Source organism: Dipteris shenzhenensis, chromosome 26, assembly GCF_047967505.1.
Source record: "Dipteris shenzhenensis isolate YYH24624 ecotype China chromosome 26, Dip_SZ_1.0, whole genome shotgun sequence".
NCBI lineage: Eukaryota > Viridiplantae > Streptophyta > Polypodiopsida > Gleicheniales > Dipteridaceae > Dipteris > Dipteris shenzhenensis.
The window spans coordinates 47,997,596-48,069,684 of NC_141621.1; the positions used below are offsets into that span (position 1 = coordinate 47,997,596).

At 39.6% G+C, this 72,089-nt stretch overlaps 2 protein-coding genes and 1 pseudogene across 4 annotated transcripts; all 3 read left to right on the top strand.

The window, feature by feature from the left end:
• Window positions 1-24,115: 24,115 nt before the first annotated feature.
• On the top strand, window positions 24,116-27,750 carry LOC147885194 (putative E3 ubiquitin-protein ligase RF298). 2 transcript variants are annotated; one of them, XM_087397818.1, is made up of 3 exons: window positions 24,116-24,256; window positions 25,311-26,861; window positions 26,968-27,750. In XM_087397818.1, the coding sequence occupies exons 2-3, from the start codon at window positions 25,320-25,322 to the stop codon at window positions 27,496-27,498; spliced, it is 2,073 nt and encodes a 690-aa protein (XP_087253944.1). In that variant the 5' UTR covers window positions 24,116-24,256; window positions 25,311-25,319; the 3' UTR covers window positions 27,499-27,750. The 2 variants fall into 2 exon arrangements, with proteins under 2 accessions (XP_087253944.1, XP_087253945.1); XM_087397819.1 differs by lacking the exon at window positions 24,116-24,256 and having other exon boundaries at window positions 24,294-26,861.
• A 4,279-nt stretch (window positions 27,751-32,029) lies between these two features.
• LOC147885195 (putative E3 ubiquitin-protein ligase ARI2) lies at window positions 32,030-38,323 on the top strand (annotated as a pseudogene).
• Window positions 38,060-41,368, top strand: LOC147885196 (putative glucose-6-phosphate 1-epimerase). 2 transcript variants are annotated; one of them, XR_015543516.1, is made up of 9 exons: window positions 38,060-38,483; window positions 39,083-39,157; window positions 39,283-39,339; window positions 39,430-39,587; window positions 39,734-39,868; window positions 40,332-40,434; window positions 40,515-40,614; window positions 40,735-41,095; window positions 41,186-41,367. XR_015543516.1 is itself a non-coding variant. In XM_087397085.1 (8 exons), the coding sequence occupies exons 1-8, from the start codon at window positions 38,358-38,360 to the stop codon at window positions 40,956-40,958; spliced, it is 978 nt and encodes a 325-aa protein (XP_087253211.1). In that variant the 5' UTR covers window positions 38,060-38,357; the 3' UTR covers window positions 40,959-41,368. The 2 variants fall into 2 exon arrangements, 1 of the variants encoding a protein (XP_087253211.1); XM_087397085.1 differs by having other exon boundaries at window positions 40,735-41,368.
• The last annotated feature ends 30,721 nt before the right edge of the window (window positions 41,369-72,089 follow it).

A 72,089-nucleotide genomic window follows, 5' to 3' on the forward strand; every position in this document is an offset into this window, starting at 1 on the left:
TCTTAATAATGCTCTCGACATGATGCATTCCTGTAATACGCGTACGATACATTTATTAGTTTCATATTCTTTCTAAGAGATGAGAGCCCTAGCAATTTCTATTTGGAATACTTTTATGGGTTTCAGATGAATCCCAAAACATTGGCGATCTTGTCGTTTATCCTACCAACTTCGAGGTCGTAGTGGTTAATGATGATGATATTGCTGGGAGAAAATGATGGTCAACCATTGAAGCTCTGTTGCGGAAGCATTCCGTCTGTGGGTTTGTGAAGGTCGATTCGTAATTCATACAGTAATCGATGAATTGGGTCATGAAGTTACTAATGATTGTGTTTTTAGTATCCATGGATCAGATTTGCTGCTGTTTGGCATTTGAATCATTTGAAATGTGTATTTGATATTGCCGGTGGAATGGACTTTGCAGACCAGTTAGGACCTATTGCTTCGTGTATGAAATCACCTGCAAGAGCTGAATGTAGAACCACGAGCCATTGAGCGAGAAATAAATGCAAAGAAACCCTAAGGGGTGAATGGAAGCGTCCCAATGGCGCCTTAGAATGACGTTGATAGGGCTACGACGGGAGAGTTGTTGCGACATGATCTAGGCTTTTTGTCCCCAATCAGAACTGCGACTTGGCAGAGTGGCGAACAGACGGTCAACTACGGTACGATCCACTTCAAGTTATAGGGTTTCTATTGGAACTGGATGATGAGGAAATCATAAGAGGGATTGGAGCTCATAGAATTCAACGAGGAACAACAATTTAGTACCAGCAACATCTAAGGGATAGCTGGAGTAATCACACCTCAGAAGTGCTAGAGTAGGATGACCAAAGGCGTAAGGTCAGACTACAACAGTTTCATACAGCTCTTGTAGAGGCAGTATGGATTGGACATGCTGTCCAAATATGGGATGACAGGCTGTAAGACTATTTCAGTTCCTTTGGAGCAGAATGTGAAGCTGAACGCAGATGCAGGTGAGCTTATGGAAGACCCTACTATGTACAAACGCATAGTAGGAAGTTTGATTTATATGACTATTACCAGGCCAGATTTGAGCTATGATGCTGCGAAAAGAGTAGAAAGAAGGTGCGGATCATTCAAAAGTATATCCAAGGAGGATGACTTTGATAGTGGGTCAGACTCGGATACAAATGAATCTGATAGTGATATGGATGACGATATGGAATCAGATAGGGAAGAATCCGGATAGTGATTTAGAGAATGAAGACAATAAATCAAAGAAAAGGAGAAAACACAAGAAGCGAAAATCGACCAAGAAAGAGTCAAAGAAATCTAAAAAGGACAAGAAGAAAATGAAGAAGACCAGTGAAATGAAAAATTAATGGAAGAGAAACTAAAAAGTTTGGGAGCGACCAAGTCAATGTCCTAGATAAGGTGTGCGATTTGCACGAGAAACCATCCGATTGAGGTGTGGTGGTATAATCCTAATGCCTGGGCCTCGAACGAATCTGGTGTAGCAATTACCCCAAATGCCAGCAAAACAGGAGCCGATCAGGTAGCGATTGATCCAGTAGTAGCGTTTCAAAACGTGGCACAGATTCAATAAGGAAATAACTAGAATTAGAGAAATTATTGGAACTAGAGAGGTAATTGGAATTCTCAAACGCTATGGGATCAATTCCGACGTGGACAAAGATTGTACATACTCTTTGAAAAGCGGGCATCATGAAGGCTCGAATTGCCCATTGTGGTGCAAACATAGAAAAGAATGTGAACTGGAAATTTTGCGATGGCCACTATGTCGCGGACCATCTTGGCAAGCGCAGCCACAAGCACAAACCAATTGAAGAATGGGGGATACATCCATATGTCAGACCAAGTCAAAGGCTCACTTGTATGAGTTGTAGCAATGCGACTGCTCAACATGCACTATGCAAGAAGAGGTGGAATACACCAAGCCTGAGAAAATCAATGTATATGCAGTAACGTGATCTAAAGGTCCCATCCGAAATGCTATAGCAGAGGCACTACTAGAAAATAAAAGCGTTTGAAGTGGAAGGACCAAGAAGAGGGTTGTATGATAGCTTTGAAGTAGATTGAAAAGATGCAAGAATTTGGCAAGCAACGGGAGGAATTGTGATCTATGACACTTGAGTTACACGAAGCCATACCAAAATTTCCCGAAAAGAGCGCCACACCACAAACGGATATGGAGGTAAGTCTCACAATTCATGTTGATGTTAGAAGTCCTAAATTGGAAAATTTTTTAGAAGGATTATTGAAGGCTCCGAAGAAGGAAAAGGTGAAAATCTTGGTAGAGCGACTGTTATAGATGGTCCCAGAGATCAGAAAAAGATTAATAGGAGACCGTATGTGGTCCCATGACCAATTTAGACCTTGGAAGACCTGATTTGGACCCATGACCAATTTAGACCTCAGGAGTTTATACCACTAAGCAACCTATACGACGACGTACCAAATGCATTCCGAGCTGAACCCGAGGATGTCGACTATATGGTATCGGCAGTGAAGGTACAATACCACGGCTAGAGTTTGGCGGGGGTATTGTTAGATGGAGGTTTCGGGATAAACATTCTACCTCAATATATGCTTGTCCCATTTCAAGTCCGCAGTTGACTGACTGATCAAACGTGCGTGTCAGATGGCTTGAATTACAAGTGTTTGGTTCCAAGATTTATTTCAACAGCATCCTTGTACTTGAGCTCAGTTATCATGTGTAAGAAGTGGCTTCGATCAGTTATCGTGGAACCAAACACTCGAATTACAAGTGTTTGGTTCCAGGATTTATTTCAAGAGCATCCTTGTCCTTGAGCTCAGTTATCATGTGTAAGAAGTGGCTTCAATCAGTTCACAACTCAGTATGCGAGGTCTCCTGTGCACAACCAGGCCGCTGGCTCATTATGCATCATCAGTAGACACAACAAGTATAACTTCAGGAGAGCAAACAGAGTCTGATTCACAAACGCTTTCAAATAACACAGGAGAGCAAACAGAGTCTGATTCACAATTGCAGAGTCTCATTTGAACCATCTCGCAATCTATGTTCAAAAGCCTAGAAACTGACAAAATCGGAGGAGGATGTTGTGGAATCAAAGCTCGAGTGCACCAAGCTGGTAAGTTTGTACGAGGTCCTAGATTCATCTCCTTTTATTGACTTTAAATTTTATTTGAACGATACTGAGTTGGAGATATGGCTCAAAAAAATGGATCTAAAAGGATAGCATCAGTGCCCTTGGTAGAAATGGAAAATCAATTTGAAGGCCAATGAGCAGTTTGCTAAGCTACAGGAATTAGGGGGATATTTAGCCCCGGGGCTCCAGTTGATAAAAATACTTGTGGCTACAGTATTCAAGCTACCTTTGCAACTAGATGCACCAATTTAGACGGCGACCTTGGTCTCATCTCGCAGGTGCATCCAACAACCCCAAAAGCAGAAGACATGTAAATTTGCAATGTCCTTGAGAGTCCCGAGTTCCCTGCCAACTCTCCCCCCACATAAATGTGTGATTATGTGCTAAATGCAAAGTACTATAAGCCAAATGCAAAGTGCTATATGCCAGATTCAAACTTCTATGTGAAAAATTAAAAGTGCTTTGTGGCAAATGAATAAGAAGACGAATTCTGCAAAAGTATTCAACAAGTGCAAAATTCTATGTACCAAATTCAAAGTACTATGTGCTATGTGCCAAATGCAAAGTGCTATGTGCTAAACTCAAATTGCTATATGTGCTACATACAAATCTGTGTGAACCCAATGAAGGGCACGTTTCTTGGTCTTATAATTTTTAGAGAGGAAGTGTGCCAACTCTCCCCACATACAAGTGTGTGGTTATGTGGTAAATGCAAAGTACTATAAGTCAAATGCAAAGTGCTATATGCTAGATTCAAAATGCTATGTGCAAAATTAAAAGTTCTTTGTGACAAATGCAAAATATAAATAAATAAGACTCCTGTAGAAGTATCGGACAAGTGCAAAGTGCTATGTGGCCGCTCCACTTTGCAAGCATGTAAATACCACATAGGTTACAATACATGCAAAGTATTGTGTCCATCGGATAGGATTTGGAGTGTCAATCAAGCATTAAACACCATTTTTGCCTTAATGTCATGCACAACCATATAAAAACATGGTCCTAGGTGTGTTATTCCAACAAGTACTTATCGGATGGGTGTGCCACTTTGTAAGCATGTAAATACCATCTATTTTGAGATGCACACAAAGTATTGTGTCCAGTGGATATGATTTGCATGGTTGATCACGCATTATACACCGTTTTCCCCTTAGTGTTATGCACCACCATAAAAAACATAGTCCTAGGTGTGTTATTCGAATAAGAACTTATTGTATGGGCGTGCAACTTTGTACGTAAGTCCATACCATCTTGGTTGAGGTGGGTGCAAGGTGTTGTGCCCATCGCATATGCTTTGAATGGTCGATCAAGAATTAAACATCGTTTTTGCCTTAGTGTCATGCACAACCATATAAAAACATGGTCCTAGTGTATTATTCCAACATGTACTTATCGGATCAGTGTTCTGCTTTGCAAGAATGTAAATACCATCTAGGTTGAGGCACGTGCAAAGTATTGTGTCCATCAGATAGGCTTTGCAGTGTCAATCAAGCATTAAATACCGTTTTTGCCTCAATGTCATGCACAACCATATAAAAACATGGTCCTAAGTGTGTTATTCCAATAACTACTTATTAGATGGACATGCCACTTTGTAAGCATGTAAATACCACCTAGGTTGAGAAATGTGCAAACTGATGGGACTTCGTATAGATCTATATAACTCCATGAAGACACATCCTTGTGTTGCAAAAACAAATCTCTAAGTGCTTGAAGCTGGTCACCATCATGTAAGTGTGCACATGTAAGTGTGCACTAATAATCACTATCCAAGGTCCCTCCCCACTTCTAAAGTTGATTTATTGTGTTGCTTTTGGGATTGAATGTTCTGTCCCAAGCCGAGTAATAGTGACTGGTTTCTTGGAAAGTCACCATTTGCCAACTACATCCTCTGTGAAATTGCTTGGATTTCTCAACATTTATCTTTTCCTTGAGCTTGGCTACAACCTAGAACACATCAATTTCATCTACTACTAGAACTTGCATCTCCATCAATCGAGCTTCAATATCCTATGAAAATTGGTTTGGTACTTCCAAGTTTGTTGGACAACAATAACTTAGTATACTACTTGGATTAGTAGGAATTTGAACCTCATTGTTACCCATTTTGATGGTCATTAAATGAGAATGCCATTCATGCATCACTTTTGCATGTTTAAGCCAAGGTTATCCCAATAGGATTGGATACATGTTGTCCTCCATAGGTATGATTAATAGACTCACTATATAATGAATTCCACCAATTATAATGACAACATATTGTAACATACCTTTGGCTCCATTGGCTATTGATTTGCCATTCATATCTTGAATGGTGATGGCTTAAGATGCTTGAACTTGGTTGATTGGCAACCTCTAAAATGATCTTAGCTCCAGATCCTCCATCAACAATGATGCTAGAAACAATGTGCTTCTTAATTTTTTTTGAGATAACTAGTGGTCAAATTTCACATCCTTGAGTGGTTTATCTTTGGCTCAAAGTTGTTGTAGAAATAATTCATGGTAGTAAGGAGAAATCTACAACAATTTGGCTATGGTTAGACTAACCTTCATGTCTTGGAAAATTTTCCATGCCTTAGCCACATTTGGTACTGGGCATTCTTCAACACATGGTCATCATGTGTTTTTCTTGAGGAAGGTTCACTAGGATTTGTCGCCTGTACTCGTGCACTTGGTTTAGGTTGCCAATCAATAGTTGGTGCTTTACCTTTTAATTCATAAGCCAATTTGTATGCCAATTGTTTTTGCAATCCCCATTCTATGTTGGCATTCTTTTTACCATAAACATCAAGTCATAAAAAACGACAACAAAATCATGCAAATGGCAAGTCAACTCCATTTTTGGAAAAAAGCACAAAAAATGTGCATTTTTTCAAAATTAGAGGGATGAGATATACACTTCATGTCAAACATTTTTAAAAAGTAGTACTTTTATGGAAACAGAATGCATTAAATATTACTTTCATTTTATTCCAAAACCCAAAAATGTATAGTATTATCAATTGAAAAAAGTATTCTCTTGTTTAATTTGAAAAACATGACAAATTACAAAGAAGATGAAACTCATTCATTCAACTAAGAGAGTTGTTAGAGCTTTTGCTTCAAAATACCAATTGTTTTTCAGGCAACTGCCCATATATATTTAACTGAAATCCATATACAAGGATTTCTACATCCTATAAATCAAGCATGTCCACGCATCGATGAATTCCATTTTTTTTATTTTATTGCGTTGCTTAAGCACCTCTAGATGATATGTTCCCTGAAGTCCATTAGTTGAAAGAACTTTTTAGGAATTGACTTCCACATAAGTAACAACATTGCCCTCATGGATAAGTATACATTTCTAGAATACATGTTGTACATAGCATGCTATCAAATTGATAATTTGTAAAATAATGTTACTTTAAGATCTAATACAATTTGATGAAACACTTTTAGTACATTGTTTAGCGAAACAACTTTTCTTTTTTATACACACTTAATCAAATGGTTGAATTTTAATATTCAAAGTAAGCATGTCTCTAGATTTAAATAGAAACCCAACGACCCAAATGATCAAATTGTAAACAGTCTTGATTAGTACAATTTATCATTTACTGTGTTTCGGTCTATTGGTTTGATTGAGAGCTCTAACCTTTTCAAAAATATAGCTTTCAGTTTAAAAAGGCTAGCATGAGTATGCTAGCAATTGTATTTTTGAAAAATTCATGAATTTTGGATTCTGGAATCCACTATGTTGACAAGCGTGAACATAATTATTTTTATCTTTAAAAAAGAAAAGTTTTATCAATAGAAGAAAATTTCCATATGAAAAAAGATCAATTTTGATTTATAAATGAACAAAAATATCGTTCAAAAAACTTTGTCATGTAAAACTTTCATCGATGAAAATTTTTGTCATCGAAAAATTCTTTCCGTCAATGGAAATTTTAATCTGTCGATGATATTTTTTCCCTTTGATGAATTTTGGGATTCCAAAATCCAGTGGGATTTTGTAACCCCAATTTTCATTGATAACAAAAAATTTCTACTGATGGAAATTTTCCCCGTCAACGAAAATTTTTTTCCGTCAGTGAAATTTGGGATTCCAAAGTCCCACTGGATTTTGGAATCCCAAAATTTATCAACAGGAAAAAATTCCATCGACGGATTGAAATTTCCGTGGACGAAAATTTTCCGTCCATTAGTTTTCTATGTGATGAAATGTTTTTCCTTCTACTAGAATGGCAGTTGCATTCATTCATGTTATAAAATTTCCTTTTTTCAAATGAAAAGTTTATTTCATTGACGAAAATTTTTATTTATTCAACTTTATCACAACAAAGTGGATTTCAGAATCTAGATTTACATCATTTTTAAAAAGGACAATTGTTTTCGTCTTCATGATTCATATTTGGATCAAAATAAAGTAAACCACTAAATTGTACTACTCACAATCGTCTAAAATTTGACCGTTCAGATATTTGATTTTCTTTCTACATCTATTGAAATATTTTCTTACAACAAGCCTCTTCTTCATCTATGGAGGACGACATATACCTACTTATCTTAACACCACATATATTCTTTAATTCAATGACAAGGATGAACTTTAATGATTGGGATGAAGTTTTTGTAGAAGAAAGAGCACATTTTTGTAATTCTAAGTAAATAATGTATTATGCTTTACATAGACATGCATGAATTATTAGTAGTTTTAAAGAATAGTAGAACGTATCATTGATCTTGTTTTTTTCAATTTGTCATTTGATGTGAAAAGTAGAAACTTTTTCGTCTTTCAATTAGCAATATGTACATTTTTCAAAAGAAGTTTGAAACTATTCTTCTTTTGTAAAAGTTATGAAAATAGTTCTCATTAATGTCTCCAAAAGATTGTTAAATTGATCAATATTTAAGATTAGTGAAAAATCATAATAGCCGCTGTGGAAAGAATTTATTTTTCTAAGGGAGTGCTCATTGAGGAGTCTCCATACGTACGAATGCACATTCTTTGGGATTTCATTGGTCATTTAAGAAGTGACTTGTGATCCATCCTCATGTACCCTTACCCACTTGTTTGCCCATGCCTTCGCTTTAGGTGATGATAAAGCTACTATAATCTGCTTCACAATATTATTTTTAACTTCACATTGATTGATTGGAATGCCTTTTTCTATGAGCAAATATTCAATCGTTCTCTTAATTGCATCAGGCTTTCCTATATACAAAAACAATAAGGATAAGTCATTTTATATAGAACATTAAAATATTTTTTGACAAAAGTACAATGCGTATCCTTTAACAATCTATCCAATGACACAACTATCACAATGTATCGAATGATACGATTGTCATTCACGATTTGCCCAATGATACAACTATCACCGTCTAAGAATAGCTTAGAAGGCGTTACAAGGCTCAAATATATACATAAATGATTTTTAAAATAATGGGGATGGTCTAAAAGGCTTTACAAGGCTTAATTATGTACATAAATGTATAAAAAGTTAAATTATTGATACACTTCTAATCTATTAGTGATAAAATTGTAATCTGATCTGTGCAGAGATTTCAATTTCAACTACTTTGCACACTAATAAAACTGTAATCTGCTCTGCGCAATGATTTCCATTTCAACTGATTTGCACACTGATACATACAGCTGCCAATATTGAACTGTGCTCGTCGCTTCAATATTAGGGTTGTTGTGAGTGTGAAACCGCATGTGAGCGAAGGGACTAAACTAGTCGAGAAAATTTGAGCATGGCTTTGGTTGGCAACTTGGAGACTTGTGTCTCCTCTAAGGCAAACTAATCTATGCTACTCTAAACTACACCAACAGTCGAAGCGAATCAAAGCAAGAAATAATTTCTTTTCTAAAATTCTTTTTGATTTCCTAAGGTTATAAGCGTACAAGAAAAGTAAATTTAAATATCAATTTCAAGTTAGAAGGTAATTGTTCTCTAATTACTAAATTTATAACCTAAATTAAATTAAATTTAAATTTTTGAAAAGGAGAGGAAAAAATCTAACTTTAAATTTTAAATGAATTTCATTTGAAAAAATAAATATCTAAGTACTTAATTTACAATGCAAATAAAATTAAATTTAAATTATAACTAACAAATTTTAAACTTAAATAAAATTAACTAAACTTAAAATGTAAATAAAAATTAAATTTTGTATTTTAAAGTACAAGAAACTTAAAATTTTAAATTGTTACTAATTTAATAATTATCTAACTACTAAATTCAAATTTTAAAATAAAGTAAAATTTTAACTTTTTAAAAAAATATTTATAAATTTAAAATTTAAAGTCTTTTCATTTCATTTCTAATAATAATCAGTTCTTTTGATTTGTACTTGGGTATGATTCTAAAAGATATAAACTAAAAAATATAAATGTGAGACGATTTAAATTTTTTTAAAAGGTTGCTTCCAAATTCAAAATTTGAATTCTGAGGTTCTCATGATTTCATTCCTCTTGTCGTACGATTCATTTCTTCGTTTCTTCTTATCTTCTCCTCATTTTCATTCATCTTCTCCTCATTTTCATTGTTACTTGGTACGACTTCATACGGCTCACTTCTCAACTTCTCCTCATTTTCATTCTTACTTTGTACAACTTCATACAGGTCACTTCTCTTCAAAAGAGGTACAATTCCATTTCTGAACTTTTTAAAATCTTTTCCCATTCCCTTTCTCTCACATTTTCTTAGATTTGGGTATGATTCTAAAAGATATAAACTAAAAAATATAAATGTGAGACGATTTAAATTTTTTTAAAAGGTTGCTTCCAAATTCAAAATTTGAATTCTGAGGTTCTCATGATTTCATTCCTCTTGTCGTACGATTCATTTCTTCATTTCTTCTTATCTTCTCCTCATTTTCATTGTTACTTGGTACGACTTCATACGGCTCACTTCTCAACTTCTCCTCATTTTCATTCTTACTTTGTACAACTTCATACAGGTCACTTCTCTTCAAAAGAGGTACAATTCCATTTCTGAACTTTTTAAAATCTTTTCCCATTCCCTTTCTCTCACATTTTCTTAGATTTTTGCTTTTGTCTTAACCACTCCTCTCCCAGCATCCTCCCTCCACTCCTCTCCCTCATTGAGAGCTCTCCCTCACCGCTGTGATGACCTCCCTCCAATCCTCTCCCTCACCGAGAGAGTGATCTCCCTTCACTCCTCTCCCTCACTGCACTACTTCACTCCTCTCTCTCACTGCAACACTCCAATCCTCTCCCTCCACTCCCTTACTCTCTCTGCTTTCACCACCTCTCGCTACTGCGATAGTGGTCACTCCCTCACTCTCTCTTGTTGTCCCCTCACTCCACTCTCTCACTCTCCCTCACTCCACTGTTGCTACCGTGGCCACTCTCCACTCTTGCTACCATAGCAATAGCTCACTCCTCTCCATCACTCTTCACTCACTTCACTCCCTTACTCCACTCTCACTACCATGGCCACTCCCTCACTCTACTCTCGCTACTACAACAGCGGCTTACTCCTCTCCATCACTCTTCACTCACTTCACTCCCTCACTCCACTCTTGCTACCATGGCCACTCCCTCACTCTCCACTCTCACTACCATGATAGCAGCTGTGGCCACTCCCCCACTCCACTCCCTCACTCTTCACTCTCGCTATCGTGGCAGTGGCAACAACCACTCCCTCGCTCTCCACTCACTCCATTCCCTCATTCCACTCTCTTGCTCTCCACTCACTCACACACATATATATCTATGCATGTATATATTACATACATATCTCTCCTATTTTCAAATAAGCTTCTTCTAACACGTGCATACTACACACACACACACACACACACATACACACATAGATAAATAGTTAAAAACATATATATGTTTGTGTGCTCCTACCCTATGTACTTGTGCAATTTGTAAAAATTTTCATTTTACTCAATTTAAGTCCAAAGTATCATACTCCTCCAATATCATTGGAATGGTCCCTAATGAATATTTTAGTAGTTCTTTACTACTCATCTTTCTATGTGCTTATCTTCCATCCCTATAATACTCTAGACACACCTTTAACTAATCTAATCTAAGATCCCTATAATACTTTAGAAATGCCTTCATCTTATCTGGTGTAAGATCTGTGAAAATTTTCTTAATCCCATCGCATATCATTTGCATGTATTAGAGTCTTAGAAATTTTCATCTTGTTTAGGCCATGGGTGCGTAACATGGCTATAAAAACTCAACGTTGCTAACTCACACGTGTTCTAATATGTGAGACAGGTTTTAAAAGCATGTATATACCTATTTTTGGGACAATACTTGTCATGGTGCTTGGATCCAATGTGACTTAGAGGCATACCAAGTCTTGGTCCATTACACGGTATAAAGCCATGGATTTTCCCTTACCATATAAAAAATGTTTCACCTCAAGGTGCAACAAAGAAATGTTATCCATCGTAAAAAAAGATGTTATGCTACTCCAAGTCCAATACCTCCAAGACATTATGGCTAGGCTTTATTGCATTTGGAGTAGTGTAGCATATTGTTTTAGGGAAGAGAACACTTTCTTTCTCACACTGTGATGATGAGAAATATTTTTGTTAGGATAAGGTCAAATCCATGGCTCTATATCTTGTAATTGACCAAGAATTGGTATAATTCTCATTCATATTATACCAAAGCATCGAATTAAATCTTTTCCCAAAAATAGGTATATACATGGCCTTTTGTTTTAAAGAATCTCGTTGCACACACTAGAACACGTGTGGGTCACAAACGTTGGTTTGCATTAACCATGTTGGACACCGATAGTCGAAACACGATGAAATTTTGTAGGATTCAAATACATGATGGAATTGATATCTTTTCTAGGTTTTATTTCATTTCAAGTAGCATAGCATATTGGTTGATGGTAGATGACCCTTCTTTTGCTGCATCATGACCTGAATAATTGTTGATAGGATAAGTTCAAATGCATTTCTCTATATCTCGTAATGGACAAAGAATTGGTATGACTCTCAATAATATTTTACCCAAGCACCGTACCAAGTCTTTGTCCCATAAATTGGTCTATACATGCCTTTTTATTTTTTCAAATCCCCATCGTGCACACTATAACACGTGAGGGTCACAAACATTGCTTTTTCATAACCATGTTCAGCATCGATGGTTAAACGAAGCCAAAAATTTGTAGGAATATATTAAATGATGGCATAAAGATTATGGCTAGGATCTATTGCATTTGGGTAGCATAGCATATTGTTATAGGCTAGATAACCCTTTCTTTGATGCAATGCAAGACGAGAAATATTTTTGTTAGGGTATGGTAAAATCCATGGCTATATATCTCGTGATGGTTGAGACTTGGTGTGATTGTCACTAATATTATACTAGAGAACCTTATCAAATCTTGTCTCATAAAGAGCTCTATACATGACTTTTGGATTTAAAGCACCTCGTTGCACACACTAGAACATGTGTGGGTCACCGACATTGGTTTTCAATAACCAAATTGGACATTGATGGTCAAAAGAAGATGAAAGTTGGTACGACTCTAACATATGATGGTATAAGTATTTTGGATATGTTTTTATTTCATTTCAAGTAGCACAGCATATTGGTTTATGGTAGATAACCTTTTTTTGCCACATTGCAGACTGAAACATTTTTTATAGGGTAAGTTGAAATCCATTTCTCTATATCTCGTAATGGACCAAGAATTGGTATGACTCTCAATAACATTATACCCAAGCCCCATACCAAATCTTGACCCATAAATAGGTCTATATATGCCTTTTTATTTTACAAATCCTCATCATGCACACTACGACACTAGTGTTGGTTTTTCATAACCATGTTTAGCATCAATGGTTAGAAGAAGACAAATCTTTGTAAGAATCTAATACATGATGGCATAAAGATTATGGCTAGGATTTATTGCATTTGGAGTAGTGTAGCATATTGCTTTAGGGTAGAGAACCCGTTTTCTATTACATTATGATGAGAAATATTTTTGCTAGTGTAAGGTCAAATCCATGGCTCTATATGCTATAATTGATCAAGACTTGGTCTGCTTCTTATTAATATTATACCAAATCATCATATCAGACCTTGTCCCATAAATAGGCCTATACATGGGTTTTTGTTTTAAAGAACCTCATCGCACACATAGAACACTTGTGGGTCACCAACGTTGGATTTTCATAATTATGTTGGACACCAATAGTCAAACAAGATCAAACTTGGTAGGAATTATAATACACGATGGAATAGATATTTTTTAAAGGTTTTATTTCATTTTAAATAGTGTAGCATATTGGTTTACGGTAGACAACCCTTCTCTTACCACACCGTGAGCTGAAACATTTTTTATAGGGTAAGTTTAAATCAATTTCTCTCTATATCATAATGGACCAAGAATTAGTATGACTCTCAATAACATTTTACCCAAGCACCATAACAAATCTTGTCCCATAAATAGGTCTATACATGCCTTTTTATTTTACAAATCCCTGTTGCACATACTACAACACATGAGGGTCACCAATGTTGGTTTTTCAAATGCATGATCGAGCATGCAAAGCATATCTAATGGGCACAATACTTTGCACATACCTCAAGCTAGATGGTATGGACATGGGTGCAAAGTTGCGTGCCCATACAATAAGTTCTTCTTTGAATAATACACCTAGGACTATGTTTTTTATGATGGTGCATAACACTAGGGGAAAAACAGTGTATAATGTGTGATCGACCATGGAAAGCATATCTAATGTACACATCAACACTGAATACCCCTAGTTCCAAATGCTAAGCCCTTTTGGCAACAATAGTATTGAATGAATCCAAATTATGCCAAGCAAGTCAAACCTAAATTAGATAAGTTGATTCAGGTAGGATTTATTTATGCCATTGATTGGAGTGATTGGTTATTCCCAATCATGGTGGCACTAAAGAAAAGTGGAAAGCTTCGAGTTTGTGTGGGTTACCAGAAGCCTTAATGCTTAAACAATATCAGATCCCTACCGAAGTTGTTCCCAATTCCTTTTATCGATGGAATCCTAGACCAAGTTGTAGGACATGAGATGTACTCATTCATGGATGGCTATAGTGGTGGTTATAACCAGATATCTATTGCGGCTAAAGACCAATCCACACAAAAGCTATGCATTTTAGATTACGGAATGCACCTTCTACTTTTCAAAGGTTCTTGGTGGACACATTATCATTGCTATCTTTTGGACGATTTCTATGTGTACGTAGAAGATAATCAGTGCCTCATATACATGAGTAAGGTTTTTGCCAAGTGTACACAAGTGGGTATATCTCTTAAGTTGGTCAAAAGTGTCTTTTATGTACGAATCGACATACTGCTTGAACATGTGATCATTTGTGGATTTTATTAGATTTTATAGAAGATTTATTAAGGATTTTGCAAATATTGCTAGCTCATTATATGAAATGACCAATAAAGATACTAAGTTCTAGTGGACCAGCTATAGCCTTCCATGATCTAAAGAAATGAGCCACTGAGACACCCATCGTACAAAAACCATGGGATGTCATATTCCATGTTCATCTAGATGCATCTAGCTATGCCATTGGAATTCTATTGGCCCAACTAGAGGGTAAAATAGACTACTTGATTTACTATGCAAGCAAACTTATGACCCAAGCTGAGTGCAATTATAGTACCATTGTATGAGAGGCAATTTGCATGCATGGTTTATATGTACAAAAATTTTGGCACAATCTGCTAGTTGGTAATCAATTCATCTTTTATGTTGACGATCACCAAGCTTTGTTACACCTAATCAACAAAATAGTGAGAAGGTCACTTATTTTGATGGATGCTTCTATTACAAGAGTCCAACTTTTGAATCATTCATAAACTAGGAAAAACCCATGTAGGAGTAGACTTCTTGTCTCGGTTGCCTACCTCAAAAGAAACTCAAGGTGTTTCAACAGAACCACCTAATGCATAGCTGTTTGGCTATTAGCTTTGTGGATGCTGAGTATGATGAATTGAGGCAATACCTCTCTCAAGGGACCTTCCTCAAGCCCATGACCAAAGACAAGCATAGACAGATAGCTCTAAAAGCCTAGCATTACACTCTAATTGGTGGTCACTTATATCACCAAGGAGCATATGGTGTACATCATAGATGGGTTTTGCCACATGAACGTATGATGGGAAACACTCGCGAAACCTGCAAATCCTTGAAAAATATAGCAACACTCTTTGAAAATACGCACAAACTCTCAAAACTCACAAACGAAAGAGACAGAACAAGCGTGTTGGGTACAATCTCCCCCCATAGGAGTGGTGCTCTCCTTCCACCTCCTATGTATTTATGTATATTCCTCCAAAAAGCTTCCGAGCAAAAGTCATACAAAAGCCTCTGTGCTTTCCTACATGCACCCTTTTTACAAAAAGCCCATCCACCTTCTAGAATAGTTGGCTTTTTCTAACTTTAGTTTATACACTTAGCCAAGCCACTAATATTCCAAAATTCAAATATGTACATAAGGTTTTGTAATATCAAAAATTAGGCATAAGCCTTATTCATCCTTGCCTCACTGGAGTTGATATGGCGAATCATGCTTGCCAGATGCCATCGCCCGATCAATTACTCTTCCCCTGGATTCACACAGTCAATAGTAATGTAATGTTTCAAGCATAAGATAACCTTGGAATTAATCACCACAATCAATCAACGTTTCAGCATTATAGCAACGCGAAATCAATAAATCACAGATGAATGGTGCACACATGCGACACATACCATCTCATGGTGCACCTGATGCTATACATGAATAAAATCGTACGGATGGTGCACACATGCTACACATACCGTCATCGTGTAAGTGGTGCACACAATGCTATACACTCGTACAGTCGTAGCCGTATATCTAGCCATGTAGGAGCACACATGCATCACTATGGAATAGTGAGCACACATGCATCAGTTGCGTGATAAAAATGCTGGATCTCACTAAACTAAATACTGAAGGATTAAATTAATGGGATAATTCCAATTCTCGTAACATCCCTCTTGCTTGAAATCGCAATTGCCCTCAATTGCGTGACAAAAAGTTAGTCAATAAATCATGGTACTAGCGAAAATATCACTCAGGCATCCACTTAGCATCCTCAACGAGGTGGTTCTTAAATATAAGAAGATAAATAGGATATGAATTTCCACGTCTAGTTTGAGTGATTTGTTGATCAATGATCTGGTCTGGCTCTAAGAGCTGGGTCTCTCCTTGAAGCAACGGTGCATTGTCTAAAATAGGTCGAACTGGTGGGTCTCCATGGAAAGGTTTCAAGAGGTGCACATGAAAAGAATTATGAAATTTTCAATTAGGCGGTAATTCGAGCCGATAGGCGTTGTCATTAATCCACTCCAAAACTTTAAAGGAACCATAGGATTTAGGGGCAAACTTAACTATAGGTCGTGTCTCAATACTCTTAAGTTTGCGCTTCTCAATACGTAACATAACTAGGTCACCTTCAGCAAATACAACTTTCGTTAATGCACTCCAAAACTTTAAAGGAACCATAGGATTTAGGGGCAAACTTAACTACAGGGTATGTCTCAATACTCTTAAGTTTGCGCTTCTCAATACATAACATAACTAGGTCACCTTCAGCAAATACAACTTTCTTTCTACCCTTGTTTGCATGTGTAGTATACACAGCTTGAGCATGCTCAATATTCTTTCTGACAGTAGCCAAAATGCCAGAGAAATCTTCAATAAATCGATCAGTAGCCTCTACTTGGTGTTAAGGCAGGTCAATGGAGTAGGAATGGTCTTTCCATAGACAATTTGGAATGGAGATTTGCCTGTAGCAGAGTGCTTAGTGTTGTTATAGGCAAATTGTAATATGTGTATAAATTTGTCCCAGTTGCCTGGCTGACCAGACACGTAAGCATATAACATGTCACAAATAGTATTTTGTGTGACCTCAGTTTGGCCATTAGACTCGGGATGAAAAGCAATGGAAAAATCTAACTTCGTACCAAGATTGTCAAAGAGTGCGGTCTAGAAATTACTACAAAATTGACTATCCTGATCTGACATGATTACTTTTGGAAGGCATGTGTATAAAGATGTGCTTGATGAACAAATGAGCAGCCTGAACTGTGGTCAAGCTCTTCTTACAAGGAATAAAGTAAGCCTGCTTGCTAAATCTATCAATGATAGTCCAAATCATATCAAAACTTGAGCTAGCTATAGGAAATCCCGTAATAAAGTCCATAGAAATCTGCTCCCATGGTTCATCAAGAATTGGTAAAGGCATAAGTAAACCTTGATATTTGCCCTTGTAGCTCTTGACTTTTTGTTGACAAACAAGACATTGTGCAACAAAAGTTGCAACATCAACTTCAAGCTTAAACCATAAAAAATCTTGAATTATAGTCTGATATGTAGCAGCGACGCCTCTATGTCCCATGTAGGGTGGCTGATGTACCTCTTCTAGTACCAAGCGTCGAAATGGTGTAGTGACACACAAGTGCTTTTTGTAGAATAAATAGTCATTATGAATGGAATATGAGGCCATAGGGGTGCTATTAGCTTGCTTAATCTTATGCCAAATTTTTGAAAAGTCTCGATCAGTAGGATAGTCTGCCTTCATAGGCTCGAAAGGGTCTTCCTCGATGACTGATATATTATTTATGCTAGGTCGACAGCTCAGTGCATCGGCAACTACATTGTCTTTGCCTGGTTGATATTGGATCATCGGTTTAAAGCTGTCAATAAAGGTAGCCCATTTAATGTGCCAATCCGAGATCATCGACTGAGTAAAGAGATGTCTAAGACTCTAGTGATCAGTTTTAATGAGTAACTCAAAACCCATAAGATAGTGTTTCCAGAGTTTAAGGGCATGCACCACATCAGCTAATTCTTTATCATATGTGGAATAGTTTAGCTCTGCTGGTTTTAATTTACGTGACTCGAATGCAATTGGATGGTTATCTTGCATGAGCACAACCCCAAAACCTTGTCCACTAACATCAGTAACCATGACAAAGAAGGGTCTCGTAAAGTTCGGCATGGTCGAAACTAGTGTGTGCATCATTGCACCCTTAAGTTGTTGAAGGGCTAAAGTGTGCTGCTCACCCCAAGAGAAAGCACGAGTCTTATGCAGTAGTTCGGTCAATGGATGTGCCTTGTGTGCAAAATTTCTAACAAATCTATGATAGAAACTACACAAACCTAGAAAAGATCATAACTCATGGATATCTTTAGGCTGTGGCCAGTTTACTATCACTTCTACCTTCTTGGGATCTACTCGAATGCTTTCAGTTGAAACAATGTGTCCAAGATATTCAATTTCAGGCTAGAAAAAAGAACTTTTCTCCAGATTGGCATACAATTGGTTCTCACGTAAGAGAGAGAAAACAAGATCCAAGTGTTTCTCATGTTCCTCTCGACTCTTGCTATAAATCATGATATCATCAAAGAAAACTACCACAAAGTCTTAATAGGGTAGCAAGATACGATTCATCATCTGACTAAATGTGGCAGGTGCATTGGTCAATCCAAAAGGTGTAACAAGAAATTCATAGTGACCAGTTTGGGTTCTAAAAGCAGTCTTGAAAATATCGGGCTTGATCACTCTCACTTGATGATATCCTACCTTAAGATCAATCTTGCTAAAGATTGTGGATCCTTTCAACTTGTTGAGTAGATAATCAACTCTCGGAATGGGGTATCAATTTTTCACAATGATTTTATTTAAGGCACGATAATCGATGCACATTCAAAAAGTTCCATTTTTCTTCTTGACAAGAAGAACGGGTGCCCCAAATGGTGAGCTACTAGGTTGAATTAGGCCTCTAGCCAAAAGATCTTCTATTTGGAATTGAATCTCTTGCTGCTCAATAGGATTGTGTCTATATGGTGATTTATACGGTGGTGCGCTACTTGGAATAAGGTCAATCTTATGATCCTCAGGTCTAGATTTAGGTAGGCGAGGGGGTAAGTCTTCCATAAAGCAGTCATCATAGGTAGCTAGAAAAGGATCCAAAGGCTCTTGCTTAGTTTTCTTAGTCCCAGGACTAGCCTCAATCTTATTGACCATAACTAGATATGTCTTCTCACGTTTGCGCAAAGCTCTTTTAGCTTTGGTATGTGACAATATAGGCTGAGGGAAGATTCTTGTCGCATTCTAGAGTCATAGTCTCAGTGCCTTGAGTCAAAGTAATGGTGTGTTCAAGGTAATCAGGTTTGCCATTATGATTGACATGCCAAGGAGTCCCTAGAATGAGATCTTGCTCATGCAAAGGAGCGACTAAGAAATCACGGCTCTCAACTAATGGCCCTAAAGTCACCTCAAGATCCTTAACCATTTGCAAACAATTATGATTCGATCCTTGAAAAGCTGATATTTTGTTTTGATGGTTGCAAGCCCTAACTTTTCAACTAAACGTTGCGAAATGAAATCATGGGTGCTTCCATCATCAAATAAGGCACTATGTTCTTTTTCGTGCAATAGTGCAGTCATATGTAACAAAGAAGTACGAAAATAAGATGCACTTTTACTTGAATAACACTTACCTGAAGGGGTGTAGTCAGCATCTTCAGTGTCGTTGTATCAGCAGCTATAGATGGTCGAAGCATACATACATTAGCACAAATAGTAGGATGTAAACCCTCAACAAAGGTACAACATTGCTCCTTTCAGGACACTTTCTCAATGGTTTGCAATTGAAGTAGAGAGGAAAGATATTTCTCGATGTGTGCGTCCACACTCTCATTATCCAACTACCTCAATCTTCGCCATTGCCTGTGAGTATCCTCTTCAAACTGTGTAGGTAGGAAGCGCTTCTTAATTTTATGTTTGAGTGCTTCCCATGTCTTTGGAACATGAGTGCTTTCAGCAACCACACTCCACTTTTGATAATGATGCACAACATATAGTCACTGTCACCAACATTGCCACCACTATTATCTTCATTGAGTCCTTACTTCTGAGCTCCCTCATTGGTCTCCACCTCCTCATATTCCTAGTTCCTCCCCCACTTCAATAGTTGCCACCATCCGGGCATCTACTAGCTTGGAGACCCCATTCAATCATCCTTTGCCACTGGGGGAGTGCCCACAAATGGGCTAAGGGATTCTTGTGATGTAGATTACTTTTCCCCCCCCCATGTACATTCGAGCACCAGGGAATTAATGAAATATTTTTTTTCAATGACTCCTCGCTCTCAGCAGACCAGTACACAAAAGTGCACTAGCATGTCGTCAAAGGTTGCCAATGCTTTGCATACTTTATATCATGTGTCTTGCTATTGGGTGCCTCATCAATTCATTTGCATTGTGCATAGTGAGTATGTGACCCACAACTAGGTGCAGTAGGCAGCTTGGACATGCCTGCAAGTGGATTATGATGCACTGTGGGTGGAATTCAAGTCTCTCATGGATAGCAATGAGAAGGTGAAGTTGGGGCATACAACATTGTGGCTTCAACAAGAAGAGGATAAGAGCCAACTTACCGAGGCCAAACAAAGGAACAACACTTTCAAGCAGAGAAATTGGGCCATTGACAATGTATCAAGGATGTTCAAGCCGCCCAAGCACCAATAGACCCTCTATCAAGATTGCACGACTTCGGGCAGAGAATGTAGAGTTGAGATAGCCCAACCAGGAATATGAAGACTACCTTTGCACTTTAAAGAGGATGAAAAATATGTTTCGAGGGCCACATGATGAACATCTTGCCAAACGACCAAGGAGGGAATCAAGTATGGTTGGCCTCAAGAACTCCTCCTACAACAACCACACCAGGTAAGACACCTCACACCACTAGGTGGAAAATGGTTGCCTCTCGATCATGGATGTTTTTATCAAAGCTATGCTATAAAATCCTAGCAAAAGTTCATCAAGCTTGTTTTTTAAGTTTCAAAATATTGATAGAATGTAGTACAATTATATATTTTTTCTTTTGAGTTTTGAAGTAAAAAATGTAAGTCCTGGTGAAACTTTAAAATCTTTTGCATAGAAGTTTCAGATCCTAGCGAGTGTTTCAAATAGTTATTTTTATTAGGGCATACAAACTTTCAAGGCCAATATAAAAGTTTAGATTCTTAACAAAGCCAACTTGAAAAAACCATCCATGCTCTCAGTGTACTCAAACTAGCAGTGCTACATGAGCCCATTACACCCAACTCTTCTTTTATATTGCATTGCAATATGTAGTTTTTGACAAAAACTTTGACAAATGGGAATGAGGATTCTCACCCTCTCGCCCCATACATTGTTAGAAGTTGATATTTATGTTTGGTTCTCTCATTGTTGCTAGATTCATTCATGGAATTAATGGCAATCATTTGAACAAATCCATCCTTGCAGAATGTATTGCTAATTTTGAAGTTATCTGTTTCCCTCGTGAGTTTGGTGGGAATTGGTGTCCTAGTACTTCTTGCCAAAACTCATCAAGTTCACCTTGCGAGGAGGAATCTCTTTGGTCTTCTTTCACTCCTCCCTATCTTTTGGTCCTTGGTGTCATTCCTAGTTTCATACTACTCAATTTGATTACATTCCTATGGGGATTGAGCATATACTTTGTCCGACATTCAACCTCGGTTGGTCATCCAATCCTATAATCTATTCTTCTCTCATATATTGATATCTTTGCCATCAATGTGTTCTTGCATCCAACCAGTCTTGACATTCATTGTGAGTTAATTCACACTACTTATTCCCAAACTAAACCTCATTGTAACATCCACACCTTACGTACAATTTCTTATCATAGAAAATGAAATACAACATCAAAGACAATTTTCAACTTAATCTGAGTCAATGTTAACAACATCATTGAATTTAATTTTAGGTATAGGTTTGTTGTCCTCCAAATGTCTCTCATATTTCAATCTAAAATATTGTTTCACATAAGATGTCAGTGTGGACCTAAAACTAACGTACTCCGGGTTCTCGCGTATAAGTTTCCTCACTTACAGCAAAACAACAAAAGTAACCAATTAAGATTTGTACACGAAAAGCAAAAAAATTACAAACTTGTGCATGTAGCTTGGGCATACACCTCTTCTGCAACCTCTTGAAAAGAACCTTTCAAGGATCTACGAGGGGTCTTCTTAATGGGAGAATTTTTTAGCAAATTTTCCTTCAGTGGCTTGCTTGGGGAAGCATAAATGGAAGGAGTTAACTTTGGGGTGGGTGGGGATGCACTCTTGTCCATATAGGAGCAAGCCGAAGCTACAGCACCACCTTCACCCAAGTTCTTAACACTAGTATGTCAGCGTCTTACGAAGTCTTCAAAGAGATAAATACACAAGGCCCACATAGTGCTTAAAAATGATCATCCTAAACAAATCCAATTGCAAAGAAAACGTTGGTCATTGCCTAAACTCCAAAGTATATTACTTCAATGTTTGGAATCCTTGTCTGTTGAGTTTTCCTGCCTCCTATTGGGAAACCCAAATCTGAAAATCTTTTTTAGATTATGAGACTACAGATGAATTTAAAAAACCAGCATGTATACCCCTACAATTGTTACTACAGTTGACTCTCGTCTTGGGAAGCAAGATAAATGTGTTTTTTCAATCAGTCTACTCAACCCCAAAGGCCACAGCATGTACCCAGTTCAAATAACGCTGCACAGATGCATTGAAATATGTTGCATGCAGTAGACAGACGAAAATGGATAAATATTCACAAGTTATCGCCTCGTAGGAAAAATAACTCGAGTTGTGTAACCAACAATTCTACAAGCGCTTGTAACATCATGGCCAAAGCTTCGAGGGATGTGAAGCAACTTCATAGGAGAGAGAAAGACTGACGATCTTTAGGACATGCTCAGAAGACAGCCAAACAATTAGCATCTGGAAACCACTACAGACACAAACAGATCGACATCTGTATGACAGCTTTTAATAGTAGTTCACTGAAAGACTAGGTGAATTGAACCCTTGCATGCAAGGAAAGGTGCAAACAGAGCGAAGATTATAGCTACGAATAAAATGCTGCAGAATCTACTTTTGCCACCATCGCTAACTTTCTTCAAGTCGTTGTCAGCATGCTCCAATATAGCAACCTTCTCTGAAGTTGGAGTCACAGGGGACCGCAATATTTGTGGACACACTTTAGCAAGTCTTGCATAAATCAATACGACTATTGTGAGCAACTAAAGCGCATGCAAAAATAAGAAAGGACACTATAGAAGAAGACAAGAGAAATAACGAAGGACGACATCGATGGAAGAGAGGGCAAAGCAAACAAGTTTTGACCCTTCATGAAAGCTCCATTGTCCGTGTCCATGAAGTCGTTCGAAGCATTCATGTCTGCAATTTATGTGTCCTACTACGTACTAGAATCCAAGTGTTACAAAAGGGTCTCTAGTTACGATTTTATAGCAGAGCGGAGATTGCATGTTGAAGAGCATGATGGATGCCTACAATGAAATGCAAACTCTAGAAATATTTGCAATAGAAGCCCTTAACTTATAGCAAGCCAAAATTCGTTGAGGAAAACATGCTCCAACTTAATGGACCTTAAGGAATGCAGATCTTCTTCTGCATAAGGATGGAATCCTACGCTCCACCTCCTCTTGCACAGCTATTAACCTTTCATTACCATTAAATTAATAGCGACGCTAGAGGCGAAATCGCAGTGCAAGAAGACAATAAACACGAATGCCAGCGCCGAATGCATGCGTCGTCCAATGCATAAAACAAGACACATCAAAAACCTCCTTCTAATTTATAAAAATGGCTAATATCTGCTTTGTTGAAACACCACCATTGCTAAGGCTACTCCCATGGGGAAGGCCAAAAAGAGGAGCATGAAATGTAGACCATACTCGACATTTATAATCCTACCCACATCAAAATCACAAGAGGTTTAGTAAATATATCACCGAAAAGTCCCTCATGACCACCACATTTTGATCCTTGAGATTTCAATATAGACTTGCAATTAACAAGTGACAATTCACAGCTTGCCGATGTCGAGTGCCATAACATGCAAACAAACGAAATAGATGGAATAAGTTTGGCATATTGGAGTGATGATTCCATTGCATTAACAATCGGGGAAAGGGCCACAAAACAATAACACCGCATCCACGTCAATCAATCAAAACACACCACAACTGCGACTTCGCCTTCCCACTCCACTCGCTACTCTACTCGCACGGGTGCGTCTCTTCGAAGCCCTTTCTCCTCCCCTGTCTTCCTGCCGATCAGGTTGTGCGTGTTTGTCCTTGATTCATGGCATTGCTCTTTTTATCTTGTCTCACTAGAGAAACACTGTGATCACGCTTTGATTAGAAATTCAAGAAAGGATGCAACGAGCACCGCGTTGGATACACGTGCCCGCGCATACTCGCGGCCATCTCTCTCTCTCTCTCTCTCTCTCTCTCTCACACACACACACACACACACACACACACACACACACACAAAGGACCTGGAAGCTGTATTTGTATTGCTTGCCTCCCTAGTCAAGTCTGCTTTTAATTGTTCACGAAATAACTTCTAAGTATTTGAATCCTTATTACCTGTGTTTTGGCCTCGATGCTAAGGAACGGTTCTAAATTGGCTGACTGCAGCGTCAGCTTATCAATTCATATTTTCTTTAGATTCATTGAGATAAGACCCACAGCCTCTCTCTATTGTCAGATTAGGTTCGAGACACTGTTAAAATCGTGTTTTCTGGATGTGGTGCACAGAAGAAGACTTCAGAATGGCTCAAGTTTATCCGTTTGTGCTAGGAATGAGCTTATATACCTTTCCTTAAGCGCCCTGAGATGTTTATGAGGGACGCCCGTATCAAGACATCAAGGCATATCTTACTCCTAGACCTTCAGCTGGGGGAAAATTGGAGTCATTAGAAGTGAATATTCAGAGATTATATTTTTACTCAAAGTTGGGGGTGCTTTTGTTCTTAACTATTGGCTAGTGGGACCTTCTAAGGGCCCTTCAGTATGAAAGGGCCCAGTGGGAGGCCATCTTCAGTAGTCTGAATAGCATACATGTAGAGCGGTCAGTAGAAACCCCCCTGGTGGCTACATAAAGAAATAGCTGGTTGATTTGGAAAGCATCATGTGCTCTTTAACGCTTCACAAGTCATTAAACTAGAATAGACAAAACAGTTATCTAAAACAGACATACTGAGTTGGGAACTCGCTTAGAAAGGTTATGATCACATCCAAATAACGAGAAAGGTGTGTTGACATATACATATTACAGGTAACTGTCATGGAAAATGGTGCTCTGGTTCCTTGCATTGACAACTCATCAGCGGGATTATCGTCGAGTTTCTCTTGTCCTGTAAAAGAGATCTGTTACTCATCCTCCTCTGGCTGGATTCCAAATAGAGAGCTCCCTACAGCGTCACACATGCAAATGGAAAATCCGAGTGGACAGAGGCTTACAGGCTCTCTTCTTCCACCTGAGGACCCTTTATGTCATCCTGTGGTAATGGGAACACGTATGAGACCTTCAAGGGATGAATCTTCAGTGCAAGGTCTGGGCATGCCCGTTCCTTTTCATGAGAGTAGCATGCTAAAGTCAGAGCTTGTATCAAATGCACTTGCACCTTATAACACGCAGTACCAAGGCATGAGCAGCATGATGTCAGTTTCTGGCAGTCTGCCTCATGAAGGCTTGCTTGAGGTTAGTATTGATACTGGTACTGTCGATGCTCTCAGTGAGAGTCTCCAGGAAATGCAGCACCTTTCTTTGAACACATCACTGTCCTTGGATGCTTCTTGCCCTGCTGAAAGAAAGCTATCAAAGGGTATGCAACCATCGAGTCCCAACTTTGTGCGTGCAGGTAGCCCTTCTGAAGACAGCTCATCAGGCATAGGTACTGCACAGGCATTATGTCTACCAACTCAATCGCAATCTGAAAGTTCCTTGCAAGTGGGATATGGGAAGCTTGACACATGTAAACAGATTGGTTCGAGTGCGTGCTCAGTTTCCGAAAATGCTGATGGATCCTTGTTATTAGCAGGGGACTCACAAGAAATGAGTCTTATTGGTGGGTCTGAATCTCGAGGCAGCATTGTTGTTAATTCATGTAATGATGTCAATGTCTCAATGGGCGTGAATACTCCTGGCACAGAGCTCTCTTTAGCTATAGCTTCAGTTGTTGATGGTGTTGCTGACCAAGATTTGGAGTTATCCCATTTAACTTTTGGATTAGGCATCCCTAGTTCAAATGGCCATGCACAAACACTAAATGACAGACAAAGTATCGAAAGGTCTGTCTCAAGGAAGGATGAGATGTTTCTGAGACTTGTCCAGCGCGTAAGGGAGCTGGAAGTGCAACGTCAAGAGCGACAGGAATGGGCGCATCAGAAGGCCCTGCAGGCAGCGTGCAAGTTTAGCAAAGACATGGCTGAGCTGAAATCGCTAAGATTAGAGCATGAAGAGATCTTACGCTTGAAAAAGGATACACAGGCTTTGGAAGACAGCACAATGAAGAGGCTCACTGAAATGGAAAATGCTCATAGAAAAGCAGGAGCTCAAGTAGATAAAGCAAATGCCACTGTACGAAAGCTGGAAACTGAAAATGCCGAGTTGCGAGCAGAGATGGAAGCAGCGAAACTGAGTGCAGCTGAATCTAATGCCATTCGACAAGAAGTTGCCAAGCGGGAGAAAAAGTCAACAAAAAGAATGCAAGCTTGGGAAAAACAAAAGGCCAAAATGCTTGACGAAATTGCAGGAGAGAAGCAGCGCATTGCTGAAACTCAACAATGCTTATCAGAAGTTAAAATGCAGCAGCATGAAGCAGAGGTTAGTTGGATGTTGGTTAATTCGACAAATACTCTGGACACACGAGAGTCTTTCCTTATGTTCTGTTGCTGGGTGAGCTAATAGTTTTGCGTTGACGTTCTTGCAGATGAAGTGGCGGCAGGAGGAGAAGGTTAAAGACGAAGCAATCTTGCTTGCAGATGGAGAAAAATGGGCAAAAGAGCAGCTAGAAATTGCCAAAAAGAGAAAAGAAGAGATTTGGCGTCAGAAAGCAGATGCTGACTTCCAGCGGCACAAAGATGACATCAAGCGGCTGGAGAGTGAACTTGAGCAGCTCAAAATAGCAGCAGAAGCTGCACAGGCTTGTGCTGCTCGATGGAGCTCCGGAGGACTCACACAGTCTACTGATTCGAGTGGCTTGCAAGTGTTAAAGGATGTCAACACACGGCTTCTGCGTGAGCTTGCAGAGTTGCGGGACTCGAGAGGAGATATTCGCCGAGACCGTGAATGTGTGATGTGTATGTCTGAAGAGAGCTCTGTAGTTTTCTTGCCGTGTGCACATCAAATTGTATGCACTAAGTGCAATGATCTTCATGAGAAGCAGGGAATAAGAGACTGCCCATCATGCAGGACAGTTATCCAGCACAGAATACATGTTTTTGGTGCAAGAACACGATGACAAGGCTTAACTCAAGTTAGTATCTTTTGAAAATGATTGTCGAGAGCATATTTTACCTTACTCAACCCAGGTTCTGGTTGCTCATTATTCCTGAGGACCAACATCTATGACAGGTAAGGAGCTTTGGTTGCAGCATGCATTGGACAACAAGGTGTCTTGTTGGGCCTATCATTGCTCCTATTTGTAAAGCTGTCTTAAAAATAATTCTACTTTTAGTAACTCTTCATGTTTTCCGAGGCTGTGAGGAATAAATCAGACTTTATAGATTATTTTTTACCCTTCCTAAAGGATGGACTCCATGATTCGGCCATGTTAAGGTTGCGTTTTATCATCCTGTACGTTCAGCTAATTTATAGTGCTTGGTTAAATACCTTGGATCAAGATGAAAGTTGTGCAATAACATAGTGGGAGGGTTACCTTTGTTTTACTAAATTTGTAAACAGGTTGAAACACTTGCGTTTGCATTCAAGGAAAACCGCTTTGAAAAGACTTTTTCAATACCGTGATCTTGCCTAGAAGATTTATACTATTGACTGATACAAAGTGAGTATCCAATGTCCATGCCCAGCACCATGCCCAACATATGTGAGAGTTGTGACTGCAGAAGCATACAGCACAGAGAGAGAGAGAGAGAGAGAGAGAGAGAGAGAGAGAATGGTAACTCTATGTACTGCAGGGGAAAACCCCGAACAGAGGAATAGAGCAAGCTCCAGTAGATGCCCTACAATGAGGAAAAGCATGGCCATTTATAGGCCTGGCTGACCCAGGGGCTGCCACATGGCCGACCCCAGGGTCAGTCAACCGACCCAACCTGGATCCGTTGACCCAACCTGCTGGTCGGTTGACCTGACCTGGGTCAAGCCCCAAAATGGTCTGGCCCTCTTGCCCCCTGCCAAACAGCCCATAAATAGGCATAAACACTCGGTCAAACCTGTCTTGAATAGGGCAGGCACACGCACATTGAAGCCTGCACTCACTAGCACACACTTTAACACGCTCTCTGTAGCTCAAAGTGAGCAAATGATCTAAAGAAGCATGCTGATGAAGACTCCACCATGGAACTTGCAGCACTGTAGGAGTGTTCGAGGAGAGCTCTGGTAAGCCTGGATCCTTGAAGAAGTGCCACCTCAAACCATGAAATAGTGGTCCTCAATTGAATTTCCCAAGCCAATTGCATTGTGTTCCCAATGGAGTAACATGAACTGTGGAGCACAGCACATCCAATATCCTGACGGTGAACTCATCACATGCAGGAACCTTGTACATTGAACTTGAACTCATCGCACCCAAGTCTTTGCGACCCGAAGCAAGGGACCTCGAACTCATCTGGTCCATAGCTCTGCACTGTTACCTTGCCTGCCAAACTAACAAATTGATTAGGGCCAGAGGTAGCCCTCTCTGCCCACATGCCCTCTGTGCCTGTGACCCGTGGGGTGATACCTTTGTACTGTCAGTTGCGGTCCTTGATGGTCATAGCTGCTGCTGTCTTAGAACCACGTGCCTGGTCTGAGTCTTGATGAAGTGTCCTGTTCTTGGGACTTACCTTTGGACTTGTAGTCCCTTGCCAAATGCCCTCTTTTGCCACACTTCTAGCACCTGATCCTGTTCTTGGCCATGGTCTGAGATGAAAGTGACCTGCAACTTGCCTTGGGACAACAAAACTGATGATTCCTCAAGCAACAGGGAGCAAAGGTCATCAAAGCCATTGGTTCATCATGATCTGGGACCGTAATGCTTGGGAAACCATATCATATGGTGGAAGCTTGGTGAGAATAAGAGCTGCCAACTGACGCGATGTCAAAGCAGCTCCCATTGACAAAAGCTGGCCATGGATGACCTTAGTCTTAGGTTGCATCATACTGCCACTAGGGAAGTCGAGACTATTGAGCTGCCCCTAAAGAGTAACAGCCCTCATTGCTGAGTCCCTCACATAAAGATCTTGCAGTTTTGACCATACCTCATAGGCACTATCGAGGGTCTGCACTCTCGGGAAAACCTCCGGTGTGATGGTGGGCACCAATACTGAGTGTGCCTTTGAGTCACAATTCTCCCAGTCTACTAGCTCCTCAAGAAACACGCCCTCCTTGTCCTGGGTCCACACCTTTGGGTTCGTAGGATGCTCAGGTTTCTTTTCGAACCCCTGAACCAGCTCCTAGAGCCCCTTGTGAATGAAGCAAACCTTGAGTTGAAGCCTCCAATAAGCATAATTAGCTCCGTTCAACTTGTCCTCCTTACTCGTGCACGGGGGAGCCATGGAAACTTGATTTGCCTGGAACTATTTCTTCCTGAATACCTTTGCTTGTGATCCTATCGAAAGAAATTGCCCCCAATGGACTTGGTCAAGACACAGTCAATGGTTTCATCCATGCGCGATGCTATAAGGGGGTGTGGGTAGGATATTGTGCGAAACCCTTGGTGGGATATGGGGCGAAACAACTCCCCGCTATTGACCCCTTTCGTTGTCCACGTTGTGTGCAGACCACCCAGCTGCCTCTTTCACTGGCTACCACCTCAGGATCGGCACAGATCTACCCTAAAATGCCAAGTAGAAAAGCCGATTCTGCCACTATTCCTCTTGTGAACCCTAGGTGGACTTTGTTGCTCCAGCTCCATGTACCTCAGATTGGGTCCAAAAAAACCTTTCAAAACAGCCCGTGAACACTGACACCTACTAGGAAGATTGCCGCCGAATGCAATGTCCTCAGAAGTACGTTGCAATGCCTTAAGCACACATGCGTCTGGCTGCTGCCCTCTCTTGGTCCCTAGCCAACCTTCCTGAAATCTGATACGAAGTAAGAGTTGTGAGTGTGGAAGCATACTATATATATATATATATATATATAGAGAGAGAGAGAGAGAGAGAGAGAGAGAGAGGCAATGGTCTACTTTTATATATATATATATATATATAGAGAGAGAGAGAGAGAGAGAGAGAGAGAGTTGTGAGTGTGAGAGCATACTTTTATACTATGGTCTACCCCCACTGTTGGGCATTGATGACGTCAGTGGGAATGTCATAGTAGCTAGTCCCTGCTATGCGTGATGGAGTTTATGGTTTTCGATCTTATGAGTGACTATCATGAGATTGAAACTGCACTATGTTGTGTTTTTAGAGAATGAGTTTGGGAATGTTCCTCGATTCATCTAGGTATATGCGTCTGCCGGATTAGCGGACATGCAAATTTCACCTTGTGAAGTTTTCGTCCAAGTTGCGGCTTGCTTGTATTGCAATAATTCTTTCTATCTTAAATGGTGTGTTGCGCTATCAGCTAGATTTAGATTTAGATGCTTGTTTGGGAGAGACTAAAATGAAATCGTTTAGACTTCACAAGCAATTGTAGCTTGAATGAAGAGATTTGGACTACTTTTTGATAAGCCTTCTCCTTCAGTGCTAGCCTTCGTCATGGCTGAGTTTTCCCTTCACCTCTAGAGTGCCGACAGAAACTCAGTCTGAAGACCTTGTATAAATGGATGCTCAAGTATGTGTGGGTGTGTGGATTTGTATGTGTGAGAGCATACTTTTATACTATGGTCTACCCCACTGTTGGGCACTGATGATGTCAGTGGGGATGTCATAGTAGCTAGTCTCTGCTATGCATGATGGAGTTTATGGTTTTCAATCTTATGAGTGACTATCGTGAGATTGAAATTGCACTATGTTGTGTTTTTACAGAATGAGTTTGGGAATGTTCCTCAATTCATCTAGGTATATGCTTCTGTCGTATTAGCGGACATGCAAATTTCACCTTGTGAAGTTTTCGTCTAAGTTGCGGCTTGCTGGTATTGCGATAATTCTTTCTATCTTAAATGGTGTGTTGCCCTATCAGCTAGATTTAGATTTAGATGCTCGTTTGGGAGAGACTAAAATGAAATCGTTTAGACTTCACAAGCAGTTGTAGCTTGAATGAAGAGATTTGGACTACTTTTTTATTAGCCTTCTCCTTTGGTGCTAGCCTTCATCATGGCTGAGTTTGCCCTTCACCACCAGAGTGCCAACAGAAACTCAGTACAAAGACCTTGTATAAATGGATGCTCAAGTATGTGTGGGTGTGTGGATTTGTATGTGTGAGAGCATACTTTTATACTATGGTCTACCCCCACTGTTGGGCGCTAATGACGTTAGTGGGGATGTCATAGTAGCTAGTCCCTGCTATGCGTGATGGAGTTTATGGTTTTCGATCTTATGAGTGACTATCGTGAGATTGAAATTGCACTATGTTGTGTTTTTAGAGGATGAGTTTGGGAATGTTTCTAGATTCATCTAGGTATAGGCAATGGTAAATGTATATACAGCAGGGAAAACCCCAAACGAAGGAATAGAACAAGCTCCAAAATATGCGCTACTATGAGGAAGGCATTGTCATTTATAGGCCTAGCAATGGCAAACCTAGGGGCTACCACGTGGCCGATCATAGTGTCAGTCAACCAACCGTGGCTTAGTCCGTTGACCCGATTGGTCAGTTGGCTTGGCCAAGGCCAAGCCCCAACTTGTGTTGGCCCGTCTTGCTGGAGTGATGGTAGACACCCCAATATGGGAAGTGCCTACCATTCTCCACAACCATATAAAGTTATTCATATAGAATCATACCTTCAAGGAGTTCAACCAGTTCTGGTACTTAACGTAGCGCGCCAGGAAACTTTGAGGACGTTAGGAAATGTTGTATGAGGTGTAATAATTTTTGCTTTTTGAAACCATTGTTGGTCATAAAACTGACCATTTCTAAAATAGCCTTAACAGCTTTGACATTAGTATTGCATAAGTAGGGAATAGGAAAGATTTGGGAAAGGATCATTTTGTAGGCTTGGCCAATGTGTCTATTAGATTGAAAGTGGATAAATCTGGATATAGGAAAAGGAAGTGCTTTTGTTTTATCAAACTTATCCACTATAAAGCTACCATCTCCCATAATTTCAATAGAGAGATTCATAAAATTTGTGGATAGAGTTATTACTTTATCTACACACAAATGGATTTGTGAATGGTTTCCTTAATCTCAATGATAGGTAGTGGATAGATCCAAAAAGGATTATTTGGATCTTTGATAGCATTTGGATGAAGAAAATCCGTTATACAATTGTTGTTAATACACAGAATATCATCAATGTATCTAAACATATGTTCAAATAGTGGTAACAAGTCGATTCTGCCAAGTCTCATGAGCCTTAAAATGAAAGAAGACTCATACCAAAAGAAATATAAATTGCACCATAATGAGGAGCACGAAAAACCCATTGGAATCCCTTTAACCTGTTTTCAAACTCTATCACCACATTGTACAAAACAATGAGTGATAAGCCAAGTTTGTAATAAGATTAATTTATCTTCTAGGCAAATAGAACCTTGTGTATTTCTCTTCGATTTTGACCACTTTGGTTTACCCCATGTCCCTTGTGACTCATTAAAATGTGTCAAGATGAAGGGGTGCCTAGATTTTTGCTTAAAGGTTAGAGTAACAACTTTAGCAAGTATGGTAACTAATCCATCCTCCCCATATAGTACCATCCAACATGCTTAAGTTAGGATAGCTTAAACAAGAAGGGAAGACAAGTGTCATAGCATTACTAGACTTGTTATCGATGTCCAAAGTAAAGTAAAAGATTAATATACGAAAAATAACTAGATTGGAAAACTCCTTAATCAATGCACACATAAAATATCACCACACATGCACAAAAAATATTTTTCTCATTATACAAGATAATATCTTTATAAAGAAATGGCCAATCCTCATAGAAAAGTATAGAGCTATAATTTTAATACTTCCAGCCATAGGTGGAAAGGGTTTTCTTTTCAAAATATATTTTTCTAAACAGCCCATGTATTGCCAAAGACATAATGACAAAGAATTAATAGGATTTAGTAAAAAAACCCAAGGGGCAAAAAGGTAATTACAGCACAAAGGTGTTGAAAAGGGACCCCGTGGACAAAGGTATACAGGTCTTAGGGTCGAATTAGAAGGGCCAAACGTCCATATGTCCAATAAAAGGGGCCAAAGGGGGTTCTAGGGACCATAGGTCCACAAGTCTAATTAACAGGTCCTATGCTCCAATAAAAAATTACCTAAGGGCTTTCAGCCTATGTATCATGTCCCTCCCATGGCTCAAGGCCACTGGATCATAGTGTAAGGGCATGTCACATGGCAATGTGTTCAATGTGGCTCCACCGCAGTGATGGACTAGACTACTAGTCCATTAAATGCTTCGTTTTGTGTGTTTTGAGACATGCCCTTGAATGGCACGAGTCGCACGACCTTGTGAGCATGGGCTCATCAACGTATTTCTTTGTGCCAATGATGGCATCATGAAGACCAATGCTACCTAGGACGGCATGACTGCATTGGCAGAGTCGATGAGCCCAATCTTTGTGGGCATTTAATGCCTTGGACACTTCAAGGCTTTAGGCTCCACGGACGCTGTGCAGACTAGGTCCACGTGCAAGGCCTCATAGGTGGTGCCTCCATGGCAGTCGCTGCTATGACTCAAACTCTTCTTTGTCACTCTACCACCAGACTTGTGGCACAGTACTCCCTCAATTTTGCCTTGGAAGTTTACAATCTGTGTGTGTGTGTGTGTGTGTGTGTGTGTGTGTGTGTGTGTGTGTGGTTGTTTTTATGAAGTTTGGCAACTTAGTAGCTCTGACAAACAATGAGCCAACACGACCGCAAGTTTAGATAACATAAATTGATATTCAGCACTGACCTTGCTCTCATCTTGGCCATACTTGGATCACCTTTTAGGATTACAATTTGCTTTGTGAATTCCCTCCAATAGGTTGGGCATCTCTCCTTGTTCTGGCCATGTTAAGGCATATAAATCTCAATCGAAAGTCATTTTTCCATGTAAACTTTTCATCTAGATTCCATCCCTATGGTCACCTCAGTGACATCAGTTTGGATATGAATTTCTGAGGGTCTGATATATATTCTGTATTTGGCGCTTGTATGATCTTCCGTTAACTCCCTACTATATGTGTTCAAGCGATCAATTTGTTTAAGCAATCGAAGCTTTCCATTGCTATGTTTGATGCCGTGATAATGTTTATTTGTACAATTTGTAATGTTGCATTTTTACTTCATACTTTTGTTGGATAGAGTGATGATTTGAGGAAAGTGGTAGACATGTTGGGTATAAAGCAACAACATGCACAGACTTTGCTCATCCATCATTGATGGGATTTGGAAGACTTTGTGGAAATCTAGCTGAGACAGGCAAAGATCAGCTCTTCTTGGAAGCAGGCTTACCACTCGAGGCATCAGCCCATCCTTGTATGAGGTCAACAGAACAGATACTTGATTTCTTAACCTGTGAAACCTACTTTGAGGATGTGCCAGCAAAAGAAGCAACCACTATGGATTGTGGCCACACCTTTTGCAATGACTGTGAGAACCCTAACCCAATCCACATTGTACTAGGAGTCTTTCAAAAGTAATAGCACCCATTCATTGCTTATCCACAGTCTATGGCTTACGTCCTTTTCTTAGTCTATTGCATTTGTGTGCGTTTTTTATTGCTGGTAGGTTGGACACATCACTTTGTTGTCAAGATCTAGGAAGACCAAAGTACATGGCTCATCTTTGCAAAGCAATTTGTGATGAAGATGTTGTGAGAACCCTTGCTCTTGCAAGTGATCCTGAGGCAATAGAAATTTTGGAAAGGGTTTTACTGGAGTTCTATATAGAAGAAAACAACAAGGTGAAGTGGTGTCCAAGCATCCCCCACTATGGCAACATAATACATGTGGAAGGGGACCCTTATTGCGAGGTTGAATGCATCTCTAGCAAGCGGTTTTGCTTTAACTGTACATCAAATTCGCATTCTCCTTGCTCTTGTTTAATGTGGCAGTTATGAGATAAGGAGTGCAAGGATGAGTCAAAGACTATGAATTGGCTGACAGTTCATCCTAAGCCCTGCCCAAAATGTCAGACGCCTGTAGAAAAGAATGGTGGTTGCAATTTGGTTGGATGCATCTGTGGGCAAGCCTTTTGGTGAGTGTTTCTAATCTTTCCAACAGTCCTATTTACATTAAATATTCCATTCCAGAGAGCATTTTGGTACCATCTCCTTCAAGATATTTTTGAAAGGGTTTCCTTAGAGAAAGGGTTTCCTTAGATAATGCATGGGATTTTACTGTCACTGTATATGTATGGTTAAGTGCACTTTTGAATACTCCTGATTGATGATGATCTTGGAATGTACTGGTTTCCTATGTTCCGATAATAGATCCTGAAGATGAATGTGCCTTGCAGAATTTAAAAATTGAGGACGTGTATGCTATTGAAACCGTTGCTTGGAAAAAGAAAAAAAATTGCAATCTAAAAAGCCGTTGCCAAAGAAGCCGGTTCGCCTGAAAACTGATGTTTGCCTATTGAAAGTGCTTTATGCTAGCTAAACGGGCTTTATGCCTACCTAACGGGCTTTATGCCTGCTGGTGAAAACATTGTTGTTTACTAAGACTATAAAAGAAAAAAAAGTCAAATAAAGTAGGAAAAAAAGAAAAGTTGCCATTAACACTTTGCATAAAACTATCGGACTAGGAGATATCATTTATAAAACCTTCATTGTTTTAGTTATTTTCTGTTCTCTTTACTAAGCTATGGAAGGACTTTAAAGTGATTCGTTTAAAATTGTAAAGGTAGCCCTGTTGTGACAGTTTTGTTTCTTCTTTTAAGAAAAAAAAGGTGAGCCTGGCGTTCAAAAAAACAAGAATAAACCAAGACAAATCAATTGACATCTTGCACAAATAGAATTCAAGCCATGACATGCTTTACTAAGCGATTGTTTATTTGACGTAGTCCTATACCTATTGAAAAATGGGATGACCTCTGAACAATGATGGACTAATACCTTACATGAATGAGTGTTCCAATATCATGCAATGGTGTTTAGGGAGATAGATTTGCCATTGCATGTCTTTCAAAGTTCTTTCAAAGACCAATTCAAGTGTGGTCATCTACAACCAGAAAGATATGTATGTAGTGTGGCAATGAAAACATATCGACCCCATTATTGGATCTTGTGTGATGACAGTTCTATACACCCTTACCGCTATGAGCCAATTGTTGAAACGGCAACTCAATCTGATGATGAAGTTGTAATTCTTACAGCAACTACAAACCCAAATCTCGCACCTAGTATTGAACACCAGCACGCAATTGACGTTGTCATGTGTTATCCACACAGCCCAAGTGATTGTTTATTTGATACAATAAAGTACTCAATTGATACTATTGGAGTTTATATTATTGATGTTGCTTCAGCCTAAATTATTACAACATTTCTCTCTTTTGATACATGTTGTCGATGCAAATAAGATTCGAAATCAGTAGTAGAGATGCCACATGGGATGCAAGATCGAAGGATAATATTTCATATGGTTGTAGTCCATGACACAATTATATTATTTAGGTTGCAACCAAGGATGAGTTATGAGCTCTTGTGAGTGTAGTCTTATTCATATATTCATTGGGCTTCAACTCCCAAAAGGCACAAATCTTTGCACTTCACCGAGGCAATAATGAAAGACTACCCTTGACATTTACAGGGAGGATTGCGTCTTGATGGACCTGTGTCATGTCTCATGTTTATATTTATTTTTCATTCCTTTTTTTTCTCTTTATGATATTTTCATTAAACGGTAAGATCCAAGTTTTAGTTTAAGATTGTAGTTATATGCTCCATGAACAAAAAAGAAACTTTGAAATATGGGAGATTTCTAGAGAGAGGCTCCACAAAGAAGTATTTGAAGAAAAGGGAACTCAAGGGAAGTTTACGTCAGTGACAATAAGCGTGTCTCACAAGGTTAAGTAGGGGCTAACCACTTTGAAATAACCTTGCATTTTTTCAACTACATGGATGCAGAAATTGTCCTTAAATTTATTTTCAATAGAGCCTCATAGCCGAAGCCAGTCTCCCCATGAATATGAGTCTATTAGCGTTTCTTCCTTGCTCCCCCATTTTGTGTATAGTGAAAACTCTATCTCCCGCCATAGCTCGAATTTTCCAATGCTCGATCAAGCTTCGTAACATCGATTAAGGCACACAAAACTTGATCCCAATTGACACGTCACTTCTCTGATCTCGCCCTTCCAACTCCTTATCTCGATGCTCATGGCATTGCCTTCTTCACTTTTTAGTTAGAGTCTATTTTAGTCTTATGTTTTCTTACCATCACAAAACTTCTTATAGCCTGGTGGTTTACCAAGGGACTAAAATTTATGTCCTCCAACAATTGTAGATTTGCGTTATTTTACATAGTAAGGCAGTGAAGCGTGGGGAAATGGGCGATCGATATCAAGCGTATAAGGCTCTGGCTAGGCGCTTACAACACTTCCGAGGAAGCTGCACAAGCTTATGACAAGGTAGTGAGGTAGATTAGGGAGCCTCATAAGCCTCAGCCAGTGCTTTTTTCTCTTTATATTAAACGGTAGGATCCAAGTGTCACTTTAAGATTGTAGTTATTTGCTCCATGAAAAAAAAAGGAACTTTGAAATATAGAGAGACAATATGTGTGTGTGTGTGTGTGTTTGAAATTGAAGTGTGTGTGGAAAGGCCAACGGTTTTGTTTGTTTGGGGGTCCTTGACTTTTATCTTACAAAGACACGAGTTACAACGATCCCTCTCCCTCGGATCCAATCGCCTCTTCCACCAAATCTTCACTCGCCTCTTCATTCGCCCTTCTCCATAGCTTGCACATCGCCAATCGCTTCATTTCATTGCTTCCACCACCATGCTTTTAACCTCCCTCCCCCTACCTTCCCTTCCTCATACCCTTCCCTTCCCCACGCAGCTGGCAGCTGAAATTCGCATGCGTTCTTATCATCGCTGAGTCAAGCAGCGCCCGGGAACGAGGCTCCTCGAGAATGAGTGCCCCAGTTGTGGAAGCGGTTGCAGAATCTATCGAACACAAGCCGACGGTGGAGGTGACCCAAGATAGCAATGGACTTGACGTGGTGATCATGAAAGACCCACGTGGGTTTTCTGCCCAGGTGCTTACTACTAAGTAGTCAGTCCGTTTTAATTTTCTGGCATTTCGGTTGTAGCTTCATTGAGGTCTTGATTGGTCAACTGTTCCCCCTGTTGGAAGTCTTCTATTGTCTTTTCAAGGTGCGGAGAGTTTCCAGTCATCGGACCCTTCCTTACACAATTTCGACTGTGTACAAAGCGTTAGAAGTTTTCTATTCAGAAAAATAACATTTCGGCAGCATCTAGATCTGGTCAGCCCACCCCGTGATCAATTGTCTTCCCCGACCAACTTAGGTCTCCCACCTGAAGTTGCGGGAATTAAGGCCTTGAGTACCTTGTTGACACATACATGATACCTCTATGATAGGGACTCCTGTGTATATTTTAGCTTTAAAATATAAGGCCTAGAGTACCTTGTTGACATATACGTGATACCTCTATGATAGGGACTCACAGCAAAGCAGGCTCTCAAAACAAAACAAATGTATATTTTACTTTTAAAATATATTTTAATAATTTCTCTGCTGAACCCCTTCATCGACCGGAACCCTGTAGATGTGCGTGCAGCTTAAAAGCTGCTCAGGAACGGAAAACTTTGTTGATGGTGCTTTGTGCTGTGCAGGTACATCTGTATGGTGGCCAGGTCACATCATGGAAAAATGAGCGTGGAGAGGAGTTGTTATTTGTCAGCTCTAAGGTATCTTGTGATCGTGAACTACATGGGGGGATTCAGTTTCTACTCTACTTCCGGAGGGGAATAATTTTTGGGGCGGCCTAACCTGCATGTGATTTTTAGCTAAATAAGTTTTCCTCATTGTTCAGGCGTTATTCAAGCCCCCAAAGGCTATCCGAGGGGGCATACCTATTTGCTTTCCTCAGGTGACAACATTTTTAAGGCCTTCATTTCAGGTACTTGGCATTTATGTTTTTTTGAGAACCATTTCCTAATTGCCTTATAAACTCTTGCAGTTCAGCAACCTTGGCTTGACAGAGCAACACGGGTTTGCTCGAAATAGATTCTGGAGTATCGATCCCAATCCCCTACCTCTATCCACTAGCACCAATAAGGCCATCATTGACCTTATACTGAAACCCAACGAAGATGATTTGAAGATCTGGAACCACTGGTACCTTCCAGAAAAATGCAAATTTATGTCCTGCAGACATGATTTACTGCGTCATTTTGATTCCTGAGAGAGAGATAGAGAGTCGTTGAAACAATGACTCTTTGCAGCTAATTCATGTTATGACCCGGCAATGATTGTCGTTGCAGTTTTGAGTTACGCCTCCGAGTTGCTCTGGGTCCTGAGGGAGAGCTGACCCTGACTGCCCGCGTCCGGAACACTGATAACAAGCCATTTTCATTCACACTTGCTATGCACACATATCTGTCGGTCTCAGATATCAGGTACAATCAGCTAGGAACCAAAACCCGAAGCAATGCATAGCATAATTACAAGTTTTTGACATTTATTCAAGTTTGCATATGAAGATGCCATGCTTAGTCCAAATTGTTCATAACAGCTGATGAGGATCTCTAGGTAGAGCTTGTTTTAGAACAGTTGATGGCAATAGCAGAATAGGTGATATGTATTTGCTTGCTGTGCCTAAGGTAGAGATGTGTGTGTCGGGTATAATGTGTTCAGACAATGGTGGTGGAGACGCCTTTCTAACTAGTCCTTGCTAGGTATGCTTGATGGAGTTATGAGGTGACTATCCTGTGTTGTTGGTGTAGCTTTTATAGAATTGAGTCTGGGCATGTTTTTTATTTCATCTCCCTTAACATACATATGTATGTACATACATAGATACATTTGAGGCTGAGGAGGTAGAATGATTGTGTTAACAATCTTTCTATCATTCTAATGCAGTGAGGTGCGAGTAGAAGGTTTAGAAACTTTGGATTACCTTGATAATCTGCAGAATCGGGAGCGTTTCACGGAGCAAGGAGATGCTCTGACTTTTGAAGCGGAGGTGAATATTCATTCAAGGCTTGGTTCTAGCAAATGGTCCACTGATGATTCAGCAGATTTCAAAATTTCTCCTTGTTGCAGGTTGATAGAATATATCTACAGACTCCAACAAAGATTGCGGTCATTGATCATGAGAAGAAACGGACATTTGTATTGAAAAAGGATGGGCTACCGGATGCAGGTATCCAGGGGAACTGTTTTTTTTCCCCTTCCCCATTTGGGTGAATCAAATATCAATGTGATTTTGGTCGGCGGTTTATTCAAAACAAAGAAAGGTTTAACATGGGTGCATGATGTCCAGTTGTTTGGAACCCATGGGAAAGAAAGGCCAAAGCTATGGCAGATTTCGGTGACGATGAGTATAAGCACATAATTTGTGTAGAGCCTGCTGCGATCGAAAAGCCAATCGCCTTAAGGCCCGGTGAGGAATGGAAAGGGCGCCAGGAAATATCAGCCGTCTCTTCAAGTTACCATAGTGGTCAACTCGACCCCAGTAAAGTTCTTGAGAGTGCGGGTAGTATCTGAATCTTGCGACTGCAATGCATTGTAGCGCACACACGATTACTGATTGATTCAAATTTATTAACAGGAGTAGGGGGTTACATCATGAAGGATTTGGTTTTGCTATTGCGGCAAGGGCAAATCCTATTTGGCAAATTTAAGTTTGTGCCCTTTTTTTACTGGGTATTAGAGTAACCTTGCTTTTCCCTGTAAATCGTACAGAAGAAGCTTGTTTTGCCTATATTCAATAGCTCTTTTTTCAAGAGAGTTTCAACCGCTCCCCTTGATTTCCAACACTTGATCAAGTTTATCTATTCATGTGCTAAAGGTAGCAATGATTTCTCTCGTTTAACTTGGGACAAGTCATCTGCTGTTTTGAGTTTGGTCGGTTGAAATAAACAAAGGGATAGGATGGGCCTCCATTAAAAAATCATTTGTAAAAAAATGCGTAACAGCGTCACCTTTTGGTCAATACATTGTATACTGTTTTAAGAGAATAAAGTTGTAAAAGGTGCCTTGAGATTCACTTACTGTTATAAATGGGACCTCATGACGATCTTATGAATTTTACGGTTGAGCAGGCAACATAACGCTACTCTCGTTTGTGTTACTTGTAAAATTGGTTGATTATATCTTGAGCACCTACAAGAACTATGTAGCTTCAAATCAAGTCTCATATTTCAATAGCACTTACAGGAGTTACGTAGCTTAAAATCTAGTGACTTTAATGTCCTGTCATGTTTCAAGCACCCTTGAAATCAGATTCACTAGAATGTTTTGATTGCTGATGGAGCTTGCTTGTGATAAGTATTTATTGCAATGTGCCTCTAATGTGCTTGTTTGCAATATTTTGGAAGAGCTCCAATACATGAATAAGTGAAAGTAGAAGCCCGTTAAAAGTCTTCTTTATGAGTAATGTTGTATTTAGAGATGACATGAATGCGTGAAGAATTGTATTGTAGACACTTTCATAAATTGGAGTTGTAGACTCTTTTTTCAACTAGGCAATGTCATCCACTTCACGTAAAGTATTGCCACCATTATTTCTAAATTGGTCATTGAACATATCATTGATTCCATCATCATACATTTGATAATGCCCTCTATGTCAAGTAAAGTTTTGGCACCATTATCACTAAAATCATCATGAAACATATCATCGAGTCATCATACATTTGGTAATGTCATCCATGTGAAGTAAAGTATTAGTACCATCGTCACTAAAGTGATAATTTAACATATCATTGAATCATCATACATTTGCTACTCCACTAGACATTACCAATTGATATAGTGCAAGTGTCTTCTCTTTAGTTAGATTATCATATCCTCATGACAATTGAGAAATATGAGATCCATGATGAGGACCATGGATAACATTTGCATCATAGTGCACATCATTACATTTGTTATTATTCTACATTTCAAACCAATTACAAAAACATTTTAAACCAATAATGCAAATTTATTCATATTAAAGACATTGTTAATAATTCAAAACCATTCATATGAGAAATATAAGTATGCAACAAAAACTATACATTTCATTGAGGATGACCCAATGGAGCATTTCATAGTAATTCTATGAAATCTTGTCTCCTATGAGCAAATGTTATCCTAAAAAATGAATAATATACAAGTAACTCTTTTTTTGTAGATAAAACTCCTAGTGGTGGCTGCAACAACCACCATGTATTGACCTATAGGATGAGGCATATAATCAAGATCATATCTACTCCTCATATAGACAATTTGTCCCCCCTCTATCTCCTCTAGAGACATTTACAGATCTTGCAATGCTGCGGAATTGTGTACAAGTCTTGCCATCTACATAGAAACAACCATCATAGCTTACTATCCTCCCTCTCTAAGTGATGCACCAATTATACATATGCCATATGCCAATGTAAAGTAGACCAATCATCCCATAAATACTTGATGCCAAAAGATGGCATCAATGTGACAACACGATGAATATCTTGCAAAATGTATAATCTCAACCAACACCATTAATAGTAGATGGAGATATCATGTACTACAAACCCATAGAGATAACTCCTCATGCTCATGAGGAATATCAAGACTATAGCCAAGCACACATTCATAACTCCTCACAAGTGCTTCCAATGCGCATGCATGCGTGTGTGTGTGTGTGTGTGTGTGTGTGTGTGTGTGTGAGAGAGAGAGAGAGAGAGAGAGAAAGAGAGAGAGAGAGAGAGAGAGAGAGAGAGAGAGAGAGACTTAACAACTTGACAACACCCTTTGCATAGTGAAATGACAAAAGAATGAAGCTAGATATTCAAGGCCATGGGACCCATAGTACCAAGGGCTCCTGTGCAGTATGAGATTTGTTGTGATGCCAACTATGTAGATGACCACAGCCATTGATGCGCCGCCTTGCACCATTATAGCCATGCCTTTAATGGCACAACTGTGTGTCTAGGTTCCCCCTGGGTGCGCAGTCACCCATGTGGCCGAGAGCCCACATCGTTCTCTGTGTGTGTCAACACTGTGCAGCCCAATGCTATCATGGCATGCCAATAATTGCAGGTTATAAGCACCCACATATTGTGTGGAATGGCTCATTGAATTGAATGCACAGTAGGTTTTCACACAGTATCGTGTACTTGTATGAATAGAAGGTCGGTGATTATGTCCACTTACCTCAGCATGCCACCCACAAACTTCACTTTTAGCCAATCATGTGCTAGCGCTATACGATGTTCCCATTTTGAAGTAAAGGTGGAATTTATGGAAGTTCCTCTCCCATAAAATGAAGGGTCAATTTGGAAAATGAAGGGCCCTTTAGTATTTTTGTTGCCCATTCGAAAATTAAGGGACCTTTGCTAACCTTATGCCCATGAATTTTAAGCATCATTTGCTAACCTTATGCGCATGAATTTTAAGGGTCATTTGCTTTTTTTAAACCCCATAACCCACGTGTGCATTTATAATGCAAATTTCCTTTGGGTTAATTTTTTGTTTTTTGACCCCATTTTTTCTCAATTTACAATATAGGTCATGAGCTATTTTGACTCATTAAGTGCCATGTAAACAAATCCTTTTCATTAGAATTGGCTATAAAGTACATCCATTCTTGACCCTGATTGTCAGGAAGGTGTGTGTGTGTGTGTGTGTGTGTACCCGCCCTCATCCCATGGTGGGCACTGGAGTGATGGTAGACATCCGATTATGGGAAGTGCCTACCATTATCCACAACCACAAAAAGTTCTTTATATAGAATCATACCTTTAAGGAGTTTAACCAATTCTAGTACTTTTAATAGCATGCCAAGAAACTTCAATGATGTTCAGAAATGTCATATGAGATGTAATAATTTATGCTTTTTTAAGCCATTGTTAGTCATAAAATGGACCATTTCTAAAATAGCCGCAAAAGTTTTGGCATTATTGTTGCATAAGTAGAGAATAGGAAATAGGAAAGGATCATTTTGTACCCTTGGCCAATAGGTCTATTCGATCGAAAGTGGATAAATTTGGATACATAAAAAGGAAGTGTTTTGGTTATATCAAATTTATTCGCTGTTGTAAATCCACCATCCCCCAAGATCTCAATAAAGAGATTCATGAAATTTGTGGATAGAGTTACTACTTTATCCAGAACATGTTCCAACTCACTAATGTGCAGCTCATGGAGAAGAGGCTTGAGAAAATAGAACTCTCTTATGAGTAGGAGCCCGTGCATTGCATCTAATCTTTGAGACTTTGAGGGGGGTTTGGAAGGGGAATAATTTGCATCTGTGTGTCTCCGTATCAAAGGCATAACAGGTTCCATGCCTACCTTGAGGTCCCATTGCATCATGATGGACACCTCAACCCCCAACACTGAATACGTGACCTGTGAATAATGTAGCTCCGGCCCTAGGAGGATGACGCCCATGGCATACAAAAGAGAAGCCTAGCTAAAAGGAGCACAATTACCATGGTTGCACCACACATACACACGTGTGTGCGTGTGCATGTGTGTGTGTGTCTTTATATATATATATATATATATATATATATATATATATATATATATATATATATATATATATATATATAGATTGAGAGAGAGAGAGAGAGAGAGAGAGAGAGAGAAAATATGGCCAAAATTGATGTGTGCTGGGTATGTTTTGATCTATCAAGTGACACCTCTTAACATTAAAGGTATCTAGCTTTCCTAAGTACATATGCCACAATAAGAAATGTATTCTACTTATATGTATTTATTTTTTAAAGTTATGATGAATAAGTGGTAACAATATTCCTAGTGGAGTTTTTGTGCACTTGTAACTCATCCCAAAAAGAATAACATAGATAAAAACTACATGTCAACTCAAAAAAGCTTGTGTTCATATGAGTGCTACAAGGTGGATTTAGTACTTAGCGCCATCCAACAAACAATAATTGTTAGAACTATTGGGAAGAAAGGTATCAAAACAATAATTTGTTAGAACTATTGGGAATAAAGGTATTAACAACACCACCCCCTCTTGTAATTGTTATTAAGAGCAAAGTCTAAAATGACTATAATTAAAAATTGATTCATTTATCACACTGCGTAAAAATGTTTTTTCAAAGCCAAAATATAGAGCATCAAATAACCTATGTATGCAATTGTTTTAGAATGTCGAAGTAGCACTTATAAAGGAGCATTTTTCCACGACCTAAAAGCATAGGGAGATCAAGCCGATAATTGAGTTCAACCACATTGGATTCAGATCTCTAATAGCATAATATTAGTTTTAAACCTTAGTAAAAGCATTCTAAAAGGGATAATGTTACATAACTCTAGGATTACTTACATATTCTATTTGCAGTCATAGCATTATGTTCCACAAATTTAAATGCATAGTCTAAAATGGATTGATGCATTTACTAATTGATATGACATGGAGTATGTAAACGCCATATAAACTCAACATGTTAGAATCATGTTATGCCCATCATCTATAAGTTCTCATTTTTACCTTAGAAAATGTGTCAGTAAGAACCCTCATATATCGATATGACATTTCCATATGCATATATAGGAAAGGATCTTACCAAGCACTCACTCATGTATATACTCTATAAGCATAATATGTATGGGAAAGGATCTTACCAAGTACCCACCCATAGATAATACCCTAATACCCTATAAACATCCATTCGTTTAAATATCTATAAAAACATTTAACATTAATTAGGTTGACCAACCATATATGCTCAAATGGTTAAATCTAGCCCATGTGTTAGACCTTAACATGCATTTATGGGAAGTTACCTTACCCAAGAACCACACATACATCATATTTTACAAATACCCATTTGCAAATAGAAATTAATAAATTGAAATGGGCAAAGTTGACTAACATACAGTTCAAAGTGTGGCTTGTTACATTCCCCAAAAAATCTCCACTACCTAGAAGTCTTTATGTGCCTCTATGAAAAAAGATATTACCATACATGCAAATCACTATTTGTAGTCAAAACCATTTGTTCAGAGTGCATTCAACAAATGAAAACATAAAACATCCATGGAGTTGGACAAGAGCTGACAGGAGTCGGATTGCATATAGACTGAACTAAACAATGAAAGAATAGCAGAGAACTCGTGAATTTGCAAAACGGATATATTGTATTATGCTTCAGCAGAGATAAACAACTCAACCTCAAAATGGGTTGTTACAGGACTTTTGTAGCTGTCCAGATCCATTCCTACTGTTATAAATCTGCAATCAGTTATATCTTTTAGTAATAGCCCTTGTTACAAAACATCATACTATTGCATTAGCCCACTACTTATCAGTTACAGAAAGTGGTACCCGCTACATACTTAGTAACTGCCTTATGCTATGGGACTGACTTATCCTAACCTATGCTGACCCTGGGTTATTGGCAACATAGGTGGAGACTAAGTCTTCAACACCTGACACTTCCGATGGAGAGACTTTTTCTCAAAAAAGTTGAAGACTCAAACCCTTTACTGGAAATAATCCTTCAGATCAAGCTTGAAGCTGTGTGTCACTGCCAGGTCAACTTATGTACTTTGACTGACAATAGGGTTGGCTGTGGGCTAGTCTTCCTCTGTGTCATGCTGCTCTACATCTGCTGTATATTCTGCTGCTTCTATAGTCTTAGGTGGACTAGCACACCAGGATTGAGTTGGGCTACTCATAGCATCAGCATTTGCAAATAATGCAGGCATCTTTGTTTCTACCTAGGCATATTGATTAACCTCTTCTGCATGCATTGTAGGAGTTTTTGAGGTGTCAGCAGGTTCTTCTCCTAATATGGAAAAATTCTGCTCAAATGGCATTTGTCTTTTAGTTTTCGCCTTCACTCTTGCCCTGAGATCCTTTAGCTCGTGTGCCATAGCCTCATATGCATAAGCAGTTGAAGCAAATGCTTGATATGGGCATGTAGCAATTGCAAAAAGCCTGCTTTTAAGATTGGCCCATGCTTCCTATGAAGTTGTGTTGAACTGATTCTTCATTTTAGTAATATCTACTATTGTCATAAGCACACTGTCTACTTCTGCTATCATTTCCTTGAGTTGTACTTCAACATTTTCAAGCGCATAGATACAGTCTTTTAGGAGTGTATTCTCAATCTATAATTCTCTCCGATGAGCTTCCATTTTGTCAAGTTGAATAAAAAACTCATCCTTCATTTCTTGCAGCCATGCCTTGATAGTAGGCATGCATTCTTGTTGTACTTTGACTTGCCATGTCAATTTTTCTATGTATCTGTTTTGTTGTTCCTTGGAGCTGTGGTATTCTTTACCCATCTTTGCAACCTCTACATGTGCCTTAGCCAGCTCTTTCTCAAGTTCTGTCTGTTTGAGAAGGAAACTCTTTGCTACCTCTTTTTCTTTCTATAACTCCTATACTTGCTTTTGCAATTCCGGTTCTTTTTTCTTTGCTGATCATAGTAGTCTTTCATTGTGATTAAGGCATGGTCTACCTCCATTGTTGACACCTCCTCATGTATCCTCTTTGCTAGTGTATTTGACATCGGGGTATCCAAAAGAAAAGTAAGCTTTCGTAGTGGTGAGAAACCACCTACTAGGCTATGTGGAGGATTGAGTAGGATTCTTGGAAGGTCATTTTCTAGCTGCACCCATGTCTGTTTCGCTATTGTGTTTGCTCTTGGATTTAGCTTAATCTACCTTGTTGCTGGCTTCTTTGATTTGCTTGGGAACTCTGCTTCTTTGGCAATGGGAGTATCCCATAACAATTCTGCTAGTGATGTTCCATACACCGCTTGCATACTATCTTCATGTGAATAGTTGGCAGCCTCCAAATCTTGTACCAAAGCATCTTTTACCGGATTCGGGCTGTGCTTGCTCTCTTGCTTTGTATCCGGGTTGTGCCGTATTTTTGTCCTTTTCTCCCTATATTGGATAAACACATGAGACTTCTCAGTTGAACTTTGTGCTGCAAATTCGAATAGAGCAATGATGATTGGTGAAATTTTTGGGTGTGCATTTGTTGACGTTAAGTCCTTTTTCACAATTTCGCTCATGACCCTTGAATGAAGGATATGAGCCCAACTGATTCTCATCCCCTTTTTGACTACTCTGAGCAAGGCATATGAGTCGCAGCTCATTGTATTAGTTTTGACCAACAATTGCATTCTCCCCAAATACCAGATTAACTGCTGCCTTCTCTCATTGTCTTGCACATTACTGACAACAAAATACTTTTTGGCCGTCTCTGGTGGACCGAACTCTTACTGAATCTCTTGATCAATATCCTTTTGATATGTTACCTCCTCCCTTATCAATGGTAATTGACGGTAATTGAAGGTTCTGTAGACTGAATAGTTGTAATCTCTTGAATCCTTGCAAGTGACTTTCTTCTCCAGATCCTTATATATGTGATATACATATAGTTTGTACTTTGGAGATGCTTGGTACTTTGGTAACCTGAAATGTTGAAACCAAGTGAAAATATTTTGTTGTATATACAGAATCATGCAGAGAAACTGTATTTATTTTTGCCTTTGTTGTATGATCTGCAATGTATGGTTTCAATCTGAAGCCATTTACTAGTTTGTCAAATGCATTGCCATGGAGATTTGAGAGAAGAAATGTCCCTTGTTCATATGCCTCAATTACCCTGAATGAACCATCATATCTAAGTTTGAATTTTCCTGGCATTTTTCCCAGTTTGGTGTTGAACATCAACACTAAATCTCCCTTTTTGAAAAGCTTAAACTTCATGTTTCTATTTATCCATGCTGCTCTTCTTCTTTGAATAATGTCAACTGTGTGAGAGCTTGTCAATCTATCCTCATCCAATTGTAAAAGCTGCTCCAATCTTGCATTGATGGAGTCTTCTGGGGAAATTTTGTTGTCAATTGCTACTGTGAGACTTCCTGCAATAAATTCCATGGGTACTACTACCTCACATCCATACACTAGCTTGAAAGGTGTCAATCTTGTGGCTACCTTGTGAGTTGTCCTTAGTGCCCAAAGTACTGAGTCTAAACGTTGATCCCAATCCTCTGGATGATCAGCAAGGGTTCTTCTATAAACCTTTTTCATTAACTTGTTTGTACTCTCAGCCAAACCATTGGCTTGTGGGTAATATGCTGTAGAATTTTTGTGCAACATCATGTGCATTTTTGTCATCTTTCTAATTGTTTTGTTTATGAAATGGGTCCCTCTATTAGATACAATCTCAATTGGAATACCAAATCTGGTAACAATATTTTGGTAGAGAAAATGTGCAACTGTTCTAGCTTTACATGTTTTGAGTGCAACAGCCTCTACCCATTTTGTGCAACAATCAGTAGCACCAAGTATATAATGATTACCTGAATATTTTGATGGATGCTTGATTGGTCTAATAAAGTCCAATCCCCACTTTTGAAATGGACCCAATGGAAGGATGGGTTGGTGTGGCATCCTGTCACTATCCATTGGTCTATCATCTCTTTGGCAAGGTAGGCATGATTTTGCATCATTGTGGGCATCCTTTAACACTGTGGGCCACCATAATCCAGCCTATAAGATTTTCTTGCCTGTAATCTCTCCTGAGAAGTGACCTCCTGCTGTACCTCCATGTGCTTTTATCAATACAGCTTTGTGCTCATGGTCCATGAACAAATTTGCATCAAGAAGTTCATCTAGTATACCTGTCGGAGGCTCTCCTGACTGCAGCCTACTCAGATAATCTATAATTGCATGCTGTTTCCCTGGTCTATGGACAATTGTGTAGTCAAACTCTTGCAACAATAGCATCCATCTTGCTAATCTTCCTATTAGATGCTGTTTGTTGACCAAGTAAATTAAAGCCTGGTGGTCAACATGAAAATGTACTTTGTTAGCCAAAAGATAATGTCTGAATTTATTCAAAGAATTCACCATACCAAGCGCTTCTCTCTCTCTCATTGCATAGTTCTTTTCATGATTTGTCAGCATTCTACTTGCATAATATATAGTTCTGAACCACTTAGGTAATTGTTGTTGCATGAGGACTGCTCCCACTACTGAATCTGATGCATCCACAAAGACTTCAAAAGGAAGAGACCAATCAGGAGGTTGTAATACAAGAGCAACCATCAGTATCTTCTTGAGAATGTTCCAGATGAATGGTTCAGTATCCCTTGTGAGTTTAGTGAGAGGATAATAGATATCAACAAGGTATCTCAAAAACTTGTAGTGCCATTTTATTTGGCCAATGAATCTCTATAGTTGGTTGACATTTTTTGGAGCTTTAGCATTGTGGATTGCTGAGACCTTGTTAGAGTCAATCTCCATGCCTTCTTGTGAGATAATATGTCCTAGTAAAATACCTCTATTGATAGCAAAAGCACATTTTGCTAGGTTTAAGCTCAGACCAGCAAATTTGCATTTAGCAAAGCATAATGACAAGTGATGCAAATGATCTATCCTTTTTCCAAATACTGAGAAGTCATCCAGAAATACCTTCATGAATGAGGTCAGGCTCTCTACAAATACCTCTTGTATATATTTTTGGAAAGTGGGTGGTGCATTTTTCAATCCAAAGGTCATGACATTGGATGCAAATACACCCCATTCTGTTACAAATGCAGTTTTATCTCTATCTTCTGGAGCCATTCTGATCTGGTTATACCCACTGAAACCATCTAAAGTACTATAAATCTCATGTCCAGCCACAGCATCAAGCAATGAATCACAAAATGGAAGAGGGAATGGATTAGTGATGGTTGTTGCATTCAACTTTTTGTAATCCACACATATTCTCAGTTTCCCATTTTTCTTTGGAACAATAACAATTGGAGATAACCGTGTCACATGTGTTAGGGGTTATATGAAACCAACCCTAAGCAACTTTTCAATTTCCTCCTTTACCAACTTGGCATAATTTGGATTCATTCTACATCTCCCTTGAATGATTGGTACTAAATCAGTCTTTAGATTTATTCTATGTTGACAAAATGATGGATCTACTTCCTTCATATTAGTGTAATGCCATGCAAAAATTTCCTTGTACTATTCTAATAACTTTCTGAGAGCTACTTTGAATGGAGGGGGGAGATTTGTACTTATCATGACTATTTGTGGGTTATCATTGTCTCCCAAGTTCATTTCTTCCAAGTCATCTTGTCTTACCTAGGCACTCCTTTGCATTTGCTCTTCAAACTGAATTTTTGCTTCTTGAAGTGCTTATTTTGGTGATGTAGAAGCAAGAGATCTTTTTGCATCGATGTTGTCTACATTGATATCCTGTTTTGTAGATTCTGCTGTTAGAAGCTTTTTTTACTGTCTTTTGATTCTGTTCTATCCTACAGCAGTTGGAAGTGTGTTGGACTGCTGTTTTTGTTCATCCGGGTCAACATATTGATCAATAATCCTCATAACATTAATTTCAAAAATAGGGAAGATAGTGGGGTTCCTTTTGAGAAAAAATTCTTCCTCATCTTCATCAATATTGAAAATCACATTGATGCCCTCTACTTCTAGTGGCTGTGTTTTTCTGGGAAAAATTTTTATAGAAGATAAGTTAACTTTGATTTTCTTTTTTCCCATCCTGATAGTGATTCTCTTTGAGCCCCAATCTTGCTTAACTTTGGCAGCTCTCAACCATGGCCTACCCAAGAGCATGTTGTAAGCAGAATCTTTTTCCTCCATTCTGAGTACCACAAATGTAACTGTGAATGTCATACCCATGATTGTAATTTCTTGTCCTCTCAAGATTCCAAGAGGTTGGATTCTTCTTTAATCAGCCATCCTCACTTGGAATGGTGCTAGAACCAGCTCATAAGAGCAAAATTTTTTTAATATATTATCTGATAGGATATTCACACCTGAACCTCCATCAATTAAAACTGCTTGAATTTTTTGCCTTTTGTATATGACATCAATGAGTGGCACTTGATAGTCCACATCTTCAATTGTAGATGTATAAATGTCTAGAGTCTCTTCTTCATCATCACTTGCTTTATAATATTTGCATGTATCTAACTCTTGTGTTAGCAATCCCTTTTAAATTTGATGTTTGAAGGCTAGGACCAAATTCAATAACTGGTCAATAGTGATTTGAACTTGGGACTCCATAAGCTTTTGGTAAAAGAGTGTATGGTCTTCTTATTTTCTATTGATGTCTTCTTTCTACTTATTGTCCATTGTCACAGGCATTTGACTTTTTTCCACTATTGTGGAATGTAGCACATCTTGTAGTTCTATTGTTATATCTCTGTTTTGCCTTTCTGATGTTTCCAACCCTGTTTCGACTACAGAATGCATATGTTGTTTTGCAAATGTGTCTTGTTCTAAGGAAGCTTTTTTTGTGTATTTTCTATCTATTGCAATCTGTTCTGATGGCTTTTGACTGCTTTGAGGAGCTTTAGCCTGGTTGTCATCTTTGGTTTGTTGTGTAGACGTACTGCTGTCGAACTGCTGTTGGATCTGTTTATATTGACTGATACCTTTGCCTTTGTTAATGTGATGCTCTTTCCTGACATCCCAGGAAGCATTGTTGGCAATTACTTGTTGCAATGCATTGTTTCTTGTCTCATTTTAATTAGGCCAATTCATTGCCTTGGCATTGTCTCTTTGTGTTTCTCCCAATCCTTGTAGAGGCTTTATGTTTTTTAACCTTGTAATTGCTAATGCATGAATAATATTTTGACTTTGCTGATTGTTGTAACTGTTATCCAGATTATGAGGAGCTATATATACCACATTCACTCCTAGAGGTTGTTGTTGTTGACCATTTTGAATGTTTCTCCCATCATAATGGATGATTTGCATACCTCTTTCCCCACGGTGTTTACACCAAAGTTCACATTATGGGCCTTGCCTATGGCCATCAATGCCATAATAAGTGCATGCTTGGCTTTGTCCTTGCTATTGTTGTTGTTGATTTTCCCATTGTTGCTGAATTTGCCTTCTAGGGGCTACATTTAGATATCTTTGTTGGGATGGCCTTCCTACTGCTACTTGATTGGTAGGTACAACTGGCTCTTGATTGTGTTGTTGTTGTACATAAGGTGGTACCCTCCCCCGTAGTTTGCATTATACCAACATCCTTCTTTGTCATGGTTATCTTTCTTGCAAAATTCACATGGAATCTTTTGGGGCTGTGGTGCTTGAGATGGTGGCTTCAAGCTTTGAAGCTGCTCCTTGGTCATTTTCTCCAGCTTGGAGATTTTATTTGCTGTCCTTTTTGCTATGGATTTTTCTTTTTTCTTCTGCTTCTTCTCTTTCTTTTTCTTCTTGGAATATTCTTCATCATCCTCATCCTCTTCTGATGAGGTAGTTTCTTCTTCATCAGTGTCTTCTTATGCTTCACTATATCAATGTCCATATCTGAATCTGATTGTGAATCTGAATGCTTTTTCTTCTTTGTGTTCTGGGACTTTGATACTGTACCAAGTCTCCTCTCTGCCCGTTGGGCTGCTTCTACCAGATTATTAAAGTCATTTACCCATCCAACTGATCTTGGCCAGCTACTGTAGTTCGCAGTTCTTTGTTTAATCCTTTGCCAAAGTAATCCCCCAGTTGCTCCTAGGTGGATTGTTGGTTTGCTATTAGTCTTCTGTTGAGGTTTCAAAACATCTGAGAATAATTTTCAACCATAAGATCTTTTTGTTTCATAGTTCTCAGTTTCTTAAGGATATCCTATGGTGTTTTCTCTTTTCTAAAACAATTCAAGAATGCTACTTTTAATGTGTCATAGTCAGCAAAATGAGCAACACCATATTGCATAAACCAATTCATTGCTTTACCATTGAAGGTTGCTGCAAATTGTTCTTTCTTGGTAGCATTTGGCAATTGTCCAAATCCACTAACTGTCCATCTTGTCTCAAACTGTCCAACATAACTGACTATCAGGGTCTTCTTTATCTTTGCCAGTAAATTTGGCTGCTTTGACTAGTGGGTTTTGCATCTTTGGTTGTATTGGTGCACTAGCTTGCACTTGAGGGGTCTTCTTTTTGGGAGGTGGTGGGATGGGATTGCAATTTAGCCTCTGTCTTGCAGTCACAAATACATTAGTTGCAATATTTGCTACAAGTGCTCTTTGTAGGAATTCTTGTGTAGGACTGGGCAACATCAGTTTTTATAATTCAGCTTGTGCTTCATGTAGTTCCTTACTATGTAGTGAATTATCTGAGGAACTTGTGCCATTTGGAATATAATTAGAGTCATGTAGAATGTCATCTGGATCTCCTGTTTGTGATGCAGTCTCTGCCCAACTTCTATTTCGTGTGAAGTATGCAATACCAATGTGACATGGAGAGTTATCTTCCTCAGGCCTATTTGACATGGACTGTGCTTTCCATGAAATAAATGGAGAAAGTTTTCCTCATGGGATTTAGTCGATTGATTGTTCTTGAGTTTGAAGCATCAAATGTTGCTCTGCCTATTGCAACTCCATGTTGATGTTGGATTGTATTTGTTGTAGTTGCTTGTCGTTGTGTTTGATGTTGCTTGTTGCCCATCATTTTTCCACCGATAATCCGACTGTTGTTGTCTTGATTTGTTGTCGTCTGTTATTGGTCTTCTTTTCACCGATAATGTGATTGTTGTTGTCTAAGGAATCCTCTATTGATGTAGCCTAGCTTGATTGGCTATAGCTTGCCTCGGTGGTCGTTTGCACCTGGCTATTTGATGTGAGTGAATTGTATGTGACTTTGTAGTAATGCAAACTACGTAGATTTGGTATGTGAACTATGAATGATCTTTCACTGCTCCAGCCTCGCTACCATATTCGATTGGGCTGTGGTTTTTTTTTTTTTTGAGTGGCATACTCGTAGAGGAAGATTATCTAGTACAATTGTTTTTACTTCGACTTGCTTTTGTTTTTGTGGAGTTGTCACTTTGCTATCTCTGCTATTGTTATCAATGCGAAGCAGCCTGAACCAAAGACTCCAGGAATAAACATTGTGAGGATCGCCAAATGTGTTCAGAGTGCATTCAACAAATGAAAACACACAACACCCGTCAACTTAAATGCAACAAGTGTAAGGAGTTGGACAAGAGACTGACAGGAGTCTGATTGCATGTAGACTGAACTAAACAATGAAAGAACAACAGAGAACTCGTGAATTTGCAAAACGAATATATTGTATTATGCTTCAATAGATATAAACAACAACTCAACCTCAAAATGGGTTGTTACAGGACTTTTATAGCTATCCAGATCCATTTGGACTATTATAAGTCTGCAATCAGTTATATCTTTTAGTAACAGCCCTTGTTACAAAACATCATACTATTGCATTAGCCCACTACTTATTAGTAACAAAAAGAGGTATCCACTATGTACTTAGTAACTACCTTGTGCCATGGGACTAACTTATCCTAACCTATGCTGACCCTGGGTTATTGGCCATGTAGGTGGAGATGGAGTCTTCAACACCCTCACACCAAGAGCCATGGATTAGGTTGACCTAGCATATGGTCATAAGGTTAAGTGTGGCCTATGAGCGAAGTATGATTTCTAGAAATTGTAGCTACATCATGTTAGCAAGGAAACGTACCTGGACCTTGAAAATTATTGATGTATATACAAATCCATACGACAAGGAGTAATTAAATGCCTTACGTCAAACGTATGTTCCTCCACTTTTCATTTGAAACTTATATGTAAATGCTATTTAGATACTCATATATCGATACTATTTAAAATTTCAAAATAAATACTATTGAGACCTTCATATATATACATATCACTAAATAAATAAACAAATAAATAAATAATATATATAAGGAGCAACCATACGGAGATGGGAGAAGGATGTGGAGAGAAGGTGAGGGTTCTGAGAGAGCTACCACAAGTAGAAGCACCTCCAAATGACCATGGTTAAATGACCATGTGGTTACAATGATACTCATAGACTTCATAGAATTTCCTAGACAACCATGTGGTCACTTAGAGAGGGTTTGTGATGTCTTTATGCATCTTCATGAAAATGGGATGAAAACATGTTCATTTGGAGATGTCTTTGTGCATGTCCAAGAGACCCCATGGTCATTTGGTGAGGTTTCGAGAGCTTCTTAAAGAGAGATATTTGATCCTTCTTGTGCCCACATGGTCATAAAGAGGCCCAAACAAAATAAAAATCCACATATAACCACATGATTATTTGGAGATGTCTTGAGCCTCTTCATGACCACATCGTTGCAATGCTTCTTAAAGATCTATCTAGAACTCTCTAGATGACCAATGGCTGGTTTTTAGATGTATTTGGACATATTTATTACCCTGTGGTTAAGGAAGTAGTTGCAAGGGAGGAGGGGGAGGTGAATTGAAGGTGTGGGGGGTAGATAGAGCAATCCTCAGGAGGGATTGGTGAGCATGGGTGAGGCATTGAGGGAGCACCTACACCATGAGGAGAGGGAAGGGGAAGTTGGGGAAAAGGTGAGTACATAAGCAATTGTAAGGGGAAAGTGGAGTGAAGGTGAGGGGGGCTAACCCTCAAGGAGGGGAGAGGGCAAGGTAAGACGAGCAAAGGTGGTGAGTGATGATGATAGTGAGGCAAAGCAATTGTGCAGAGAAGTGAGGGGAAGGTGGAATAAAGTTGAGACATGAGGGGCTAAGCATAAGGAGAGAGGAGGGGGAGATGGAGCAAAGGTAAGAGGGGTGAGATAGCAATTGTAAGGAAAGGGTGGTGAGCAAGGGTGAGGCACTAAAGGAGCACCTGCACCATGAGTAAAGGGGAGAAGAAGTTGGAGCAAAGATGAATGGGCTTGAGAGAGAAATGGCAAGTTGAAAGTGGAGAGAAAGTGAGGGGCCCTAGCCCGCAAGGATAGGGGTCCTAGCCTGCAAGGGCAGGGGTCCTTGCTCACAAGTTGAAATTGGAGAGAAAGTGAGGGGTCTTAGCCCACAACAAGAGGTAAGGAAAAGGTAAGCCATGCAAGGAGGGGTGTTGTAGGACTTTAACTGAGCATCCATGAGGAAAGGGATGGTGAGGGAGAAGCCATGAGGAGAGGAGAGGTGACGAGAGGGGGAGATAGAGTGAAGGTGAGGTGCTCAAAGCTTATGGGGGCTAATAGAGAAGCTACAAGGATGAGTTGGTGAGAGAAGAGGTGTGGAGGGGTGGTGAGGTCGATAGCTAGGGGAAACAATTGTGAGGACAAGGGAGGGGTAGTGAGTGTTAGGAGCAACATGATAATGGAGAAACAATGCAAGACACAAAATGTGTAAAATACACAACATAGAAAGAGTGCAGAATGGAAGAGACAAAGAGACACTGATATATGTTGGATGGACAAAAGCAGTAGAGCCTAATCCACCTTCACAGCCACCCTCATCCATGTTTAAAACACCCGAACAACACAATCACAAGGCAAAAGGCATTAATACAACTTCCTTGTCTCTACACATACTATCTGATTCAACTCACACTCTGGCCACATTTTCTCCGAAAGCCAGACAATTTTAAACAAAAACCCAGTGGACCACACAGCCCAACACAAGCTCCTACTGATTGAGATCAAGCTCAGAAAATACATACAAGACCCATGAAACTTAAGTCTCAAGAAAATGATGACTTCAAAACTACATAACTGCCATGAACACTTCCTGACAGCTCAAACAGCCATGCTCATATCTCCCCTGACAAAATCCATGAGGAACAACCTCGGACCTCTTTGACTTCAAGTAGCCTATGCTCAAACATGACCCTGTAAGGGAACCTACACTGTGAGCTAGACAAGCATGCTTTGTAATAGCACCTTGGACTCCATGAAGCTCTCTTTCCATCATTTGCATGCTGCCCATAGCCTTGTCATCACAAGCAAGGCCTCTTCTATAATCAACTATGGACATCTAGCCAGCCACCAAGACGTCGATCTCCTCCTCTCTTCTCAGTTCAGTCTGCCCTTCATCATTAGCAAATCTCCCTCTTTCAGTAAGCATGTGATGTTAATTCTCCTCCACGTGATGATCTCTACGTGCCTGCCCATCCTGGAGCTCATGCACAGCTGCTTTTTGGTGCTTTCAATTCACGCCTCCAACTTCCAATTCCTTTGCGAGCTCATCAAACACTTGCATCGGCCATGGCCTCTCCTTCACGATAGTAGCTGATCACAGAGCATCCGCAATGCCTTTCTCCTTCATGTGATCATATCCAGTAACTATTTTCTTGCTCTTAGAGCATGCCAAGCTCCCAAAACTCATGTATTCTCCTCCAAAGCCCTTTCAGAACCATGCAGATAGGCTTCACTACAATTTATTACTATTGTAGCCACGAATTCCTCCACAAGCTTCTACTATCATCCACGAGCTTCTGCTTTGCGCTTGGCCACCCAAAATTTGCATGCGCTACTCAATCAGAGCCCGTGCCAACAAATCAAATGATGACTAGTGCTCCTCCATCCGCTAGCCTCCACAGTCTTGTTTCCACGATCTCCTAGATCGCATATGCATAACTTATTCTTAGTCTCCTGAAAGTCTTCATGAGATCCACCTGCAACTTATAGTTGTGCGCATTCAAGGTGATGTCAAACTGTTTGCCTTTCTAGGCTTGTTTCCACGACCTTCCTCCGACTTCTCTTGTACGTAAAACAGGCCGACCCGTTCGTCAATTTTGCATGGACCTCCCACTATCAAATGATAGACTACATTTGTATATGAGGAACTGCAGCTGCTTGTCATGCGTTTACTACGAGCCTTCACACGATCATACTATCTTGTGGCTTCTCCCCTGCTCACAAAGCACACACCAAATCCAAAAGCTCCCCACATCGGCCACAGTCGACTTCTCTAGTAGCTCCTATGAGGGATCCCCCTCCGTTGCCTACAGAGCTCTCGCCCCTTCCCTATGTCGTCCAGTTCGCTGAGCTCCCCTCCTCCGTATCACTGCAACTTCTCCCTCCTTCTATAGCTCATGAAGCTCATAAATCTCACAGAGCTTACAAAGCTCACGTATCCTCCCCGGTGCTCTCCAGGAGCTCTTCTGTTCCTGTGTCCATGCTCCCGAGTGCCCACATTCTCCTTCTTGAATTCTCCTGCAAGTTGTCAACTCCATCTTCCTGCCAGCTCATCGACGAGGAGCTTCTCTTCATCCTCACGTAGCCACATTTGCATGCATGCCTTTTTTATTATAGCCACATCACCTTTTTCTTTTTCACCACTCTCCCACTCTTTCCTTCAAACTATACCAAGGCAATTAGTGCCTATATCCAACCTTTAACACACCAATGCATGCCACTATCACTTAGCATCTAATCGCCCACTGACCATCCACAGATGATGAACACAATCTCGACCCTGGATACCATGAAGTGCTCAAAAGCTGCTTACACAAAATCTGATTGAACGCCAGCAAGCACACACACAGGTTGAACATCACACATGTACATATGTACAAGACAAGTTTGAGGTTCACACAACGTGGTTGACCCAATGTGGGCTACGTCCATGGAGAAATAGCTATTCTTGCATCTTTCTTATCCAACAAGCAAGAAGATACAAAATACAAGTAGTATATTCACCACTTTTCTGCTATGTGAGCCACACCCTTATCTTACAATTTTGACCACACAACTCATAAGCAACTCATGCATCAATTTTCATGCATTTGTCATCATCCCCTCTTGGAACCCCTTGGCGACATCCAAGGGGGGGGCGGTTACCCCCCCCTTCATAGAATGAGTATAAGCATGCCTGGGTCCAAAGCACAACCAAAATACAATCTTTGAAAAAAGATCAGGCTCCACATACAACAGTGAGTAGATATGTGGGGACAAGGGAGGAGCCACAAGGAGGGTATGTGAGGGAACAACCATGAGGAGAGGGGAGGTAGAGGTAACAAGGACAAGGGAGTAGCTACAAGGAGAGGGAAGGGAAATGTGGAGTGAATTTGAAAGGGGTATGAGAGATAAAGTACTAGAAGAAGGGGGTGAAGGTCATCAAGGGAGAAAGGCTTTAGGGAGGGTAGGGGGATCATGGCACCACAATTTTTAAAAAAAGAGAGAAGCATTAATTTAGTGTTTCCTCTCAGGGGGTATGGGGATGGATGCGTATAGATTGGTTTAATAGAGAGATTGCAAATTTCCCTTTTTATATTCTTTATGATATCAATATGTGCCATGTCTTGGAAAGCATTTCTTTTTTATAAATTATGTGCCATATCTTGATATTTAGAGAACACTAATAACATGAGTGACATTTTATTTTGATCTGTTATCTGTAAGAAAACAACACAACGTCTGTGCTCAACAGATAACAGGATCTCCTACGCAAGAGAGAGAAAACCAGATAGTATGGAGAATTAAAATTTTGATTACAATAGAACTGATACAATAGATGGTGCTCCTTTCCAAGTGTGTGCTCCTATGAGAGAAGCTTTGATGGCATGCTGGAAATAGTAGAGGATGGAGGTTGGATGCTAAGGAATCAGGGTCGCTGTAGCCAGTGATGAAATGGGCTTCACGAGCTTGCTCTTATATAGCCACCAGTCATAGTCAGTTGGGCTCAATTGGGTGATCGACCCAGTCTGCCCAAAATGGTCAGTCCCGAAATAGGACACCGACCACATGATAGAACTGATGCGCAAAATAGAGTGCCCTACGGTAGAGTTCAGCCCACAACCATCCGAAATCATTTGAGACTCTAAACAGCCCCGCAACCCGAGAGTGGGCTACCCCAAGAAATGCTCCATCTACCCTCAATGCAGTCAGTCATGGGATCCCTTCCCACACATGCATGTAGTCTAGTTGGCAGTGTGCCAACTTCGTCTAGCCATCAGGCCACACATGGCCCCCATCTGGTGTCCAAACCAGGACCTACCGGATAACCGAGCTACTCAAATGCCTTCTCCTCATATGGGGGGCTTATAAGTAGAGTTAGCTGGTTCCCGCGTAGTTACATGAGAGTGGAGCATTGATATCTAACACCCCCCCTCAATGTCCACCCGCAAGTGAATTTACTTTTTCGGCCCAATGCCAAGTCGATGAAGATGCCTCTCCAGCAAGTCTCTTCTCTTCCAAGAGCCTTTGTGAAGATGTCCGCAATATTCTCTATAGTCGGATAGTACACCAAGTCGACCTTTCCATCCACGATGAGCTCGCGTACAAAGTGATATTGAATCTCAATGTGTTTTCTACGAGCGTGGAACACAGGGTTCTTTGCAATCGCCATGCAACTCTGATTGTCACATGATAACTGCATAGGCTTGTTTTGCATTGCACCCATGTCCCCCAAAATCGTCCTCAACCACACTATCTCCCAAGAAGCAAAGCATGCTGATTTGTACTCAGCCTCGGTAGAAGAAAGAGCAATTGTGAGTTGCTTCTTGCTGACCCATGACACAGCTCCAGATCCAAGTGAGAAACAGTAACCTGTCATTAATCTCCTACTATCCACGTCTCTTGCCTAATCTGAGTCACAGAATCCGGTCAAGATGTTGCCCTTGGTATAGGTGATGCCATAATCAAGTGTGCCTTTGATGAATTTGAGCACCCGCATCCCTGCCCTCCAATGGTTCTCCCGGGGCTAATTGGAAAACCTGCTTAGTACACCAATCGCAAAGCTGAGGTCCCGCCGTGTGTTGCACAAGTAAATCAAATTGCCCACAAGCCTTCTGTACTTTGCTTCATCCTCCAGTGGTGATGAATCCTCGTTTGAGAGCTTCACGTCAACCTCTATAGGGGTACCACCTGTCTTGCACTCAGCCATGCCAAATGCCTTCAGTATCTCTCCAGCATACTTCAGCTATGAAATGAAGATCTGTTTCGGCTCTTGCCAAACTTCAATCCCCAAAAAAAATGCATCAGTCCGAGGTCTGTCATTTCAAACTCTCTTCCTAGCAAATGCTTTGTCTACAAGATCTTCTCTTCATGGTTCCCTGTTATGACAAGGTCGTCCACATAAAGGACCATGATCATACACCTGCCTCCTTCTCTGAAAATATATAAATTTGCATCTGATGGGCTCCTCCTAAACCCGTTTTGCAAAAAGTAGGCATCAATTCATTGGTACCATGCTCATGGGGCCTGTTTCAGCCTGTAAAGTGCCTTCTTTAGCTTACAGACTTTACTTTCTGAACCGGGGATCACAAAACCTGGTGGTTGTTCCATGTATACTTCCTCCTTGAGATCCCCATTCAGAAAGGCAGATTTTACATCCATCTGAAACACGGGCAAACTTCCTTGGGCAGCCAAAGCCAAAACACTACGAATTGTGGTTAGTCGAGCTGTGGGAGCAAAAGTATCCTGATAATCAAAACCATGTACCTGTGCAAATCCTTTTGCCATGAGCCGAGCCTTGTACTTATCCAACGTGCCGTCGGACTTGTACTTGGTCTTGTACACCCACTTGGTGCTGATTACCTTGTATTTTGGTGGACGATCCACAAGGTCCCAAGTGTTGTTCTTCATTATGGAGCCATACTCCAACTGCATAGCCTCCATCCACCTATCATCACCTTGTGCCTCTTCAAGACACTTGGGTTCATCAGCATGGATCACTTCTGTCATTAAAGCGCATAGTTCAAGTATTCCTGCACTCTTCTTTGCTCCTCTAATCTCTTGGACCGGCGGTGTTCGGATGGATCCTCCTCAATGCCTGGAGGTTCTCTGCCATCCAAAAGCTGCTTTACCCACTTCAGGAATGGCTTTTGCCGTTGTGGTTCTGCAGGCTCTTCTTCATCTTCTTTATCTTGAATCCTCCCAAGCACCGTTGGGGGAGTTCGGTTTGCTATTGGTGGTGGTATTGGATGGATATCCTGGTCCTGGTTGTCTGGGAAGGAAGCATCCTCCTCCAATTGATGCGGCTATTCTGAGAAGACCACATTGCAACTTACCATTACCTTCTTGGTAATAGGGTTATAGAGACGGTAACCCTTCGCCTCTTCACTGTAGCCTAAGAAAATACACTTTTGGCTCTTCGGTTCCCATTTGGTCCTGTTAGCATCAGGGACATGCACAAAACAATCACATCCAAAAACTCTGAAATGTGCAGTTGAAGGTATCTTACTAGAAAAGGCCTGTAGTGGAGTCATCCCATTCACAGCCTTCGTGTAGCTACGATTCAGAATGTAAACTGCAGTGTTACATGCTTCAACCCCAAAAGTCTTTGGCAAATCTTTCCCTTTCATCACACTCTCGCCCATTTCACAGATGACATGCATCTTGTGTTCTGCTACTCCATTTTGCTGTGATGTATGTGGCACGGGTTTCTGCCTCTTGATCCCATGACTTTTGCAGTAACTCTCAAATTCAGTTGATGTGAACTCTCCACCTCTATCTGATCTCAATTTCTTTACCTTCCTCCCTGATTATTTCTCGACCATTACATGCCATTCCTTGAACTTACCAAAAGCCTCGTCTTTAGTCTTCAGGAAGTATATCCATATCCTTCTACTGTAGTCATCGATCAGCATCATGAAGTAGTAGGAACCACCCAAAGCTTCCGTCTCCATCTTTCCGCAGAGCTCCGTGTCAACGAGCTCTAGAGGAGCCTTTGCTCTACTGGCCTCTTTAGGAAAGGGATGCTGATGCTGCTTGCCCATCATGCAAGCTTCACATACATTGGGCAGATCTATAATTTGTGGTAGGTCTGCAATCATTCCACTTTTATGCATCTCCTTCAAAGAACTAAGGTTTAAATTACCAAACCTCTCATGCCACAACTTAGTGTTCTTCACATCGGCTCGAGCACTGAAAGCTGAGAGTTTGTAGATGTTGTTGCAGCATGTACCTTTACCAATGACCTTTCCTTGAAGACCCAAGATCTGTGTACCATTCTTATCGAATTGAACTTTGAGGTCTTGATTCGTGATCGTAGAAACGGACAAGTTCCTCTTGATATCTGGCACATAAAGAACATCGGACAACTATTTTACAACTCCATCTGACTTGAGAGCAATCATACCTTTTCCTTTTGCTTGACATTTTGCATCATTGTCAACTACTACCAGGATGTCATTCCCTACCGGCTGTAGAGAGGTATACCAATCCTTCCAACTGGTCATGTGGCATGATGCACCACTGTCAATGATCCAAGGTTCATCTGTAGGTAGATGAACTACCTCCATGCAAATCTCCTCAATTGCTACGAACAGCTCTACTGGTGCTGCCTGCATGTTGTTGCTGGACTCTTTCTTTACTCTGTTCTTCTCATCTGCAATCTTCTTTCGGCACTCATTTGCTTGTGCCTTGCCTTGTTGCAATAGGTAAAGATCTAACAACTTAAAAACAAACAAAAAAAGGCAAGCAAAAATAATATATATATATATATATATATAATTAAAGGAAAAGATTTGAGCCTCTTTAACATAACTTAAAAGTAAGAAAAAGAAGAACCGACCAAGAGCCAAGGGAGCTTCCAGTGAAGCTGAGTTTCTACAGAGATTATTGTCTTCATGTTTCGGAGGAGGGATTCAAGGATCTACTTTTATTAGGCTAAAGATTGGCCAAAGCTAATCCATAAACAACAAACTTTAATAAAAAAGTGCTCGACTCGTAACTTAACAAGCAATACAAAGCATGACAAAATAATAATAACAAAATATGAAAGATAAGCAAGTTAACATATAAATATATGTATCAATATATATTAGTACATATCTATCTATCTATCTATCTATCTATCTATCTATCTATCTATATATATATATATGGCCAACACACAAAATTTTGAAGCTCAATTGGAGTAGGTGGAGCATGCAACTCTTTCACAAGATGATCAAGACTTTAAAGTGGCTAAATGGAGAAGGACAATACAAGAGGAAAAAAGACTCTCGAACTCAGCCAGCTCCTCAAAGAAAATTTTGGTTGAGAGAGAAAAGAGGAGGATGTCCAAGGGATTTGTTTTATCGACTCAAGTTAGTTTAGTAAATTTCAAGAAATTAAGAAACAAAAACTATGAGCAAATCATAAGAAAAATTTTCATTTCTTAGTGTAAATGTTCAGAGGCTAACCAATGATCTTAGACCTCTGGTTTTAAAAATAGGACGAGAGCTAACGGGTTAATTCCTTACTTCTTAGCTCTGCAAGAAGTCAAAATAGGAGGAGCAAAGTTAAGATGGCAGCTAAGTCAAATTGACGATAAGAGAATGCGGATCACAACAAACCACCACGAAGAAGGAAGAGGGGGTGCAGCTTTGGGTATTGTCATACATTTAACTCAAGCTATTGGTAATATTAGTACAATTTTCGGCAGCTACAGGGTGGGTGTGGAATTCACGCATCCAAATCTCTCCTACCAAATTTTCTCCATCTATGCGCCTAGCTTTGCTAGAGACAAAACTTTACTCTACAATAGATTTGCCCTACTAGATAATGCCTTCCTATGAGGGGATTTTAACATGCTCGAAACTATAAGAGACAAATGGAATGGTGTAGGTAATGTTCTCAGAGGGAGTGAGCTAGTAGCATGGAATTTGCTTAAGGATCGGGCAACTCTTTTTGATATCTCATAAGGGATGCAGACCATCACAAGTCTCCCAAGGTAAAGTTGCAATTCTACACGATACCAAAAGCATTAGAAGGTTTGGGGATTGTCAATGTGGGCAAGTCTTTTGCTAGATTTATGGGGCAGTGGATCTTAAAGGCTTTGAAAGATCCAGAATCAACTTTTCTCAGGAATGTCAGTAGAGTTAAGCTTCAAAGATGCAAATACTAGAATCACATTCCGAAGGGTACCGTTCTTTTTGGCAGAGAAGAATGTGTGGCTGAAGGTTCGACTTGTGGAAGGGTATGTGGGCAGCTTGGGAGTCAATGAGACATTACCTGAGATGGAAGGGGTTCTCAAGGAAGACGTGTACCTTTTGTGTGTAGGATTCAATTTGGCTCTCTCTGATTTGGCCAAACTTACCACTATGAGATGAGACAATCAAAGGTGCTTTGCGACTCAACAAAAAAGGATTATGTGTTTGGGAGGACATGTGGAACATGAGAGATAAAGACTTTGGATTACGAATTCTCTCCCGTGGATGGGAGGAAGACTGTGTGCATGTTATGGTTCTTTCTTCACACAAGAGTCTGGACAGCCAAGCTCACTTTAAGAATCGGACAAGGAAACAGAATCTATCAATGGTGCTATAGAGAGCAGGAAGACAATCCTCACCTCTTCCTCAACTGTAGTCTTTCTAGATCTATGCGGGATACCATTTATAAACATCTTCCCTTTTTTCCTTTCAATTATGTGTATCTTTTGTCCCCGAGTAGAGCCCCTACCAACTTGAATGTTGTTTGTAGCTCTGTGATTTGGACCATTTGGTTCCAAAGGTGCACAAAAGTCTTTAACAATGTTCAAGTGGACACTAATGAGCTTTTACTAAATCTATGGATGAGGACACAAGAACAAGGAGATAATCTACAGAATATCAAACAACTCCATTTGTAGGTTCAAGAATGATGTAAAAAGGAGGAGAAAATGGCCAAATATAAAGCTGCTCTATTGGCACAGATGCAATCCTTGGTGGACAAGGAGACCCCCAAGGAAAATGTGCTACCTCGTGTTCTCCAATAGAACTTTCAAGTAGTCGTCTGCTAATCAGTTGCCCACAGTTACCTTGCCCTCCCCACTCCCTAGCTCCTCTCCCTTGGTTACTTCCCCCTCGTCAGCTTCAATTTCAATTCAACCCAACAAAAGGGTGTGCAATCACCCTATCCAAGCCCACCTCATCCCAATTCTCACTCTTGTCTCTCTAGCTCCCATCTAGCCATGTCTAGATTTCAAAAGACATGTTCCTAGGATCGACCCCTAAGCGCCATGTACAAAGTTTGACATGAGGAGATGCCCGGAGGACTTTTAGCCCCTCGAACCCACTCCGAAGCACAAGATAAGGAAACCATGTCCTTACCCACACATCCCAGGTATAGTGGTACTCAAGGTTACAATAGACATTGTTCCAAAAGAGGAGAACCAAAAATTATAATCTGAAGTTCTATCTCATGTAGCCTTCCTTCTACTCATAGTTTCACAGTGTTCCTACTACAGTCTCTAGATGTTACTATCTTTTCAGTTGGTTCTGTTTCCACAGTTGGTCAGAATTTTACTTTGTACCCCTTTTTGTATTCAGGGGTCTATTTTGAGATGATATATAACTAACTAACTTTTATTAATATAAAGCCTCATTTTTTGAGAAAAAGAAAAGAAATTTTGAAAAAATAACTACCAACACACCCTCCAAGCCACTAGAACCAAGCACAATCGAAACAACAATAAAATACACTTACAAGAAGAAAGGAAAGACAAAAGCTCAAATCGAAAACACCAGGAGAAGAAAATAAAGGAAAGGCCACACCACTTTCCACAAACAACGAACTGAGCTGAACCACCAAGTCACGATCTATAGCACAGGCATGAGAAAGAACACTAAAGAGAGTAGCAAAAAAACATGAAATAGCCCTCTCACGAAGGGTTATGAATGTCATAGGACAACATACCTATTACAAACAAGAAAAAGAAATCCAAACAACTAGCTACTCACTTAAAGCCCAAAGATGAGGAGAAATTGTGCCAGATGATGCTGTAGCCATGGAAGCTAGGAGTCAAGATGACTAACTAGTTGATGTAGAAGATGCGCCAGTACCAACTGGGAGCCAACACTTCAGATGAAGCCTAGGTGAAGGTTTGAATGAAGGAAGGCAAAAGCCACAGATTTAGTATGACCCCGTGAATAGTCAAACAAGCCACGTGAATCAAGGTACTGAGTGAGAAGCATCCGCACACGAATGGACAAACTACTTTTCTAGATTACTCACATAGACAACATGCAAAGCCGTTGCGAAATTCAGCCATAGTAGAGGAATGGAGTAAATGTTAACGAGTACTAGAGCATGAGTCACCGAGCTGGCAATGCCATCTTGCACTCTATTAGCATAGTAAGGTCACAAACAGGACTAATGCTAGAATAGCACTAAAAAGACACCCAATGTCACTAGGAGGAACACGAGGAAGGAAGCAACCATCAACTCGTGTCTATAGCAAAAACGTGAGGAGACAAGAAGCCCCACCAAGACAAGAGAGCTCGCACTAGGAGTAGAGGAAAAGTGACAACAATAAAGCAAAGGAGATAAGCAGGAAGAAGTAGATCGAAGAGAAACTGACAGGGTCTTGCTCACAATCTCCAATGAAAGGAAGCAAAAGATGCACCAATGGGCAGCACAACCCAGAAGACCATGCACATAGAGGTGGTAGCGAAGAAGGAGCTGAGAAGCACGAAGGCAACTAATCTTTAAACCATGGTAGAGACCTTAAAGTCTTCTAACTCCTTGGACAACCACAAAACAACACGCCTCAATGAATAGCACAAAGGAACAAACACTAAAACAAGATGCAAACTCCTTCAATAACTTGGTTCATAATATAAACAGCAGTTGCTACTGCTTCAGCCCAAAAATAATCAGGCATGTTTTTCTCATTTAGGATCGCCCGTCCCAATTTAAGTTTGAATGCATTACTCAAGTTAGCTTTAAAGTCTATTTTGCAAACATGGTGAATGGTGCTAGTGGGTCAATTACTCGAATGCTTTTTCTCAATTATGGTCTTCCCGTGCAGGCTATTGTGTAAAATGCTTCCAAGAGTTACTGAAGAGGTGATGAGGACTTCAAGGATATTGTGGATGCAAAGGAGATGTTGTAGTTTGTGATATTGCCGGTGTAAGTTGTGAAGCTTACACATCTATTTTCAAAAGTTTCAAGTCTGCTATTTTGGGAAAGTATAATAAGTCTATAGTGCCCCTACCCACACCTTGGTCTATGAGACGTGCATGGCGAGAAACAAACCAACATGCAAAAGAAATGCTTGGAGGATACCATTGGAAAATAACCAAAACTACCTCTCTATCGATAAAACTTTGTACCGACCATAATTAGTCCCATGCAAATCTATCTATCTAGAGATCATCAAACCAGCATCATTACCAATTAAATAATTGGTCCAATTTGGACCATCTTAAGAGTCTTTTATACCAAAAGACTAGAGGACCCACGCTCCCTTTGATAAACCATATAATATATAAAAATAAAATTTTAAGTCTAAAAATCACGAGCATACATAAATCGATCAAAAGTAAAAGGAATGCAAACATCAAGCACAAATCACTACAAAAATTTTAGAATTCCACTACTAGAGATTATAGGAAACCAATACCTCAAAGTAGCAAATTAGAACCTCACAATAAACCCATAGTTGAACATCCAAAGCAATGAATCTTCAAATCAAAAAAATCAAACAACCAAGCCTATAGAAAGACAAGGGGAAAATCTAGAATAGGCATTATCATTAAGAAACTCAAACAAATGACACGAAAAGACTTTTGAAAATTAATATGCTAAGCAAAGGTTACCAACTTAGCTCAACTACAAAATCCATCAATCCTTGAATAGTCAAAGACTCAAACCCTTTTCAGAGCAACAACCTCTATAAAATCTATATATAAATTTATATATGGATGCCAAGAGAAATACCACTGAATAATGAAATAATTTATTAATTTCATCATCCATTAAAGATAAGAATTCATGAGCAAGTGGCATAATAATAGAGAGCTAGAATATGTTTCATAATTTTTACTTCTCCAAAATTGAAGTAAATATTTGATCCATGTAAATTGTTTGTGGAATAAAAACTTCAATTTCAAATTATGTCATGTGAAAATTATTCGTCATTTGTGTTGTAAGTCAAAAAGTTTATTTAAGTTTTCAAAAATTCATAGGGTGGAGTCTGATCCTTCACACCCCATTACACACACCAAGTCGTGGTCTTTTGTAGTTGCATTGTAGTCTCCACGTTTTTTCTGCATATCATTTTGAAGTTAGTATAGTATCTTGGTATGTCATTTCCATTTTGACTTTGGCTTGTGTGTGTGTGTGTGTGCATGGGCGGGGGGGTGTGCATGCATGTGCATGTGCGCATGCATGCACATGTGTGTGTGTGTGTGTGTGTGTGAAGATTAAACGAGAATCCCTAAAGAAGGTCCAAGAATATATGCACCACACTGAACATGCTATGATGACAAAAGGTATTTATAAAGAATTAATGTAGGTGAATCCAAGATCTTTTTTTAAAAGGATTTAATTTTAAAAATCCATGGAAGAACCTTTGTACAAAACCTCAACCAACAATTCTGATATCTATTACCATCCAACAAGCTTAAGTTATGGTTATAGCTTAAACTCAAAGGAAGACAGGTGTGATAGCATTGTTGGACTTATTATCGATGTCCAAAGTAAAGTAAAAAATCAATCCACAAAAAAAAAAGGATTGGAAAGATTCCATAATCCCCACATACACCATTCCAAGCATACTATTTTCCATATTAGCAAAACACATGATAATAAATACAAGAATGGACGATAAGAGAATGCCACATATAGGGAAAGTATGAGGATGCAAGTCAACAAGAAGCCGAGCTTCCTCCAGGATGTCATTCCAATAAATTATATGGAATGCAAAGTTTTCCTTATTTTCTTTCATTTAGTTGAGGCTGCACATAGGATTACGGCAATGGGCTTGAGCCCCATAGGTGTTTGTCACTATGTAGGATTAAGCCTATGTAATAAGGCTTATGTAAGCCTATGTAATAAGGCTTATGCATTTAAGAATTAAGCCTATGTGGTAAGGTGTAAGGATTAAGCCTTATTAAGCATAAACGACTATTAAGGCTTATGTATAAATCAGAATTAAGCCTCATATTGAATCAACATCAAGTTGAAGAGAGTTGAGCGGTATGGATGCTTGTGCTATGAGTCGAGAAGAGATGTTTGATTAGAGCCGTCATGCATAGGAAGTAACAACGCACATGGTGACTCCATAGTCAGGCTAATCAAACTAACTATCATGAAGTAGCGTTGGACTTAGACGAATGAAGCCTGCAACTAAGTCAAATGAAGAGCATGTAAAGGTGTGGTTGCTACTACAAACCATCCCATGGTTGTGAATATAGAGTAACATGGTCAGTCTTTCACGTAGAAAGATCACCTAGCAACATATATTATCGTCATTCTAGCACCTTGATAATTACACATTCTACCAATAAGCAAAAGGTGATGGCATAGTGCACCAATTGTAACAGTGCTCACATAGTAGTAGTCCTTTTTCCTATATGGAGAGAGAGTTGTAAGGCCATCATGAAGATGCACTATTACGCCCAATAGGCAACCAGCCATAGTTGTATTCTAGTAAGAGGAGCCACCCTTAAGCACACGGCCCATGTGTAGTTGGGTAGCAAAACATGGGCCAATTGTGTAGATATTATGGATCAAGGGGCTCCTCGCCATGTATGCAAAGCAAATGATTTTGCAAAAGATCCATCGACGTAGCCCATGAATGTAAATAGAGCTTCAGTGTCCCAATGAGCATACCTTGCTAGATGCATGGCTCGTAGTATTTTGTCATCACCCCAATAGAGAAAATGATGAGGAAGAAATCATTTAACACATCGTATGGAGTTTGAGAAAGCAAGAGCTATGGCTTGCTATATATAGCAATTTTGATATGGTAATTCATTTCTACACCTCTTCCTCTTCCATAACAACTTGTGGAGGTAGCCCTTGGGCTTCTAAAGAGGGCTTGCTCAAATTCCTTCTTGACATTGAAACCCATACCATTACGTTCTTCAATTATAAAAAAATCACGAGAATACTTAGCAAACCCATGTCTATTGGAGACTCTATTCATTTACTCAATCCCTTCTTATGTGAGTGGTGGAGCCTCTATGCATATGATATAACTCTCGGGCATTACTCCATTCCAAGCTATGTTGTTAAAACATT

Bases quoted from the DNA above. Each gene is read 5' to 3' on its own strand.
- LOC147885194 (XM_087397818.1), top strand. From the start codon at position 25,320: ATGGAAAATGGTGCTCTGGTTCCTTGCATTGACAACTCATCAGCGGGA. The intron at 26,862-26,967 runs GTTAGTTGGATG...ACGTTCTTGCAG, and splicing joins TGCAGCAGCATGAAGCAGAG to ATGAAGTGGCGGCAGGAGGA.
- LOC147885196 (XM_087397085.1), top strand. From the start codon at position 38,358: ATGAGTGCCCCAGTTGTGGAAGCGGTTGCAGAATCTATCGAACACAAG. The intron at 38,484-39,082 runs GTGCTTACTACT...TGTGCTGTGCAG, and splicing joins CACGTGGGTTTTCTGCCCAG to GTACATCTGTATGGTGGCCA. The intron at 39,869-40,331 runs GTACAATCAGCT...ATTCTAATGCAG, and splicing joins CTGTCGGTCTCAGATATCAG to TGAGGTGCGAGTAGAAGGTT.